The 72,089-nt window shown below is 45.3% G+C and overlaps 1 long non-coding RNA gene across 1 annotated transcript; it reads left to right on the top strand.

The window, feature by feature from the left end:
- The first annotated feature begins 47,540 nt into the window (after window positions 1–47,540).
- Window positions 47,541–66,111, top strand: LOC121005424. The gene is made up of 3 exons (XR_005779938.1): window positions 47,541–47,553; window positions 61,145–61,150; window positions 65,991–66,111. It is a non-coding gene; the product is annotated as an uncharacterized LOC121005424 (long non-coding RNA).
- The last annotated feature ends 5,978 nt before the right edge of the window (window positions 66,112–72,089 follow it).

The raw sequence follows: 72,089 nt of genomic DNA, 5'->3' as shown, positions 1-72,089 counted from the left end.
TCTACATGTCTTTGATAAAAAAAAAATAATTGGGTGAAAAAAATATGGTTTGGGTAAAAGCTATAGCGTTTACAAACTATGGTACAAAAATGTGAATTTCCGCTTTTTGAAGCACCTCTGACTTTCTGAGCACCTGTCATGTTTCCTGAGGTTCTACAATGCCCAGACAGTAGAAAACCCCCACAAATGACCCCATTTCGGAAAGTAGACACTCTAAGGTATTCGCTGATGGGCATAGTGAGTTTATAGAACTTTTTATTTTTTGTCACAAGAAAGCGGAAAATGATTATTATTTTTTTTTTTTCTTACAAAGTCTCATATTCCACTAACTTGTGACAAAAAATATAAACTTCCATGAACTCACTATGCCCATCACGAAATACCTGGGAGTGTCTTCTTTCCAAAATGGGGTCACTTGTGGGGTAGTTATACTGCCCTGGCATTTTAGGGGCCCGAATGCATGAGAAGTAGTTTGAAATCAAAATCTGTAAAAAATGGCCGGTGAAATCCGAAAGGTGCTCTTTGGAATGTGGGCCCCTTTGCCCACCTAGGCTGCAAAAAAGTGTCACACATGTGGTATTGCCGTACTCAGGAGAAGTTGGGCAATTTGTTTTGGGGTGTCATTTTACATATACCCATACTGGGTGAGATAAATATCTCGGCAAAAGACAACTTTTCCCATTTTTTTATACAAAGTTGGCATTTGACCGAGATATTTCTCTCACCCAGCATGGGTATATGTAAAATGACACCCCAAAACACATTCCCCAACTTCTCCTGAGTACAGCGATACCAGATGTGTGACACTTTTTTGCAGCCTAGATGTGCAAAGGGGCCCACATTCCTTTTAGGAGGGCATTTTTAGACATTTGGATCCCAGACTTCTCACGCTTTAGGGCCCCTAAAATGCCAGGGCAGTATAAATACCCCACATGTGACCCCATTTTGGAAAGAAGACACCCTAAGGTATTCAATGAGGGGCATGGCGAGTTCATAGAAAGTTAGTGGAATAGGAGACTTTGTAAGAAAAAAATTAATAAAAAATTTCCGCTAACTTGGGCCAAAAAAATGTCTGAATGGAGCCTTACAGGGGGGTGATCAATGACAGGGGGGTGATCAGGGAGTCTTCATGGGGTGATCACCCCCCTGTCATTGATCACCCCCCTGTAAGGCTCCATTCAGACGTCCGTATGTTTTTTACGGATCCACGGATACATGGATCGGATCCGCAAAACACATACGGACATCTGAATGGAGCCTTACAGGGGGGTGATCAATGACAGGGGGGTGATCAATGACAGGGGGGTGATCAATGACAGGGGGGTGATCAGGGTGTCTATATGGGGTGATCACCCCCCTGTCATTGATCACCCCTTCTGTAAGGCTCCATTCAGATGTCCGTATGTTTTTTACGGATCCACGGATACATGGATCGGATCCGCAAAACACATACGGACATCTGAATGGAGCCTTACAGGGGGGTGATCAATGACAGGGGGGGTGATCAATGACAGGGGGTGATCAGGGAGTCTATATGGGGTTATCACCCCCCTGTCATTGATCACCCCCCTGTAAGGCTCCATTCAGATGTCCGTATGTGTTTTGCGGATCCGATCTATTTATCAGTGGATCCGTAAAAATCATACGGACGTCTGAATGGAGCCTTACAGGGGGGTGATCAATGACAGGGGGGTGATCAGGGAGTCTATATGGGGTGATCACCCCTGTCATTGATCACCCCCCTGTAAGGCTCTATTCAGACGTCCATATGTGTTTTGCGGATCCGATCCATGTATCAGTGGATCCGTAAAAATCATACGGACGTCTGAATGAAGCCTTACAAGGGGGTGATCAATGACAGGGGGTGATCAGGGAGTCTATATGGGGTGATCAGGGGTGAATAAGGGGTTAATAAGTGACAGGAAAGGGTGTAGTGTAGTGTGGTGCTTAGTGCTACATATTACTGAGCTACCTGTGTCCTCTGGTGGTCGATCCAAACAAAAGGGACCACCAGAGGACCAGGTAGCAGGTATATTAGACGCTGTTATCAAAACAGCGTCTAATATACCTGTTAGGGGTTAAAAAAATCGCATCTCCAGCCTGCCAGCGAACGATCACCGCTGGCAGGCTGAAGATCCACTCGCTTACCTTCCGATCCTGTGAACGCGCGCGCCTGTGTGCGCGCGTTCACAGGAAATCTCGGCTCACGCGTTAGTGTAGCCTGGGAGCGCCGCAGCAATGACGCCTTTCGGCGTTACGTGTGCGGCAAGAGGTTAAATAGATGTGTTTTGTATTTCACTTGAATGTAACCAGTGCTGTACATGGGGTGGAGGTATTTATAACCCCCTCTACATCACAGGAGGCTTGACAAAGCGCAACACAGCGCAAAACAGCTGTAGCCGATCCATGCACCTGTGTTCCGTCCGCGTCCACTGATACTATGTAACTGAGGAATAAACTGCAACAGCAATTTTGTGACCAGTGGTGAGTGCCGCGGTGCTTTTTTCTCATGCAATTCATATTACAATTACGACTGTATCACCGAGAGAGCACCACCGTGAAGGTTCTGGATACCAGTGTTAAAAGCTTCTCAGTGATCTTATAGACACATGCGGCAGTGCCGGCTGCGGTTTATCTCGCTCCCTGCAACATATCAGTACCTTGTTTCCGGGCAGCCAGATCACGCCACACAGTATGAGTGTCGAGATCACGAGGGAAATAAATGTAGCATCACTGGATTCATGCGATGCAGCGATCAATGAAGGAAGAGTGGAAGCCATACACCTCGAATACTCCTTTAACTTAATACGACTGGTGTTGTCTCGTAATGAGAAGGAATATGACACAGTGGTCATGGAGTTGAATAAAGTTAAAAACAACTTGAAAATGAGACGCACAGAGAACCAATACAAAGTATTCATGAAGAAGTTGGAAAAACATCTAATACCGATACAAGCAGTCATAAAAGAGTGCAAGAAAGACAAATTCTTGCGAGACAAAAATGATTTTGACAGCAACCACATCTTTGATTGCAAACCTACCAGACAACGATACAATGATAGAGGCCGGCGCAGGAGTAATAAGCGATCACGTGATTATTGGACCTCTGAATCTGATTCGAAGACTTCTGAGGAATATAACAGCGCCAGAGCGAATATGCACGAAGAACAAGCAGCACGTCAGGACGCAGCAACACAGCAATCCCCTTTAGGAGAGGCACTCGAAGGGGGAGGACAAGACGCAAGACCGCACAAGGGCGGATACAAGAGGAAGCAAGTGGCATGGAGACGGTACTAGATGTGGGTGAGATAAATCATCTCCCATTGGGACATAATGTGGTAAATTTAACAGACATTGTTCTGGATGGGGACTGTCTCTCATTATTATCCAAAGGTCTTAATTATGGACTGGTATCAGAATTTAATGTGGGGAATTTTGAAGCGGATATGTTTAGAGCTATAAGGAAACTGAATTTGCATAAACATTTCCAGACATACAAATACAATAAAATAAAACATGCTCAAACAACACAATCCATATCCATAGGCCCTTTGGGTTTTCATTTGGGACATGAGGTGGAGGAGCAGGATAGACAGGTAGTTCTCACGCTGCTAGATCTACAAAATAATGGGGATTCAGAGGAACAGGAATGCGCACAGGAATTAAAACCCTTTACACAAGGGATAAAATCCACGTTCACTCCCCCCTTGTCGGCAGGAGGTAGTTTGGATCTATTTCATAAACAGGTCTTGAAAGAAACCAAGGCTTTGATATACCCTCAGATTAAATCCAACCTTAGTGCAGGTGAGCACAAGGCATTGGATTGGCTTGGAAATTGTAAGGAGACCATTATCAAACCAGCCGACAAGGGGGGCAATGTAGTAGTGATGTATAAGACATGTTATATGCAAGAGGCAAATAGACAACTCAGGGACATTAACACCTATGTTCCCCTTACCTCAGGCCCCACCATGAAGTATCAGCAACAATTCAGAACATTACTGTGGAAGTATGTAGACAGAGGCTTTTTGACCAAGCGCATGGCCGAGAAACTCTATCCCCAGTTCCCCAAACCAGTGTGGTATATAGTACCCAAGATCCACAAGTCGTTGGTAGACCCACCTGGACGCCCCACAGTGTCGGGGAACGGTTCGTTGACCGAACCCTTGTCCCACTATTTGGATTGGATGTTGCGTCCAGTGTTGAAAGGGGTCCCTTCATATTTGGAAGATACCACCGACTTTTTGGAGGCCTTGGGAGATATACAATGGCAAGACGGCTTTTACTTAGCCGCGGTAGATGTGGAGAGCCTATACATTAGGATTCCACAGGAACTGGGGATAGAGACGATCCGGGATATCTTGCGTAAGATAGACAAAAGCGATTTGTATATTGATTTTGTCACGGAGTCTCTGTCATTCATACTGACACATAATGCTATCAGTTGTAACCAAGAATGGTTCAAACAATTGTCAGGTACAGCAATCGGGACACCGGTCTCATGCACCTTCGCCAATTTATTTTTGGCTATTTTCGAAGAGAGGTACATATACACTGTCCAGAATCCATTAATACGATATATCAAGGTTTTCCTAAGATATATCGATGATATATTCATTGTCTGGACCGGTGAAGAACACATGTTTAGTGCATTTGTGGACTATTTGAATGATGTAAATAATATGAACATGCGGTGGATTTCCTTGATGTCAAAATAAGGGTTAAAGATGGCCAGTTGAATCCTACCATCTATAGAAAAACAACATCCACAAATGCACTACTGCATTATACAAGTTACCATCCGCCACACATTAAAACCGCAATCCCATACGGTCAATTTATGCGCCTCGCCAGAATTGTAAAAGATGATGTTGAATTTGGAGAACAGTGCATAGACATGAAGAGACTATTTCTACAAAGGGGTTACCCAGAGAAGATAGTGGATAGTGTGTATCTGAAGAGTATACATAGAAGACAGGTTTTGGGTAAAAACATTAACACGAAAAAGAAAAAGAGGAGACAATATGACAAAGATGATGGAGATAGAGCAGTGTTCACATTCGATTATTCCCCAATGGCTTCTACCATCAAAAAAGTGATTTTAAATAACTGGCAAATGCTGCAGAGGGATGGTTCTCTGGCAGCCAAAGTAGACAATTATCGTATTGTCAGCTTTCGCAGAAGCAAAACTATAGGGGATGCCATTGTCAGGAGCAACCTTCCCCATCCAGTTGATAACTGGCTGGGTAGGAACACTCCTAAATGAAACTTCGCATGCGGACATTGCTCAATGTGTGCACATGTATATAAACAGAAATACCTGCAGTTGGGCAACATAGGACATGTAGTGAAGCAATTTATACACTGCAAGACCCAATATGTAGTATATGCGATTTTTTTCCCATGCGGGAGGTTTTACATTGGTAAGACACACAGGTGTTTGTATATGCGCTTCAGAAAGCATAAAAGATCAATCACAACCAGAAGTGGAGCAACCAGGTTAATTGAACATATATATGATGAGCATGCAGGGAGAAGTGAAATTTTAAAATGTGCGGGTATTGAAGTAGTCCAAACCCCTACAAGAGGGGGAGACAGAAAACGCATCCTCCTGTAGCGAGAAGCAGCATGGATAATCAGAACGCAAGCCATGGGACCTTTGGGGTTAAATGACAAGAATGAATTAGCTGTTTTCCTTTAAATTGGTTTTAACTCCTTAAGAACTCAGCCCTATTTCACCTTAAGGACTTGGCCATTTTTTGCAAATCTGAACAGTGTCACTTTAAGTGCTGATAACTTTAAAAACACTTTTACTTACCCAGGCCATTCTGAGATTCTTTTTTCGTCACATATTGTACTTCATGACACTGCTAAAACTGGGTCAAAAAAGAATTTTTTTTGTCATTAAAAAAATACCAAATTTACCAAAAATTTGAAAAAAAATTGCAAATTTCCAAGTTTCAATTTCTCTACTTCTATAATACATAGTAATACCTCCAAAAATAGTTATTAATTTACATTCCCCATATGTCTACTTCATGTTTGGATCATTTTGGGAATGATATTTTATTTTTTGGGGGTGTTACATGGCTTAGAAGTTTAGAACCAAATCTTGAAATATTTCAGAAATTTAAAAAAAAACCAATTTTTAGGGACCAGTTCAGGTCTGAAGTCACTTTGCCAGGCTTACATAATAGAAACCACCCAAAAAGTAAACTACACCCCTCAAGGTATTCAAAACTGATTTTACAAACTTTGTTAACCCTTTAGGTGTTCCACAAGAATTAATGGAAAATAGAGATACAATTTTCAAAATTTAACTTTTTTGGCAGATTTTCCATTTTAATAATTTTTTACAGTTACAAAGCAAGGGTTAACAGCCAAACCAAACTCACTATTTATGGCCCTGATTCTGTAGTTTACAGAAACACCCCATATGTGGTTGTAAACTATTGTACGGGCACACGGCAGGGCGCAGAAGGAAAGGAATGCCATACGGTTTTTGGAAGGCAGATTTTGCTGAACTGTTTTTTTTTGACACCATGTCCCATTTGAAGCCCCCCTGATGAACCCCTAGAGTAGATACTCAGCTCCTTCTTGACATTTACTGGTGTATATCACTGAATAATTTTCCCACTAAAACTTAACTTTTAGTTATGAACATTTAAAATAGGTCCCACAAAGTATATAGATAACTGCATATAAACGATACAATGGACTTATGCAGAGTAGGGCTCAGGGTATATAAACAAACAATAGAGAGCACAGTTTTGGACTAAATAGTCCCCACTCACGGTTTGATGATTTTTCTGTTATGGAGATAACCCGTACCACAGCAGGATGTAGATATTTGTGGTGGGGAGGTCCGCAGGAACAAAATAGATGGGTGTTCACTGCAAATATCATATAAAAGATGATGTCATCACCGGCTCTTCTTGTATAGGACAAATATGAGATTGGGAAAGTAATATCCCTAGCCGACTAGTGAGGCCCTGCCTAAAAGCGGAGAGGTCTCCCGCCTATGTGCGGGAGAATCACCCCCAGGAGAGCGACCCCACTTATCGACGGCTATCCCTATTATCCTGTCCCTGAAAGTGATTTTTCCCAATGTCAATGCAGCCAAAGAGAATAATAAAGTAATCCCAACGTGTTTCCTCCGATGAAGATATATGTATCACCGGATTCATCAGGGGATGTCAGAATGAAGGTATACGGATGGATCAATGGCACGATAGCCGTCAGCCCAATAGCTCTCTGTAGATAATCTCCAACTGAATAATGCAGTCCAGAGTAATATCTGCAACTGCCCCCCTATATATACCAATGCCAATTATCATAATAGATAAGAAACAAATACCTCATGGTTTGTAGTCAGTGGCGTGCGTTCCACCATCGCCAGTGCCGAAACCGGAAGTGCGTCATTGGTATAGGCGCCGACCGCTATCATTGGCTGTTGGTGGAACGCAAACCACAGATGGAACGCATGAATGACCGGAAGTAGGCAAAATAAGCCGGAAGTGACAAAAAAGAACGCTGGAACGCAGATTAAATGCGTTCCAAAGCGATCCGGTCATAAATATGCGCCAAACATTGTAAAGATTATAAATATAAGGCACATAATACTGCTATTACATACTAGAACATTGCTCAAGATAGTTAATCAGCATAGTATGAAGTTATGGCTCACAGAGGTAAAGAATTAATTAATCCATCTATCATAGTGGCATATATATAGAGGATTGATAAGTTGGAGTGATAATATGGGACGACAAATGGAGGCAAGCGGAGGACATTCTATTGTTTCTACTAAACTAATGATTTCATCCTACCACCTGATACTTGTACCATTTGAATATAGATAATAAAATAAAGACCTATTCCGGTCTGATATTATCATTTGTTAGGTCCGATTTTGATACTTATTAATTAATCAATATAAAAAAGATCTCCTTGAGTTTAAAGAAAAAAGAGCGTATATAAACCTAAGGGAAAAAACCAAATTACCAACTAAAGAGGCTTCCTCTTCAGAGGTAGAAACATCAGACACCGATAGATCTGTAGATTATAGCTCTCGAGGGAGACCAAGATATAGAGGACCAAAAGGACAGAGAGGCCCTAGGGGTAAAAACCAAAAATGGGGAAACAATACCAGAAACGAATCACAAACCACATATTCAGAGGGACCATCTTCATCTGGATCTTGTTTACCACCCAATTTTTTAGGGTCAGGGGGGATCCCATACCACCTCAGGGAACGACCTCGACAGGAAAAATAGACGTACACCAGAAAGGACAAATTATTAATCTTACGGACCAAACATTTTCAGATACTGAACTGAATATACTTGCTAAAGGCACCTCCTTTGTGCCGACCACCAAGTACAGCTCCTTTTCCTGGGTGAAGGATGTCCATCTGTTTTGTCGTAAACTTAAATGGCAAAAATATTTTAGACATAGTGACCTAGAGGAAAGTATTAAATTAGGGATTCCCCTGAATGAACTTCCTCTGGTTAAAACTATGGCCGACCTTCTTTCAGAAGGGGAAAGAAAAATAGGTGAGGGCCCTTTTACTAACCTCAAACCTAAAAGCACAAAACCTCCTCCGCCTATGGAAAGCAGTTCTATAGATTTATTCCTGACCATAGTCAGTAAAGAACTAGAAAAACTAGATTATAAACAGCCCAAAAATAGCTCGAATTTGGATAAGAAAGAAATAGAGGCTATGATTAAAATCCAATCCAATCATGACATCATTTTAAAACCATCTGATAAAGGTGGAAATTTAGTTGTCATGAACCATCAAGAATATAGACAAATGTGTACCACCATTTTAAATGATAAAAACTGTTATCAGATTCTTGGGGCTGATCCTACAGATAATTTCGCTAGGGACTTGGAAACCATCCTTATAGAAGCTCTACAGAATAAGATAATATCTAATGATGAGGTTAAATTTATGCTTATGCCACACCCTCAAACTGCTACATTTTATACCATCCCAAAGATCCATAAAGGATTAACCCCATTGAAAGGACGCCCAATTGTTGCAGGTATTAATTCCCTCACTCAAAATGCCGGTATTTATGTTGATAAGGTCCTTAGAAATTATGTTACAGCACTTCCTTCTTACATCAGGGATACCTCGGATTTATTGAGTAAGATAGATGGTATACAACTTGACGATGATGTCCTTATAGCCTCTATAGACGTAGAGGCTCTGTATAGTAACATCCCACACGACAAGGGACTATTCGCCATTAATCACTTTCTCAAAACCCGCGGTACACAATATAGTGCACATAGTAACTTTGTTCTTCAACTTATGGACTTTATCTTGAGACATAACTTTTTTCTATTTGATTCCAGGTTCTTCCACCAGCTCAGGGGTACAGCAATGGGGAGCTCTTGTGCCCCCACCTATGCTAATCTGTTCCTGGGCTGGTGGGAGGACACGCTGGTATTTACAGATGAGAGTCCGTGGACGTCGAGGATAGTCTTCTGGGGCCGCTATATCGATGATATTCTGATATTTTGGAGCGGCCCCAGACGACTATTCTCTGACTTTCTGGCCGACCTGAATAATAATCAAATAGGTATGCACTTCACATCAGAAGTGTATAATCAAGGTCTTGCCTTCTTAGATTTATACATCACCCTAAGGAATGGCGCAATTACTACAAACACTTATAGAAAACCAACAGCAACAAATAATCTGCTTAGGTGGGAAAGTCATCACCCAGAAAACCTCAAATGCGGCATCCCAAAGGGACAGTATCTGCGTGTCCGCAGAAACTGCACCATGCAAAAAGATTTCTTTAGTCAGGCAAAAGACCTTAAAACTAGGTTCAACCAAAGAGGGTATCCTGATTATCCACTTCAAAGGGCTTTCAGGTCGGCTTTGAGTAAAAATAGAACGGATCTTTTATCACCCAAACCAAGTAATACAGACACGGACTCCATCTTTCGTATAATTGGCACATATGACACCTGCAATAGAGAAGTTAGATATATCTTCCAAAAATATTGGGATATGCTTCTATTGGACCCAGACATACGTGACATTCTTCCACCTAAACCTGCCATAACATACAGAAGAGGTAGATCGCTAGGTGACAGGTTTGTCCATAGTCATTATACAGCACTCCAAAAACCCGGCACCTGGTTAGATAGAAAACCTTTGGGTACTTTTAAATGCGGTTCTTGCATAGCTTGTCCATACATACATCAAACGAAAAACTTTACCAGTAATACCACTAACAAAACATATACTATTCGAGATTTCGCTAATTGCAAGACTTCTGGGGTGGTATATCTTTGTACATGTTTATGTCAACTTCAGTACGTTGGGAAGACCAAGCGAGAATTTAGAAGAAGAATTGGAGACCATCTAGGAGACATTAAACATAAGAAAGATACCACTCTCTCTAGACATATCCATGACCATCACGATGGAAATCCCAAATGCTTAAAATTCTGTGTTGTTGAGGTGATTCGCCCATCCCCTAGAGGAGGCGACCTCGACAGGAGAATTTTACAAAAAGAGTCCGAATGGACCTACCGATTAAAAACGGTGAGCCCACATGGGCTTAACGAAATCCTGTCCTTTGGTTGCTTCATCTAAATTTGTTTCACTACATGGTGGCTCTCTTTTTTCTGCGTTTCCTAGTTATCTAATAATAATGACCTATTTCCCAAATGGGTTTAACCATTCCCCTACCCTCCCCCTTGTAAGACTATTATTATTATTTTTGTTATTTATATTGTACCTTATTTGGACACATATATTTATCTTCTGAAAATCTGTTGTATCTAATTCAAATGATCATGATTAATAAGTATCAAAATCGGACCTAACAAATGATAATATCAGACCGGAATAGGTCTTTATTTTATTATCTATATTCAAATGGTACAAGTATCAGGTGGTAGGATGAAATCATTAGTTTAGTAGAAACAATAGAATGTCCTCCGCTTGCCTCCATTTGTCGTCCCATATTATCACTCCAACTTATCAATCCTCTATATATATGCCACTATAATAGATGGATTAATTAATTCTTTACCTCTGTGAGCCATAACTTCAAACTATGCTGATTAACTATCTTGAGCAATGTTCTAGTATGTAATAGCAGTATTATGTGCCTTATATTTATAATCTTTACAATGTTTGGCGCATATTTATGACCGGATCGCTTTGGAACGCATTTAATCTGCGTTCCAGCGTTCTTTTTTGTCACTTCCGGCTTATTTTGCCTACTTCCGGTCATTCATGCGTTCCATCTGTGGTTTGCGTTCCACCAACAGCCAATGATAGCGGTCGGCGCCTATACCAATGACGCACTTCCGGTTTCGGCACTGGCGATGGTGGAACGCACGCCACTGACTACAAACCATGAGGTATTTGTTTCTTATCTATTATGATAATTGGCATTGGTATATATAGGGGGGCAGTTGCAGATATTACTCTGGACTGCATTATTCAGTTGGAGATTATCTACAGAGAGCTATTGGGCTGACGGCTATCGTGCCATTGATCCATCCGTATACCTTCATTCTGACATCCCCTGATGAATCCGGTGATACATATATCTTCATCGGAGGAAACGCGTTGGGATTACTTTATTATTCTCTTTGGCTGCATTGACATTGGGAAAAATCACTTTCAGGGACAGGATAATAGGGATAGCCGTCGATAAGTGGGGTCGCTCTCCTGGGGGTGATTCTCCCGCACATAGGCGGGAGACCTCTCCGCTTTTAGGCAGGGCCTCACTAGTCGGCTAGGGATATTACTTTCCCAATCTCATATTTGTCCTATACAAGAAGAGCCGGTGATGACATCATCTTTTATATGATATTTGCAGTGAACACCCATCTATTTTGTTCCTGCGGACCTCCCCACCACAAATATCTACATCCTGCTGTGGTACGGGTTATCTCCATAACAGAAAAATCATCAAACCGTGAGTGGGGACTATTTAGTCCAAAACTGTGCTCTCTATTGTTTGTTTATATACCCTGAGCCCTACTCTGCATAAGTCCATTGTATCGTTTATATGCAGTTATCTATATACTTTGTGGGACCTATTTTAAATGTTCATAACTAAAAGTTAAGTTTTAGTGGGAAAATTATTCAGTGATATACAGTTCGTATTCCCACACTATATATATTTTTTCATACTGTGAATTACATTTACTGGTGTGTTTACAAACATGGTGAAGTCAAGAGAATGGTCCAGGAAGACAAGAGAAGAGGTGATTTCTCTTCACAGGAAGGGCAATGGCTATAAGAAGATTGCAAAGATGTTAAACATACCAAGAGACACCATAGGAAGCATCATTCGCAAAATCAAGGCAAAGGGCATTGTTGAAACACTACCTGGTTGTGGTAGAAAGAAGATGCTGACTTCGACTGCTGTGCGCTACCTGAAGCGCAAAGTGGAGAAAAGTCCCCGTGTGACTGCTGAGGAACTGAAAAAAGATTTGTCAGATGTGGGTACTGAAGTTTCAGCTCAGACAATAAGGCGCACACTGCGTAATGAAGGCCTCCATGCCAGAACTCCCAGGTGCACCACCTTGCTGTCTCCAAAGAATAAGAAGAGTCGACTGCAGTATGCCAAAAGTCATGTGGACAAACCACAAAAGTTTTGGGATAGTGTTCTGTTGACTGATGAAACAAAATTAGAACTGTTTGGGCCCATGGATCAACGCTATGTTTGGAGGAGGAAGAACCAGGCCTATGAAGAAAAGAACACCTTGCTTACTGTGAAGCATGGCGGGGGGTCAATCATGCTTTGGGGCTGTTTTGCTTCTACAGGTACAGGGAAGCTTCAGCGTGTGCAAGGTACCATGAATTCTCTTCAGTACCAGGAGATATTGGATGAAAATGTGATGCAGTCCGTCACAAACCTGAGGCTTGGGAGACGTTGGACCTTTCAACAGGACAATGATCTCAAGCATACCTCCAAGTCCACTAGAGCATGGTTGCAGATTAAAGGCGGGAACATTTTGAAGTGGCCATTGCAGTCACCAGACTTAAATCCGATTGAGAACCTCTGGTGGGACCTAAAGAAAGCAGTTGCAGCGCGCAAGCCTAAGAATGTGACTGAACTGGAGGCTTTTGAAGATACCCGTAGATCGCTGCAAGACACTTGTGTCAAGCTATGCTTCACGTTTAAAAGCTGTTATAACTGGAAAAGGATGTTGTACTAAGTACTAAGATTGAATGTCACTTGGGGGTTGAATAAAACTGATAATGATGTGAGCACAGAAAAGACATTTGTGGTTATTTCATTATAAATGTTATGTTATATTTGTCTGACTTACAAGTGCCTCTTTGATTTAATTGTAAACAAGATGACTGAAATGATCAAAATCAATGTCAAACTGGCCAAAACACTCAATTTCAGTGGGGGTTGAATAATTTTTAACACAACTGTAGTTTAGGGTACATATGATTTTTGGTTGCTCTATATTACACTTTTTGTGAGGCAAGATAACAAGAAATAGCTGTTTTGGCACCATTTTTATTTTTTGTTATTTACAACATTCATCTGACAGGTTAGATCATGTGATATTTTTATAGACTAGGTTGTCACGGATGTGGCGATATGTATACTTTTTTTTTAATGTAAGTTTTACACAATGATTTCTTTTTTGAAGCAAAAAAAATCATGTTTTAGTGTTTCCATATTCTGAGAGCCATAGTTTTTTCAGTTTTTGGGCGATTACCTTGGGTAGGGTATGATTTTTGCAGGATGAGATGACTGTTTTATTGGCACTATTTTTGGGTGCGTGTGACTTTTTGATCGCTTGCTATTACACTTTTTGTGATGTAAGGTGACAAAAAATGGTTTATTTAACAGTTTTTATTTTACATTTTTTACGGTGTTCATCTGAGGGGTTAGGTCATGTGATATTTTTATACAGGGAGTGCAGAATTATTAGGCAAGTTGTATTTGTGAGGATTAATTTTATTATTGAACAACAACCATGTTCTCAATGAACCCAAAAAACTCATTAATATCAAAGCTGAATATTTTTGGAAGTAGTTTTTAGCTTGTTTTTAGTTTTAGCTATTTTAGGGGGATATCTGTGTGTGCAGGTGACTATTACTGTGCATAATTATTAGGCAACTTAACAAAAAACAAATATATACCCATTTAAATTATTTATTTTTACCAGTGAAACCAATATAACATCTCAACATTCACAAATATACATTTCTGACATTCAAAAACAAAACAAAAACAAATCAGTGACCAATATAGCCACCTTTCTTTGCAAGGACACTCAAAAGCCTGCCATCCATGGATTCTGTCAGTGTTTTGATCTGTTCAGCATCAACATTGCGTGCAGCAGCAACCACAGCCTCCCAGACACTGTTCAGAGAGGTGTACTGTTTCCCTCCTTGTAAATCTCACATTTGATGATGGACCACAGGTTCTCAATGGGGTTCAGATCAGGTGAACAAGGAGGCCATGTCATTAGATTTTCTTCTTTTATACCCTTTCTTGCCAGCCACGCTGTGGAGTACTTGGACGCGTGTGATGGAGCATTGTCCTGCATGAAAATCATGTTTTTCTTGAAGGATGCAGACTTCTTCCTGTACCACTGCTTGAAGAAGGTGTCTTCCAGAAACTGGCAGTAGGACTGGGAGTTGAGCTTGACTCCATCCTCAACCCAAAAAGGCCCCACAAGCTCATCTTTGATGATACCAGCCCAAACCAGTACTCCACCTCCACCTTGCTGGCGTCTGAGTCGGACTGGAGCTCTCTGCCCTTTACCAATCCAGCCACGGGCCCATCCATCTGGCCCATCAAGACTCACTCTCATTTCATCAGTCCATAAAACCTTAGAAAAATCAGTCTTGAGATATTTCTTGGCCCAGTCTTGACGTTTCAGCTTGTGTGTCTTGTTCAGTGGTGGTCGTCTTTCAGCCTTTCTTACCTTGGCCATGTCTCTGAGTATTGCACACCTTGTGCTTTTGGGCACTCCAGTGATGTTGCAGCTCTGAAATATGGCCAAACTGGTGGCAAGTGGCATCTTGGGAGCTGCACGCTTGACTTTTCTCAGTTCATGGGCAGTTATTTTGCGCCTTGGTTTTTCCACACGCTTCTTGCGACCCTGTTGACTATTTTGAATGAAATGCTTGATTGTTCGATGATCACGCTTCAGAAGCTTTGCAATTTTAAGAGTGCTGCATCCCTCTGCAAGATATCTCACTATTTTTGACTTTTCTGAGCCTGTCGAGTCCTTCTTTTGACCCATTTTGCCAAAGGAAAGGAAGTTGCCTGATAATTATGCACACCTAATATAGGGTGTTGATGTCATTAGACCACACCCCTTCTCATTACAGAGATGCACATCACCTAATATGCTTAATTGGTAGTAGGGTTTCGAGCCTATACAGCTTGGAGTAAGACAACATGCATAAAGAGGATGATGTGGTCAAAATACTCATTTGCCTAATAATTCTGCACTCCCTGTAGAGCCGGTCGATATGGACGCGGCGATACCTACAGTAATATGTATACTTTTTTTTATTTATGTAAGTTGTACACAATAACAGCTTTTTTAAAACAAAAAAAATGATGTTTTAGTGTCTCCATATTCTGAGCCAAAGTTTTTTTAATTTTTTGGGTGATTGTCTCAGGTAGGGACTCATTTTTTGTTGGATGAGGTGACGGTTAGATTGGTACTATTTTGGTGGGCAAATGCCTTTTTGATCGCTTGCTGTTGTACTTTTTGTGATGTAAGGTGACAAAAAATGGTTTATTTAGCACAGTTTTTATTTTTTTACGGTGTTTATCTGAGGGGTTAGGTCATGTGATATGTTTATAGAGCCAGTCGATACGGACACGGCGATATCTAATATGTATACATTTTTTTCCCCCCTATTTTTTACAATTTTTTGTTAACTTTATTTGGGGAAAATTACGTTTTTGTTTATTTTTACTTGAAACGAATTTTTTTTTGTGGAAAACTTTATTTTTTTAACTTTTTTTTTCACTTTATTTTTTGTCCCACTTTGGGACTTGACCTTTTGGGGGTCTAATCCTTTACAATGCATTCCAATACTTCTGTATTGGAATGCATTGGCTGTATGAGTAATACTGTGTGTATTACTCATACAGCTTCCGGCCTGTGAGATCCAGGGGGCTGGATCTCTCAGGCTCTTCACCGGAAGGCAGCGTGATGCCTTCCTTAGGCATCGTGCTGCCTTCCATGCCATCGGGTCTCCCCCACAGCCCCATGGGGACCCGATGGCACCGCCGACTACCGCCGCCCGTACAATAAAAAGCCGCAAACCGCAGGTCTGAATTAACCGGATTAATTAATCGGAACAACACATGACGTACGTCATGGGTCCTAAAGGACTCGGGAAACATGCCATACCGGTACGTCATGCGTCCCTAAGGGGTTAAATACATGTGTTTTGTATTTCACTTGAATGTAACCAGTGACGTACATGGGGTGGAGGTATTTATAACCCCCTCTACATCACAGGAGGCTTGACAAAGCGCAACACAGCGCGAAACAGCTGTAGCCGATCATGCACCTGTGTTCCGTCCGCGTCCACTGATACTATGTAACTGAGGAATCAACTGCAACAGCAATTTTGTGACCAGTGGTGAGTGCCGCGGTGCTTTTTTCTCATGCAATTCATATAAACACAGAACAGGTGCAGATCTTTTCCTTATACCTTATGTCTTTGGAGGCTCCACACCTGGTTTTGGCTCACAATCACTGATGGAAATCACTGACCAAAACACTGATGTGTGAATGAGGCATAAAGGAACACCTTTTAGCAAATGAAGCAGGGTCATTGAAAAGGGTTTAGGCAGAAACCCTTAAAGGGAATCTGTCACTAGCAATTTACCAAGTTTTTTTTTTCATGAATCCATGTTTAACAGAGTACCTTTTTTCCATCTGTCTGATTCTTTTGATTGTCAGTCTTGTCATTTCTTCAAAAACTTGATTCTTATGATATGTAAATGACGCTGTAAGGAGCCCAGAGGGGCGTTCTTTTTTCTCCACGGTGCCCAGGAACGCCCCTCTGAAGTGCCGTGCCCGGCAAAATTTGAAAACTAATAACGCCTCCAAGTTCATCTAAATCCCCTCCCAGAGGCGCGGCTAAGTTCTCAACACCCCCCCTCCTCAGCGCCGCGCTCTGCGGCAAACACCCCGATCCTCCTCTCGCCGGCATCCCAAATCCCGCGCAGGCGCAGTGCCGTCACTCATCTCATCATAGAGCCTGCGTGGGATTTGGGATGCCGGCGAGAGGAGGATCGGGGTGTTTGCCGCAGAGCGCGGCGCTGAGGAGGGGGGGGTGTTGAGAACTTAGCCGCGCCTCTGGGAGGGGATTTAGATTAACTTGGAGGCGTTATTAGTTTTCAAATTTTGCCGGGCACGGCACTTCAGAGGGGCGTTCCTGGGCACCGTGGAGAAAGAAGAACGCCCCTCTGGGCTCCTTACAGCGTCATTTACATATCATAAGAATCGAGTTTTTGAAGAAATGACAAGACTGACAATCAAAAGAATCAGACAGATGGAAAAAAGGTACTCTGTTAAACATGGATCATGAAAAAAAAAAAGGTAAATTGCTAGCGACAGATTCCCTTTAAGTCCTGTGTGTGGGGCCTGGTTTGATCCTTGCTATGGGGCCCTTACTGCTCTATGTACGCCACTGTCTAGCAACTACCTAGACAGGGGCTGACTAATTAACTCCTTACTCACCAAAACTTCCCTATACATACCGTATCCTTTGGAATACACAGTGCAAAATACAGTGACAGTACATTAACTATTCCAGGGGAACACTGGAGGTGTAACACAGTGTAGACAACATACCTGAATAGTACAACCAGTGGAGAGTGAACAGATGTTTCACAGTAAACAGTAGACATACAAATTTGCATTTGCAATCCTAAGTGTAAAGTGTCAGTGCACCAACAGCAGCTTCAGAGCGGGTGAGACTGGCTGTTACACCTATTGTGTAATGGCATTTTACAATACTGAATGTAAAGGATGTTTGCATTAGCAACAGCTTTGGCAGGGAAGGGAGAGATACTGTAGGTGGGACAGACTAGTTTGTTTGCTGTCTCCATTTTTTAACAACTCTAGGTGGGTGCATATGTGTATGTGTATGTGTATGTGTGTGTATGTGTGTGTTTGGGGGTGGGGGGTTGATTGATGCTACAGCTCTAGGGAAAGCCCCTATAATGACCATCCTAATGCCCAGGCCCCTCAAATAGGTTATACTTACCCTACTCCCCGGCACCTGTGTCGTTCTTGATGCATCTGCATCCGCTGTCATGAGGATCAAAACAAGCGGTGATGGGTAGATGCAGCAGATGGGGTTGGATAACTCCTTTTAGGATGTATTACATACAGAAATACAGCAGGCGATTGTCTGGACGGAAGCATTCCTTCTCGGCAATCGCCTGCTTGTTAGTGGAGGAGATCGCTGATCTTACATGGAGAAATCTCCTCCACAGTATGGGGAGGAGTGATTGATAATGCCATCGCTCGTCCCCATACTGACTAGTTGTTTGCAGCAGATTGTGATTAGACAGCACAATCTGCCGTTGGCAAATGATTTTTAAGCCAGTTTAAATATCCAGATTGCCTGATAAATGAGCTTGATAATCTTGCTAGTTCTTTTATGTAGATAGCTAGCATAAACAGTGTACAGATTTGGTAGCTTACTTCCTACAATTCTCTGCATAGTCTTAACTATCCAGGCTAGGTCTCTTCGGGTTTTCAACATTGCAGCTGGTGTCCCATGCTGTGATGCAGTAACAGAGAATGTTCTCTATTTTGCTCCTGTAAATATTCTCTAAGACCTGAAAGATGAGTTTAGACTTTTTTTTTAGCTTCCTCAAGAAAAAAAGTTTCTACTGAGCTTTCTTCACCAGAAAGAAAGTGTTATGTATTATGTCAGATCCTTTGGGATGTGAAGCCCCAAAAATCTGATGTCATTGACCTTCTCTACCTTCTTACTATTTATGTGAAGGGGTAGGTGACGTTCCTTTATTTCTACTAAAGTCTCTGATGATCTCCATAGTTTTAGTGGTGTGCAGAACCTGGTTACTGTCTGAACACAACCCAACCTGATGGTGACTCTCCTCTCTATAGTGTCTCTTGTCATTTCCTGATCTCAGTTCTACCATAGCGGTGTCATCTGGGAACTTCACTGTAGTGAGGGAGGAGTGGATGGATTGTGGATTTCCTGTGTTTACTGTGACAATGGGCAACGTGCAGTTGCCCACTCTAATATTCTGTGGTCATTTAGTGAGGAAGATCCATGACCAAAGCATAGTGGTTAATCAAAGATTTCTGAGCTTGTCTGTAAGTTTATTGGGGCTATAGTAAATCAATGAGTACCATCCTGACATATGTGTTGGCCTGCTCCAGATGTTGTGTGAAGTGCAATCAAGAATGTATCCTCCGTCGATCTGTTTTCCCGGTAGGCAAACTGATGGCTATCCAGAGAAGTGGGGATTTTGGCCTTGATGTGAGATAGGGCAAGTTTATCATAGCTCTTCATAATAATTGGTGTCAGGACAACTTTACTACTTGTTTTTTGTAAACAATGGTCGTGGATTTGAGGCATGGGGGAAGTAGACTATGAAGGCATCAAAACTATGAATTAACACATGTGGAATTATATACATAACAAACAAGTGTGAAACAACTGAAAATATGTCATATTCTAGGTTCTTCAAAGTAGCCACCTTTTGCTTTGATTACTGCTTTGCACACTCTTGGCATTCTCTTGATGAGCTTCAAGAGGTAGTCCCCTGAAATGGTCTTCCAACAGTCTTGAAGGAGTTCCCAGAGATGCTTAGCACTTGTTGGCCCTTTTGCCTTCACTCTGCGGTCCAGCTCACCCCAAACCATCTCGATTGGGTTCAGGTCCGGTGACTGTGGAGGCCAGGTCATCTGGCGCAGCACCCCATCACTCTCCTTCATGGTCAAATAGCCCTTACTTTCAAAGTTTTCCCAATTTTTCGGCTGACTGACTGACCTTCATTTCTTAAAGTAATGATGTCCACTCGTTTTTCTTTACTTAGCTGCTTTTTTCTTGCCATAATACAAATTCTAACAGTCTATTCAGTAGGACTATCAGCTGTGTATCCACCTGACTTCTCCTCAACGCCACTGATGGTCCCAACCCCATTTATAAGGCAAGAAATCCCACTTATTAAACCTGACAGGGCACACCTGTGAAGTGAAAACCATTTCAGGGGACTACCTCTTGAAGCTCATCAAGAGAATGCCAAGAGTGTGCAAAGTAGTAATCAAAGCAAAAGATGGCTACTTGGAAGAACCTAGAATATGACATATTTTCAGTTGTTTCACACTTGTTTGTTATGTATATAATTCCACATGTGTTAATTCATAGTTTTGATGCCTTCAGTGTGAATCTACAATTTTCATAGTCATGAAAATAAAGAAAACTCTTTGAATGAGAAGGTGTGTCCAAACTTTTGGTCTGTACTGTATATATATATATATATATATATTGCAGTAACCTGCCCATGTGTGAGAGGCTGCAGGCTCACAGACTGTACTGTGTGCACACCATTCATACAGGGTGTCACAATACCTTGCAGATAAAAAAAAGTCAATTAATTTTTTCTCTGTGATATAATCGCAGTTGCAAGCCAGTGAGTGTCTGGCCCACAGACTGTACTGTGGCCACTGGCCAGGCCACCACTCATACCGTTACAGGGTGTCAAAATACCTTGCAGATAAAAAAAAGCCAATTTATTTTTTCTCTGTGATATAATCGCAGTTGCCAGACAGTGAGAGGCTGCAGGCTCACAGACTGTACTGTGTCCACTGGCCAGGCCACCACTCATACCGTTACAGGGTGTCACAATACCTTGCAGATAAAAAAAAGCCAATTTATTTTTTCTCTGTGATATAATCGCAGTTGCCAGACAGTGAGAGGCTGCAGGATCACAGACTGTACTGTGTCCACTGGCCAGGCCACCACTCATACCGTTACAGGGTGTCACAATACCTTGCAGATAGAAAAAATCCAATTTATTTTTTCTCTGTGATACAATCGCAGTTGCAAGCCAGTGAGTGTCTGGCCCACAGACTGTACTGTAGCCACTGGCCAGGCCACCACTCATACCGTTACAGGGTGTCACAATACCTTGCAGATAAAAAAAAGCCAATTTATTTTTTCTATGTGATATTATCGCAGTTGCCAGACAGTGAGAGGCTGCAGGCTCACAGACTGTACTGTGTCCACTGGCCAGGCCACCACTCATACCGTTACAGGGTGTCACAATACCTTGCAGATAAAAAAAAAACCAATTTATTTTTTCTCTGTGATATAATCGCAGTTGCCAGACAGTGAGAGGCTGCAGGCTCACAGACTGTACTGTGTCCACTGGCCAGGCCACCACTCATACCGTTACAGGGTGTCACAATACCTTGCAGATAAAAAAAAAACCAATTTATTTTTTCTCTGTGATATAATCGCAGTTGCCAGACAGTGAGAGGCTGCAGGCTCACAGACTGTACTGTGTCCACTGGCCAGGCCACCACTCATACTGTTACAGGGTGTCACAATACCTGCAAGCCACACAGACTGTACTGTGCCCACTGCCCACCACTTATATAGGTTGGCACAGTACCTTGCACGCATAGTACCACTTATCTAAAAAAAAAATGACAGGCAGAGGCAGGCCACCCCGCAGGGGCCGTCATGGTCGTGGTGCTGTGATTTCCACTGGCCCTGGAATAATGTCCAGTGTTCAAAGGCCACGTACCCTGAACCCGAAAAAAAATAGTTGACTGGCTTACACAGGACACCCAATCTTCAACAGCTTCCGCTAAGAACCTTGACGCACCATCCTCCTCCAGCTCAGTTTCGGTCACCTGCTCTTAAGTTACCACTCTCCTGCCCCCGCCACCACCACCACCTCTACCACCACAGCCACTTCACTTGATCCATCAGAGGAGTTATTTACACATCAGTTGGATGAAATTAGTGATGCGCAACCATTATTGCCAGAGGATGTAGATAACAGGGATATGTCTCAGTCAGGCAGGATTACACACATGGACGTACAGTGTGATGATGATGATGATGATGATGTTGTACCCTCTGCTGCTTCCTTTGCTGAGGTGTCAGATACAAGTGAAGTGGTTGATGATGACGATGTGTCCGTGGATGCCACGTGGGTGCCTGCTCGAAGAGAAGAAGAAGAGGGGGAAAGTTCAGAAGGGGAGAGAGAGAGAAGGAGGAGACAAGTTGGAAGCAGGGGGAGGTCGTCGCAAGGAGCTAGTGGCACAGTCAGACAGCATGTATCGGCACCTGGGGTCAGTCAGACAGCACGCCAATCAACGCATGCTGTTGCCACCACCAGAATGCCATCATTGCAAAGCTCAGCAGTGTGGCATTTTTTTTTGTGTGTCTGCCTCTGATAACAGCAATGCCATTTGCAACCTGTGCCAAAAGAAACTGAGTCGTAGGAAGTCCAACACCCACCTCGGTACAACTGCTTTGCGAAGGCACATGATCTCACATCACAAACGCCAATGGGATCAACACATGAGTACAAGCAGCACACAAACTCAAAGCCACCATCCTCCTCCTGGTCCAGCATCTTCAGCCACGTCAACCACTGCTGTCCTCCTTGCCCCCTCTCAACCACCCGCCACTCTGCCTCTCACCTTCAGCAGTTCCATCTCATCTGCCCACAGTCAAGTCAAGGAAATGTCTGTCAAGGAAATGTTTGAGCGTAAGAAGCCAATGTCACAGAGTCACCCCCTTGCCCGGCGTCTGACAGCTGGCTTGTCGGAACTCTTAGCCCGCCAGCTTTTACCATACCAGCTGATGGAGTCTGAGGCCTTCAAAAAACTTGTCGCTATTGGGACACCACAGTGGAAGGTACCCGGACAAATTTTTTTTTCAAAAAAGGCAATCCCAAACCTCTACTCAGTTATTGAAAAGGAAGTCATGGCATCTCTGGCATACAGTGTTGGGGCAAGGGTCCATTTGACCACTGATACCTGGTCTGCAAAGCACGGTCAGGGCAGGTATATCACCTACACTGCGTATTGGGTCAACCTGCTGACGGCTGACAAGCATGGAATGCGTGGCTCTGCAGCAGAGTTGGTGACACCGCCACGACTTGCAGGAAGGCCTACTGCCACCTACTCTACTCCTCCTACTCCATCCTCTTCGATAACCTCCTCGGCTGAGTCCTCTTCTGCTGCGGCGTCTGGCTGCACATCAACTGAATCCCCCCAGCGGCTATTCCACATCCCGGATACGACAGTGTCACGCTGTCTTGGGGTTGACTTGCCTGAAAGCAGAGAGTCACACCGGACCAGCACTCCTGTCCGCCCTGAACGCACAGGTGGATCAGTGGCTGACCCCGCACCAACTGGAGATCGGCAAAGTGGTGTGTGACAATGGAAGCAATTTGTTGGCGGCATTGAATTTGGGCAAGTTGTCACATGTGCCGTGCATGGCACATGTGTTGAATCTCATCGTACAACGCTTTGTGTCCAAGTACCCAGGCTTACAGGACGTCCTCAAGCAGGCCAGGAAGGTGTGTGGCCATTTAAGGGGGTTCCTACACGGCCATGGCGCACTTTTCCGATATTCAGCGGCGAAACAACATGCCAGTGAGGCGCTTGATTTGCGACAGCCCCACACGTTGGAATTTAACACTCCTAATGTTCGACCGCCTGCCCAAACAAGAAAAAGCCGTCAATGAGTATTTGTATGACCGGGGTGTTAGGACAGCCTCTGCGGAGCTGGGAATTTTTTTGCCACGTTACTGGATGCTCATGCGCAATGCCTGTAGGCTCATGCGTCCTTTTGAGGAGGTGACAAACCTAGTCAGTCGCACCGAAGGCACCATTAGCGACCTCATTCCATTTGTTTTCTTCCTGGAGCGTGCCCTGCGAAGAGTGCTGGATCAGGCTGTAGATGATCGTGAAGAGGAAGAGTTGTGGTCACCATCACCACCAGAAACAGCCTTTTCATCATCGCTTGCCGGACCTGCGGCAACGCTGCAAGAGGAGTCTGAGGAAGAGGAGTCAGAGGAGGAATGTGGCTTTGAGGAGGAGGAAGATCAACCACAGCAGGCATCCCAGGGTGCTCGTTGTTGTCACCTATCTAGGACCCGTGGTGTTGTACGTGGCTGGGTGGAAGAACGGACCGTCAATGACATCAGTGAGGACGAGGAACGGGAAATGAGTAGCTCGGCATCCAACCTTGTGCAAATGGGGTCTTTCATGCTGTCATGTCTGTTGAGGGACCCTCGTATAAAAAGGATGAAGGAGAACGATCTGTACTGGGTGGCCACGCTACTAGACCCCCAGTATAAGCAGAAAGTGGCGGAAATGTTACCAAATTATCGAAAGTCAAAGGATGCAGCAGTTCAAAACCAAACAAAAAAATATGCTTTACACAGCTTATAAGGGGGATGTCACAGCACAACGGGAATCTAACTGGGGAAGAGGTGAAAGCAGGGCTTTTTTTCTGGCGGAACGCACCGGAACAGCGTTCCGCCACCTTTTGACATCGCAGCCTGCCATGCTCCAGCATCGCAGGCTGCGATGTATCAGCGGGGAGGGACTGGGAGGAGGAGCTGGGGGCCGGTGCGTTCACTGTGCTCCGGCCCCCAGCTCCAGTACAGTTATAGAATGTGTAAAATTAATAATGATTCTATTCATGAGGCCCCCTCTGTAGTAGAACATTCAATATATCCATCCTACTCACAGGGCTGTTATCGTAATCCAGGCCGGCCGGGCAGACGAGCGGCAGCGTCACTGAGTGAGTAGGATGGATATATTGAATGTTCTACTACAGAGGGGGCCTCATGAATAGAATCATTATTAATTTTACACATTCTATAACTGTACTGGAGCGGCAATGGAGGGGTGTCTGTGGATGGCAGTGTTATGGGGGGGGGTCTGTGGATGGCACTGTTATGGGGTGGGGGGGCTGTGGATGGCACTGTTATGGGGTGGGGGGGTGTCTGTGGATGGCACTGTTATGGGGTGGGGGGGATCTGTGGATGGCACTGTTATGGGGTGGGGGGGTCTGTGGATGGCACTGTTATGGGGTGGGGGGGGTCTGTGGATGGCACTGTTAAGGGGTCTGAGGAAGGCACTGTCATGGGGTGGGGGGGGGGTCTGTGGATCGCACTGTTATGGGGGGGGGGTCTGTGGATGGCACTGTTAAGGGGGGGGTCTGTGGATGGCACTGTTAAGGGGGGGGGTCTGTGGATGGCACTGTTATGGGGTAGGAGGGTGTCTGTGGATGGCACTGTTATGGGGTGGGGGGGTCTGTGGATGGCACTGTTATGGGGTGGGGGGGTCTGTGGATGGCAGTGTTAAGGGGGGTCTGTTTATGGCACTGTTCTGGGGTGGGTGGGTCTGTGGATGGCACTGTTATGGGGTGGGGGGGTCTGTGGATGGCACTGTTATGTGGTGGGGGGGTCTGTGGATGGCACTGTTAAGGGGGGTCTATGGATGGTACTGTTATGGGGTGGGTGGGTGTCTGTGGATGGCACTGTTATGGGGTGGGGGGGGGTCTGTGGATGGCACTGTTATGGGGTGGGGGGGTCTGTGGATAGCACTGTTAAGGGGGGGGTCTGTGGATGGCACTGTTAAGGGGTAGTTTTAGGGGGCGGTCCTAGGGGTGGGTAGGGGCGTGGCCAGGGGAGGGGGGCTGAGTTCCACCACCTTTTCTCTGAGAAAAAAAGCCCTGGGTGAAAGTAATCCTCCTCCTACCACGACGGTGGCAAGGACAGGACGCTTTACAGATGTGTTGTTGATGGAGGACATGCGGAGCTTTTTCAGTCCTACACATCGCCACAGCTCTTCGGGATCCAGCCTTAGAGAACGACTCGACCGACAGATAGCAGACTACCTCGCCTTAACTGCAGATATCGACACTCTGAGGAGCGATGAACCCCTTGACTACTGGGTGTGCAGGCTTGACCTGTGGCCTGAGCTATCCCAGTTTGCGATAGAACTTCTGGCCTGCCCCGCTTCAAGCGTCCTGTCAGAAAGGACCTTCAGTGCAGCAGGAGGCATTGTCACTGACAAAAGAAGTCGCCTCGGTCAAAAAAGTGTTGATTACCTCACCTTCATTAAGATGAATGAGGCATGGATCCCGAAGGGACTGACAGTGGGGGATACGTTTGACTAACAAAAGGCCTGATGACATGCCTTGGCCTCAAAATGGTCCCCACGCTGATGTATTTAATGTCTGCATACCGGATGACTTTCGTGAATTCTCCGCCACCAACTAGGGTTCAAGCCGCAATGTTTTAGTCACCTTTCTGCCTGGAAAACATAGATTTTTCCGGCTGCTGCTACAACAGCGGCTGCAACAATACCATTATGTTTCAGGCATGTGTACATGCCTAATTTTTCTGGCCTCTGGTGCTGCACTGTGGCTGCAAAAACAAAACAAAAAAGGCACATACAAGTGTCAATTCCCCTTTGTGATCGTTACCTTGTTGTGGTGAAGGGGCTTGCGTATCACAATGAAGCGATCATCACCTCTATAAGTGTGTTGGCAATGTTGCCACACCCCAGATAAGGCCGTTGCTTCAATATGATCAGACTAAAAGCGATCGGCTGGATAATTTTTCATAGAAAAAACATTAATTTTCTTTTTTTTTTTTAAGTTGTATGGGTTTTTAATACATAAAATAAAAAAATCATAATAAAGTCTCTTAATAGTTTATTAGAAATAATGCAGACAATTTAAAAAATCCCCATCAATTCCAATACAAAGCAAGTACAGAGCTCAGAACTAAATTATTTCAGGATGTCATAATGGTTCGTTAATTCCACAATGGTTAATCAATTCGACACACGTCCCCGGATAGGGGACGTAACAGGGATTAAACTGATAGGAATAGTACTAGTTAAGACACCACTCATATAGGGTGTCACAGCACATTGCTCTGTGCACGCGCAGTGCCCCAACTTGGGAGTAAGAGGACCGACCAAGCTGCTTTTTCCATCTCCCGGTTCCTAAAATCAATTCAGTTTGGTGTATCAGAGTTTGGTCTGTCACTGTGAAGGCAGTCGAAGGTACGCGGCCTAAATTTTTTTTCACAAAAGGCAATCCCTGATATGGGACGTAACAGGGATTAAACTGATGAGAATAGTACTACAGAAAATACCACTCATATCGGGTGTGACAGTAAATTGCACGGCGCAGACGCAGTGACCGTGGATTAAAACAAAGGGGAGGGAGCCAGCGTTTTTTTAACCATCTCCCCGTTCGAAAAATCTATTCAATAAATGGACCCCAGATTGGGGACGTAACAGGGATTAAACTGATGAGAATAGTACTACAGAAAATACCACTCATATCGGGTGTGACAGTAAATTGCACGGTGCAGACGCAGTGATTGTGGATTAAAACAAAGGGGAGGGAGCCAGCGTTTTTTTTTTAACCATCTCCCTGTTCGAAAAATCAATTCAATAAATAAACCCCAGATTAGGGACGTAACAGGGATTAAATTGATGAGAATAGTACTACAGAAAATACCACTCATATCGGGTGTGACAGTAAATTGCACGGCGGAAGACACAGTGACCGTGGATTAAAACAAAGGGGAGGGAGCCAGCGTTTTTTTAACCATCTCCCCGTTCGAAAAATCAATTCAATAAATGGACCCCAGATTGGGGACGTAACAGGGATTAAACTGATGAGAAGAGAACTACAGAAAATAACACTCATATCGGGTGTGAGAGTAAATTGCACGGCGCAGACGCAGTGACCGTAGATTAAAACAAAGGGGAGGGAGCCAGCGTTTTTTTAACCATCTCTTCGTTCGAAAAATCAATTCAATTCACCTTTCAGGGACCCTTGGTGTTGAACGTGACTGGGTGGAGGAAGAAACCTTCAATGACATCAACGGGACATGGCTAGCTTGGTATCCAACCTTGTGCAAATGGGGAGTTTGCGGTTGGGCAAATGGACTGTTTGCGGTTGTTTGCGGTGCATTAAAAGGGGAGTTTGGTCTGTCAATGTCTGTGAAGTGGGCGTAACCCTTACACTACCTGATCGATACAACATCATACCTGATCGTATACACACACTGGATGTTTTAAACCATGTTGTTCAAAAAAAAATTGGATTGTTAGGTGATTTATGCCCTTTATGGATTAAAACCCAACTCTGCGTCAACTATGTAATTTTCCATGGGAGTTTTGCCATGGATCCCCCTCCGGCATGCCACAGTCCAGGTGTTAGACCCCTTGAAACAACTTTTCCATCACTACTGTGGCTAGAAAGAGTCCCTGTGGGTTTTAAAATTCGCCTGCCTATTGAAGTCAATGGCGGTTCGCCCGGCTCGTCCCCGTTCGCGAACATTTGCAAAAATTCGCGTTCGCAAACGGAAAATTTTATGTTCGCGACATCTCTAGGGGGAAGTACAGCCTGCATTAACAGGTTGAAAATCCTCTGCTAGTTGGTCACCTCATGATTTCAATGTACAGCTGTGCACCCTGCCTGGTTCTGCTGCTTTAGTGATGCCAATCTTCCTCAGAGTGGATCTCACCTGATGGCACGTATATCCCTCCGCCATGTCAAGTGCCAGTGCGGAAGACAACGCACCAGTCAAGATGGGCGCTGACGTCGTACCTGCTCCCGCGTAGGACGCCGCTGACGTACATGAGCCTGCACCACAGACAGCACCTGAAGTCCGTGATGACAACCAGGAGGCACCGGAACCGGCCGCCCGGCCGCAACCACAGGTAGGAGCTGCCGTGCACCCTGAGGCGCCGGCCCGGTCCGCATCTGCCCCTGCACCACGTCCCCCAACCCCAGCACCCGCCACCAGGCCTCGGCCTGCTCCGCTGCAGTCACCTACTGGTGCGGCGGAGGCGGCTGGCATTTCCACTCCGCCGCCCAGGTCTACTCCCAACAAGCCAGGGAGCCTGAACCCCGAGGTGCCGCATGAGATCACCGCTTTTGCCTAGACGGCCTGGGAGTACAAGTCGGCCATCGAGGAATAGGTAAAGCAGGTGGTGAATGACCCCCAGCCAGGGGACCCCAAGTTAATCAGGCGAACCGGAACCGTCCTGTGGTTCTCGGTAGAACGGGGAGTTGGTTTCCTCCAGGACAATTACTCCGGATCGGAGGTGTTCATGGGCCGTCGCTCGGTGAAGCGACACTACCTGCCCCAGGCCCGTCATAATCTATATGGGGGGATCAAGTGGAATACACCCCCATGCGTTCCATGCAGGGGCCTTTTGCTGCTGGTGTCACTTTACTAGACAAGCCGCTCACCCCTGCCGTTATCCCAGAGACCTGGCAGCAAGAACCAGGCTCTGCGGGAAAGGTGAAATGCCTCCAAGAGACTCCGGATGGCCGTATGCGGTTCAGAGAGCAGCCCCAGCCAGAGCCTGCACCCCTCCTCCCTGATTTGGCCGCACCACCAACCCTGAGGGTAGGACGCATTAACAATTCAGACCTAACATTCAACCCCAAGGTACAGCCATACATCCTGCCGTGGAAGCAGCCTCAAGCTTCTGCTCCATTCCTTCCTGAGCCCCTTCAGCCAGAGGTTCTGAACCCCTCCGTGCCGGCTGGAGATTCCGGGCTACAGCGTGTCACTGCAGCATTTTCCAGGCTGTCTGCACAACCAACCCCAGCAGCAACCACTAGAGGGCAGTGGCGCACCACAACCGCCGCTACCATGAGCTACCACCAGAGGCAGGAGCGTCCCCTTATGCGCTTCAGCAGCTCGAGTAGTGAGGAGGACATGGATGCCTTCCTCTAAAGTGTGTCCTTTCAAAACAAAAATGACATTTGGGAGCCACTTCGTGGACTGATTCCTGATGGGTGAGGACCTGTTGGCCTTGTGTGTTCTAATGTTTTTATGTTTCAGGTTGCCTGGTTAGTCCTCACCCTGATGGTCATGCTCCGTAAGGACTCCCCCCATCAGTACTTAACCCCTCATGTCCAAGTTCATCGTTTTATCCCCTTTCTCAGGTTACTTGATAGCCTGGTGCTCTTAAACATTTTAACTCTTTGGATTACAATTAACTTTTATCCCTGTGGATTACAAATGACTTTTATTAGTTTCCAGAGGATTCTACAACTTTAAGCACTTCCAGGAAAAAGGACTCAAGTTATTGTTGAGCCTATCCTTGCACTAATAAATTGCACTATTTTATAAAAATGTTTTATTGCAACATAAAAGCTTGCACCCAAAGAAAAGACTCAAACGTGATACCTGAGCTCTTTGTGATGTCCTATTTAATATTATTGCACTAGTACCAGTTTACATGTTATGTAACATTTAAGATAACCTGCCCATTGTGTGTATTATCCTTCTAGGTGCCACAATGTGAATTTATGCACTGTTTATGATGATTGCACTTAACCATTGCACTTAACAAAAAATGTAGCAACTTACTTAAGTATGCCGTATTTAACAGCTCTTCTTCTCTTTCCCCTTTATACGGACTGTCTTCATACGGACGCTGAATACTAATGGCCTACACCCGGTGATATATACCCATAGGTACCCAGGGTAGGACCAAGTGGTAAGTCCAGGCAGATCCAATAGTTACACAGGAACCCCTGCTGCTTCGGGAATCGTTAGAAGCCCCAGGCTGCTCCTTCCCGCTTGTTAAATGTTCAGGATTGTTCCCATCCTGAGGTGTCTCATTTCCAGGAGATCCATTGGACCGTACTGCCCTCCTCCTGTGACTTGCCAGAAGTATACGGAGATGATAAATACCTCCCCTTCTGAGCCTTTTTGCCTAAGGTAAGGCGCCTCAAACCTTAGAGCCACATATTCTAGCTACCCCACAGTCATTATAGTGATCGTGCTACAAGCCAAATTTCTTCAGGCTATGGTGCAGGAAAGGGAATACAAGATAAAGCCACCCTTTCATTTGCGGGCATTCCATTACATAATGGTGGGATTACGGAGTAAAGACACCCCCATGCTTTCTTTGGTATTGTTGGACGATATACAAAGTCAGTCAGTAAAGGTTTTGCTTTGTGCAGTATTTAGGTTACCTGGTTATACCAAAAGAAGGAAACTGTGTGTTGGACACCTTACACTAGCGGGCAGGAACCTGGGGAAAGCCGTTCTATGTTTTGTCTATGTATGTCTTTATATGTAAATTAACGCAGCACTTTGTAATTTATTGGGTACCCCAGAGCTGGTTTCTCACCCTCCTAAGCATAAGCCGAGGACGGCTTACCTTAAAGTAAAGGGGAATGTAACATCCCAGAGTATGTCACTAAACTCTTTCTCCCCGCTACAACATGTTAGGTGTATGTGTATTGTCATCTGGTGTAATCTAACATTGCATTCTTAATTATATGTATTTTCCAGGCCTGTTTTATATATTATGCTGTAATTTCCATGTACACCAGCAGGTGGCAGCAGTATGTAGCAGGACCTTAGACAGTTTAGTATATCTGGACTGGAATAGTACATTCCAGTCTAGCTCCCCCTCTTTGAGCAGAAGTGGGCTGGCCCATGTCCTGTCTCATGGGGAGGAAGGAAAGTTCTAGTTAGTGTACCAGCCACCCCGGCTAGGGGAAGGCTGTGTTAGTAGGAGCTCCCAGTTACAGGGATCCTAACCCTGGAGCCAGCCCTCGGCTGAGGCCAAAGATCTCCATTCCCAGACTGAGCCATCAGCGCTGGTAGAAAGCAAGCAGCACCTCCAGTCCTCCAGGAAGAGCATTCCCTGTGAGCATAGCTGTGAGTACAGATCCAAAGACCAGGAGAAGCCAAATTCCTCCTCAGCTAGTCGGTCCAATATCAAGCAGAAGACAGACAGAGCAGAAGGTAGATACCTGCCAGATTCTCCAGGCATATGATAAGAAGCAGAAGAGATATTGATTCTTGCCACATATTGCCAATACCTGCTGGGACCTAAGGCTAATGCTGTACCTTGTATGGATTAAAGCTGCAATTAAGTAAAGACAAGTTGGATTATATTACCAGTCTGGATCTCATTTACTGCTACCAAAGTTCCTCAATTACTCCTACTAACCGCACTCATTTTATTGCAAGTGAGCCAGGATCCAGGAGTCCAGCCGTACCAAGGTCAACAACAGGTAGGTATTGTTAACACAATACTTTTTATTTTCAGTCAACGCGTTTCAGGGGCGGAGAGCCCCCTTCATCAGGACAATATACAGCATACAGCGTGCTGTATATTGTCCTGATGAAGGGGGCTCTCCGCCCCTGAAACGCGTTGACTGAAAATAAAAAGTATTGTGTTAACAATACCAACCTGTTGTTGACTCCTGCTGACAGCGCCATCAAAAAGGTTCATTCTATTTCTTCTTCTGCAAACGATACCTCTCCCCGACGATTGCTTCCAAGGCACGGGGCTGGAACCTAGGCAGCAGCGCAGGCACCCCGCATGCTGATCGGGCAAATCAGCACAAGCCACGCATAGGTGTTGTGACTCATCACAACATCATCCGGTAAGAGTTTTCACTTACCCTTTTTTAATCATCTTACTACACCACACATGAGGCGCTGCCTCCTATCTCTCTTTTATCTTCAGCCGTACCAAGGTAGGAGACACCGTTGACATTACACAGAGACATTATCCCCACTCTGGCATTCCTCACCTGGTACGTGAGTTATAACATCTTAAAGGGCCCTGCAACAGTACCCTGCGCAAGCTGCAATTGGCGTCACGAACAAACCATAGACTTTTATACACTTATCCTGACCCACTGCATACTTGGCCACCGTACCACGGTCCTGCTCATTGCACATATATTTAAGTCTGAATCCTGCGGAATGGATGCAGACCTATTAATTTCATCAAGTGCTGTCTGCATCCGTACATGCCTTCCGCGACCCTGCAAAAAATAGAACATGTCCTATTCTTGTCTACAATTGTGGGCAAGAATAGGCATTTCTATCATAGGGCTTACTGTTCCGTTCGACAAAATGCAGACTGCACAAGACCGGTATCCGTGTTTTGCAGATCCGCAATTTACAGACCACAAAAACGGATACATTCATATTCAGGATCACATTCCCTGACAAGTAGGAAAGGAGGCTGAGGCAGAACTTTAGCTCAGTTTTGTGAAGTAACTTGTCTTGCTATGTGATTAGGACAACTAATATGACAGCGGCATTTTATTTCTCTTTATAATTGTTCCCTAGACAAAACAAGCCATTTTAACTAATGAAAGGTATTTGGGATTATATTTATAATAAAGTAACATTTAGGTGTTTTCATTTTCTTAATTCATAGTGAACTCCTTTAAGAATGGCATATAAAATGCTGGTTTTATAGGGGTTTTCCAGGCTCCTTAAAGTGGTTTTCCAGGTTTAGAGCTGACCCTGGACATATTCCCATTTTTACCCAGGCAGCCCCCCTGACTTGAGCATTGGAGCAGTTCATGCTCCGATGCTCTCCTTTGCCCTGCACTAAATAGCGCAGGGCAAAGGCATTTTCTGGAGTTCCCGTGATGAACGCCCAGCAGTGAGCCTGGTGGGCGGGCTTTAGCGCTGCCATAGCATAACAGCTAGGGCGGTGCTAAAGCCCGCCCAATAGAGCCGGTGATGCCACGGAACGCACTGCTGGGCGGATACTGCCTGGGTGATATTATGGGTATGTTCAGGTTCAGCTCTGAACCCGGACAACCCCTTTAAAATCCGATGAGGGTTAGATAACCCCCAACCCTAATAATCAGCTGCTCACGACAGACACCTGCACTGGAACTAGAACTGTGAATGGAACAGGAAGCACAACTCCATTCAAAGTGTAGGGCCTGTGATGAGTTAACTGCATCTTAGCTACTAATGAAGTGAATGGGAGCTGAGCTTATGTAACCTAGGACAGCCACTACACGATGAACAGAGCTGTGCTTCCTGTTCCATTCAAAGTGCTAGTTCCAGCACCAGAGGCTACATGGAACAGCAGATCAAGGAGGTGTGGGGTGTTGGACCCTCACTAAATGGATATTAATGACCTATCATCAATATAAGGAGTCTGGAAAACCCCTCCCCCTTTTTATTTGCCTTGCATTTTCAGAGAAAAAAATTATTTTGGAAGGCTACACAGTTTCCACATATAATACAATGTAACTCCCTTTCCTTTAATGCTATTCTACCCCCATTTTTGCTCTTAATCAGTTTCTATGTTAGCTTTTCAATGCTTTCTTAACTGTGTTATTCTTAGATGATTTTGTGGCTAATGGTTCTAATCAATTTTCTCCCTGCAGTTTTAAAGATCCCATATTTCTCCTTTTATTACTTTTGAAGCAGACTTCACTACAAATCTCTCTAAATAGATGATGTTATGATCACTGGACCCTGATGCATGCACAACTCCCTTCTTGTTCATTATCAGAACTTGCTTATTCTCAGTGAGCTAGTATAAGTGTTCTGTGTTTTATAAACCTCATTGTTGCTGAGAAATAAAACATTGTTCAGTGTTAACTATGTAACATTTTTGTTTTCTTATTATATTGTTACAAGCATTTTGCAGTTCCATCAATCGACAAGATTGATGTATAGAATGCATCACTCTTTCTTGTAATATATTTTGTACCTTTCAAGGCTGCAGACTTTGAATTTAGAAACAAAATTGCTCTTAAAGAGCGACATCTATCAAAGGGTTTATGCCACTATTGTGTTGTACAAAAGTTCAAAATTTTGGCGCACACCACAAATAATTTGCAACTTTTTGAGCTACTTGCCACTTTTCTAAAGTGGTGAGAAAAGGGGCTTATCAGGAGAGGTAGAGCCTATTGAGGGATGCCACATTAACTATAACTTACGCCAGAAACTGGCATCAGTTATAGCTTGATTCTATGCCACCCCCTGGCAAGTGCCAGAGATGTGGTTTATTTATTAAGAGGCATTTGTGTCTCAATACATTAATTGCATTTTACTTCAGCATAGAGGATCAGGACTGGCAAATTGTTTTAGCATAGTATAGAAATTTGTAGCCAGACTATTTTGTGGTGACAATTAAGGATTAGATTTGGTTCTGATTCACCAAATTTTTTAAAAAGTTCGGTTTGGACCCGAATCCATTTGGCCTGAACCAAAGTGCAAATAAATAATGTCGGCTAGCTATCTTCCAGTGAGGCTAACAGCACACCATCAGTGCTCTAAAGGCAGCAGACTCTGCTAAATAGTACTGCAGTGACTGCACCGCCAGCAACGTGGCCAGTTGGGAATTAAGCTTGCGCACCAGTGGATTGCTGACTGTGTAAAGTTGTTTCCTGGCCATGCTTTCTGTTATCAATAGTTGACAATGAAACAGAATAGGAAGAGTTTTAAGTGGGCAGACAGTGATGATGATGATGTGAAAAACACTTTAGTGCCTGTGAATGCGGCCTGGCAGCCACAATAGAGAGCGGGAGAATAAGGCAAATCTTCTTGCGGTAGCTAGCGGACTTCTCTGTTTGCCCACAAGAGGTGATGCTGCTTCATGTGGTTCATTAGAGCAGTGGTGGCTATTTTTGTGTTGACTGCCCATGGCTTATTTTGCTCTTACAGAGCTTGCACACTGCAGTGCTTCTGTCTTCTGGTAATGTGGAGAAAAACTGCCAGATGGGAGATACTCACACAAAACTAGGGGCAGCAAAGCTTGATTTAGCTCAGGCACATTTTGATCCTAATGCACCCACACTGTTAGTATCACCAGTACCCAAAGAAGGTATGGCCCTGGCAGTTCTTTGGGAGGTTCTGGCCGTATATTGCCTCTGCCCTTTATTGCTGCCGCTGCCATAACTCTCCTTCTTTGATGTTACCTCCTCCTCCTTAGTGCTTGATCTGGCTCTCAGATCCTGTCCAACACACAGCCATCATCGGAGTCCTCACCGTCCCTGCCACTTTTATTAAACTGTGATATATCATGGTGGGCTCCTCGGTTCCCCTCCTAATTCCCTGCTCTGTATTTGTCCCAAGTGCCACAATCACTACCCCCACCGAGTGGCTATGGGTACCACTATTACCACCACCAACACAGATATGTTTGTGTTCCCCCACCTCCTCCTGAACCTCCTCCTCCGGCAGTCCAAACGGTCATGAACTGCCCGGAGATGCCCTGTCACGGATTTTGTACCACTATTTATGGTGTTTTTACTGACAGTTAAAACGCTACTCTCTGGATTGTAAAATATGTGTTGAACTGTCTGAAGAAGCCCTGCCACAGATTTTGGACTACTTTTTTTACACAGAGATTTAAAGCCCTACCCTCTGTACTATAAAAGATGTGTTGCACAAAAAAAAATACTGGAACTGTGTCGAGATAGCCTATCTCAGATTTCGGACTACTATTTACGGTGTTTTCACACAATCCTACCCTCTGTATTGAATAACAGATACACTTGTGTCACTATTTTCACAAAACAAAAAAACACTTGAAGTGTCTGATGCCCGGTCTCAAATTTTGAACTATTTTTTGCGTAGCTTTCGCTCAGAGATTTAAAATGCTACCCTCTGGTTTGTAAAGCACGCATTGCACATGTATATTGCTATTTTTGCTAATAAAAAGAAAACACTTGGACTGTATGGAGGTGCCCTGTAAAATAGTTCAGCCTACTATTTACAGTGTTTTCACTCAGAGATAAATTTTTATTACTATTCTTTTGTAATTAATCTGTGAGATACCAAAGTTTTGTTGTATAACTGCAATGGCAATAAAGTCTTATCCTTTCCTATGGCTAGTCATGACTAGTATTGGCATGGCTCTGATTTGCCGGCACACCATGTGACCCTGCATACATAAATGCTGGATAACATGGTGCGCCGTCATTCTGCTGTAACTAGTGTAGGGACAGTGTTAGGCTTTTATTTATTTTTTAATAACTCTATTGGTGACCTGTAGGCATTAGCGTGGGTGCAATAAAGCACCTTTGCACCAGTGACACAGAAATACAATACTTAATCGTGCTTTTCAGCCTGTGGGTGACCTGTAGTCATTTTTGGTCAGTGCAATACTACTTCTTTGCACCAGTGACACGGAAATACAATAGTTAATCTCTCTGTTAATTGTGTCTGTGACACATAGCTATTTTTTTAGTTGCAAAACCCTTAAATTGCCCCTGTCACACAGAAATACAATAGTTAATCTGTCTGTTTATTGTGTCAGTGAAACAGCCATTTTTTGTGGTTCCAAAGTCCACTGTTGCAGCCGTCTTACTGTAACAGTAGAGGAAACCAATCTGTTAATTGTGTCAGTAGCACACAGCCATTTTTTTTTAAATAACACCACATTTTTATCCGTCTTACTGTAATAGGAGAGTTAATCAGTCAGTTAACTTTGTCGGTGACAAAAAGCCATTTTTGGGGTTTTAAAGTCCATCTTACTGTAATAGCATAGTAAATCAGTTTATTAATTGTGTTGGTGACACAAAGCCAATTTTTTTTAGGTTTATCACACTGCATTCTCATCCGTCTTACTGTAATTGCAGAGTAAATCAGTCTGTTAATTGTGTCGGTGACACAAAGCAAATTTTTTGAGGATCCTCATCACATTGCATTCTCATCAGTCTTACTGTAATAGCAGAGTAAATCATTCTGTTAATTGTATTGGTGACACAAAGCCATTTTTTTTTAAATAACACCGTATTTTCATCAGTCTTACTGTAATAGGTGAGTTAATCAGTCTGTTAAATGTGTTGGTGACCTATAGCCATTTTTTGGAGTTCAAAGCACTTAATTTGCATCATGTGACACAGAAATATAATTGTTTGTCCACCAATTTGGTGAGTGACCATAAAAAAATGAGAGGAGCATCAACTAGAGGACATGGCTGTGGTCATGGTGCTGCTGGTGTTGGTGGTGGTGGAGCTCCTGCTGTAAGGAGAGGATGTTGTCGATCTGTTCCATACAGATCTCCTCTAGATCTGTCAGGTTTCGGGGCTGTCGCTGAGCAACACAGAGTTTCAGTTCCCTCCAAAGATGTACTATTGTACTTAGGTCTGGAGACTGGCTAGGCCACTCCAGAACCTTGATCTGCTTCTTATGGAGCCACTCCTTGGCAATCCTGGCTGTGTGCTTTGGGTCGTTGTCCAGTTGGAAGACCCAGCCATGACCCATCTTCAATGCTCTGACTGAGGGAAGGAGGTTGTTGCTCAAAATCTCACAATAAATGGCCCCATTCATCCTCTCCTTAATACAGGGCAGACCCCTTTGCAGAAAAGCACCCCCAAAGCATGATGTTACCACCCCCAGGCGTCACAGTAGGGATGGTGTTCTTGGGATGCAACTCATCCTTCTTTTTCCTCCAAACACGACGAGTGAAGTTTAGACCAAAAAGTTCTACTTTGGTCTAATCTGACCACATGACTTTCTCCCATTCCTCCTCTGGATCATCCAGATGGTCATTGGCAAACTTCAGACGGGCCTGAACATGTGATGACTTGAGCAGGGGAACGTTCTGTGCAATGCATGATTTCAAACCATGACGGTGTAGTGTTCTACCGACAGTGACCTTTAAAACTGTGGTCCCAGCTCTCTTCATGTCATTGACTAGCTCCTCCCTTGTAGTTCTGGGCTGATTCCTCACCTTTCTTATCATCAGTGATACTCCACGAAGTGAGATCTTGCATGGAGCCCCAGTCCGAGGGAGACTGACAGTCGTCTTTAGCCTCTTCCATTTTCTAACAATTGCTCCAACAGTTGATCTACTTTGACCAAGATGCTTTACAATTGCCCCGAAGCCCTTTCCAGCCTTGTGGAGGTCCACAATTTTGTCTCTGGTGTCTTTTGACAGCTCTTTGGTCTTGCTACAAAGTTAGATTAATGAGTGAAGTAGAGGTGGACTTTTTAAAAGGCAAAGTAACAGGTCTTTGAGAGCCAGAATTCTTGCTGTTTCTCAGGTGTTCAAATACTTATGTTCAGCAGTGCAAGACAAATAAATTCTTTAAAAATCATACAATGTGATTTCCTGAATTTATTTTTAAAATTCTGTCTCTCAGAGTGGGAATGCACCTACAATGTGAATTTCAGACCCCTCCATGATTTCTAAGTAGGAGAACTTGCAAAAGTGCAGGATGTTCAAATACTTCTGTTCCTCATTGTATTTATACATACTGTAGTTATTAGATCTCCCCTCAGTCATCTTTTTTCTAATCTGAATAACTCTATTTTTTTTAAACCTTTCTGGGTACTGAAGTCCACTTAGTTATTACTTTAGTTGCCCTCCTCTCAACTCTCTCTCTCTGCTATGTCTGTCTTTTTCACAGGAGCCCAGAACTGTACACAGTACTCTATGTGTGGTCTGACTAGTGAGTTGTAAAGTGGTAGGACTATGTTCTCATTACTTGTATCTATGGCCCTTTTGATGCAACTCATTATCTTATTTGCCTTGGCAGCAGCTGCCTGACACTGATTTTTACAGTTTAGTTTGCTGTTCAGTAAAATTCCTAAGTCCTTTTCCATGTCAGTGTTACCCAGTGTTTTACCATTTGGTATGTAATGGTGACATGTATTTTTCCTTCCCATGTGCATAACCTTACTTTTGTCAGTACTAAACCTCATCTGCTACTTCTCTGCCCAAGCCTCCAATATATCCAGATCCATCTGTAGAAATATACTGTCCTTTTCCGTGTTAATTACTTTACACAGTTTAGTGCCATCTGCAAAAATTGATATTTTATGGTGCTGCTCTTCTACAAGATCATTAATAAGTATTGTGGGGATTCGCTCTGGTTAGTGGATGCAGTACAGAGGCAACCACAAAGTCTTTAACCACCTCCGGACCGCCTAACGCAGGATCGCGTTCCGGAGGTGGCAGCGCTGCGCACAGTCACGCATATATGCGTCATCTCGCGAGACGCGAGACTTCCTGTGAACGCGCGCACACAGGCGCGCGCGCTCACAGGAACGGAAGGTAAGAGAGTTGATCTCCAGCCTGCCAGCGGCGATCGTTCGCTGGCAGGCTGGAGATGTGTTTTTTTTAACCCCTAACAGGTATATTAGACGCTGTTTTGATAACAGCGTCTAATATACCTGCTACCTGGTCCTCTGGTGGTCCCCTTTGTTTGGATCGACCACCAGAGGACACAGGTAGCTCAGTAAAGTACCACCAAGCACCACTACACTACACTACACCCCCCCCACGTCACTTATTAACCCCTTATTAGCCCCTGATCACCCCTGATCACCCCATATAGACTCCCTGATCACCCCCTGTCATTGATTACCCCCTGTCATTGATCAACCCCCTGTAAAGCTCCATTCAGACTTCCGCATGATTTTTACGGATCCACTGATAGATGGATCGGATCCGCAAAACGCATCCGGACGTCTGAATGAAGCCTTACAGGGGCGTGATCAATGACTGTGGTGATCACCCCATATAGACTCCCTGATCACCCCCCTGTCATTGATTACCCCCCTGTCATTGATTACCCCCCTGTAAAGCTCCATTCAGACGTCCGCATGATTTTTACGGATCCACTGATAGATGGATCGGATCCGCAAAACGCATCCGGACGTCTGAATGAAGCCTTACAGGGGCATGATCAATGACTGTGGTGATCACCCCATATAGACTCCCTGATCACCCCCCTGTAAAGCTCCATTCAGATGTCCGCATGATTTTTACGGATGCACTGATAGATGGATCGGATCCGCAAAACGCATCCGGATGTCTGAATGAAGCCTTACAGGGGCATGATCAATGACTGTGGTGATCACCCCATATAGACTCCCTGATCACCCCCCTGTCATTGATTACCCCCCTGTCATTGATCACCCCCCTGTAAAGCTCCATTCAGATGTCCGCATGATTTTTACGGATGCACTGATAGATGGATCGGATCCGCAAAACGCATCCAGACGTCTGAATGAAGCCTTACAGGGGCGTGATCAATGACTGTGGTGATCACCCCATATAGACTCCCTGATCACCCCCCTGTCATTGATTACCCCCCTGTCATTGATTACCCCCCTGTAAAGCTCCATTCAGACGTCCGCATGATTTTTACGGATCCACTGATAGATGGATCGGATCCGCAAAACGCATCCGGACGTCTGAATGAAGCCTTACAGGGGCGTGATCAATGACTGTGGTGATCACCCCATATAGACTCCCTGATCACCCCCCTGTCATTGATTACCCCCCTGTAAAGCTCCATTCAGACGCCCGCATGATTTTTACGGATCCACTGATAGATGGATCGGATCCGCAAAACGCATCCGGACGTCTGAATGAAGCCTTACAGGGGCGTGATCAATGACTGTGGTGATCACCCCATATAGACTCCCTGATCACCCCCCTGTCATTTAATACCCCCCGGTAAAGCTCCATTCAGATGTCCACATGATTTTTACGGATGCACTGATAGATGGATCGGATCCGCAAAACGCATCCGGACGTCTGAATGAAGCCTTACAGGGGCATGATCAATGACTGTGGTGATCACCCCATATAGACTCCCTGATCACCCCCCTGTCATTGATTACCCCCCTGTCATTGATTACCCCCCTGTAAAGCTCCATTCAGATGTCCGCATGATTTTTACAGATGCACTGATAGATGGATCGGATCCGCAAAACGCATCCGGACGTCTGAATGAAGCCTTACAGGGGCATGATCAATGACTGTGGTTATGACCCCATATAGACTCCCTGATCACCCCCCTGTCATTGATTACCCCCCTGTAAAGCTCCATTCAGATGTTCGCATGATTTTTACGGATGCACTGATAGATGGATCGGATCCGCAAAACGCATACGGACGTCTGAATGAACCCTTACACGGGCGTGATCAATGACTGTGGTTATCACCCCATATAGACTCCCTGATCACCCCCCTGTCATTGATCACCCCCCTGTCATTGATCACCCCCCCTGTCATTGATCACCCTCTGTAAGGCTCCATTCAGACATTTTTTTGGCCCAAGTTAGCGGAATTATTTTTTTTTTTCTTACAAAAAGTAAGTGAGTAAAATAAAATCTCACATGAACTCACCATACCCCTCACGGAATCCAAATGCGTAAAATTTTTTAGACATTTATATTCCAGACTTCTTCTCACGCTTTAGGGCCCCTAGAATGCCAGGGCAGTATAAATACCCCACATGTGACCCCATTTCGGAAAGAAGACACCCCCAGGTATTCCGTGAGGGGCATATTGAGTCCATGAAAGATTGAAATTTTTGTCCCAAGTTAGCGGAAAGGGAGACTTTGTGAGAAAAAAAATAAAAATATCAATTTCCGCTAACTTGTGCCAAAAAAAAAAATTTCTATGAACTCGCCATGCCCCTCATTGAATACCTTGGGGTGTCTTCTTTCCAAAATGGGGTCACATGTGGGGTATTTATACTGCCCTGGCATTCTAGGGGCCCCAAAGCGTGAGAAGAAGTCTGGTATCCAAATGTCTAAAAATGCCCTCCTAAAAGGAATTTGGGCACCTTTGCGCATCTAGGCTGCAAAAAAGTGTCGCACATCTGGTATCGCCGTACTCATTTTTTTATACAAAGTTGGCATTTGACCAAGATATTTATCTCACCCAGCATGGGTATATGTAAAAAGACACCCCAAAACACATTCCTCAACTTCTCCTGAATACAGAGATACCAGATGTGTGACACTTTTTTGCAGCCTAGGTGGGCAAAGGGGCCCATATTCCAAAGAGCACCTTTCGGATTTCACTCGTCATTTTTTACAGAATTTAATTTCAAACTCCTTACCACACATTTGGGCCCCTAGAATGCCAGGGCAGTATAACTACCCCACAAGTGACCCCATTTTGGAAAGAAGAGACCCCAAGGTATTCGCTGATGGGCATAGTGAGTTCATGGAAGTTTTTATTTTTTGTCACAAGTTAGTGGAATATGAGACTTTGTATGGAAAAAAATAAAAAATCATCATTTTCCACTAACTTGTGACAAAAAATAAAAAATTCTAGGAACTTGCCATGCCCCTCACGGAATACCTTGGGGTGTCTTCTTTCCAAAATGGGGTCATTTGTGGGGTGTTTGTACTGTCTGGCCATTGTAGAACCTCAGGAAACATGACAGGTGCTCAGAAAGTCAGAGCTGCTTCAAAAAGCGGAAATTCACATTTTTGTACCATAGTTTGTAAACGCTATAACTTTTACCCAAACCATTTTTTTTTTACCCAAACATTTTCTTTTTATCAAAGACATGTAGAACAATAAATTTAGAGCAAAATTTCTATATGGATCTCGTTTTTTTTTGCAAAATTTTACAACTGAAAGTGAAAAATGTCATTTTTTTGCAAAAAAATTGTTAAATTTCGATTAATAACAAAAAAAGTAAAAATGTCAGCAGCAATGAAATACCACCAAATGAAAGCTCTATTAGTGAGAAGAAAAGGAGGTAAAATTCATTTGGGTGGTAAGTTGCATGACCGAGCAATAAACGGTGAAAGTAGTGTAGGTCAGAAGTGTAAAAAGTGGCCTGGTCTTTCAGGGTGTTTAAGCACTGGGGGCTGAGGTGGTTAACTTAAACAGTTCAGTGTTTTATTCACACATAGGGAAAAACAAAAAGTAACGGTTTGCAGTCTTGGTGATTGTTCACACCATAAAAAGTCCACAGAACAAAAACCTTCACCTGGTCAGCAGTTTTTCCACAGCAGGCTTTAGGGCCTATTTCCCAGCAGGCGTCTCTCAGCCCTTTAGCACGGCACAAGTTCTCAGTTCCAAAAACACACAGAGACTAACAGCGCTCCACTGTCAGATGGAGGATAATCCACACCCAGCTAAGACTGCTGGCTGGGTTTTATATAGGCCAATAAAGATCCGGCGTGAAATGTGTGAAGAAGCCAACCACCCAGCACTTTGGCAACTCCCAGTAAGAGCTGGCCCAGATCGGCATTACAGCCACACTAACAACAAACAGTGTCAACCAGCACCAGCTGCCGCTGACACTTAAAAGTACCGGCTCTTACCTCACGAGGCCAGGAATCTCGGTGACATATACCTTCCATCAATGACGGCCCCTTGCGCCTTCCTCCAGTATACTGAAGAGAATAGTGCCCAATACTGGCCCCTCTGGTACCCCACTAGTGATGGTGACTAGTGTTGATGGAGCACCAAAGTGCTCGGGTGCTTGAGTTGAACACTTTGGGATGCTCGGGTGCTCTACAGAGCACCCAAGCACAATGGAAGTCAATGGGAGAACCCGAGCATTAAACCAGGCACCCCCTGCTCTGAAGAGGGGAGGATGTCTGGTTGATAGGAAAAGGTCAGAAATTGATGGAAACACCACTGAAATGGTTTGGGAACAGCATGGGGAGGATGTCTGGTGCATCCAGGACTCCCAGGTCGCTGCTTGGAACGATGTTGTCCGAGTAGTACACCACTTTTACAGACTGACAATAATACACACCAAACCGAAGATAAAATCGATTTTAGAGGAAAAATTGTTAAGAAACATTCTTCCCTGTATATTTACTTGTATATAAAGTGCAAGTGCTGCCAAAAATTGCAAGGAAGAGGCACTCTGATACAACCTATATACATTATCACATAAAGGAGGGCCTCATTCACATTGTGGTACAATTGTTCAGATAGGGGGACTCCTACACTCATAAAACCTATGCACTAAGTGAAAGGGCTGCCAAAAATTACAAGGAACCGGTACTCGGATACACCCTTTATTACACATAAAGGAGGGCATCATACACACCCTTGAAAAATTATGGTTGCTGGCCTGCTGGTGACCCTCAAAAACATTAGGGGCGAGGGCTTTCTGCTAATCTGACCATCTAAAAAAATAGGGGTGAGGGTCTGCTGCTGAGCTGACCCTCTAAAACATTAGGGGTGAGGGTCTGCTGCTGAGATGACCCTCTAAAACATTAGGGGCGAGGGCCTGCTGCTAATCTGACCATCTAAACAATTAGGGCTGAGGGTCTGCTGCTGAGCTGACCATCTAAAAAATGAGGGTTGAGGGTCTGCTGCTGATTAGGAGCGAGGGCACCGTATGCATTTTGCTGGGGATTGCCATTAGCAACGGGCCACAAGTGCAGGATTTGCTCCCCTATATATATGCACAACTGCATGTGGGTTTGAGCACCTCCTGCTAATACCAACCTGTCTTCTTAGTTTGTATATATAGGAGCGAGGGCAGCCTAATAAGCATGTTGATATGATGGAGGAGGAGGATGAGAAAAGAAAGATTATACCATATACCCTTTTTTGTGGTGGAAGGGATGCATGAGAATACAGTGTATTCAATACACCATAAAAGCCATATTTTAAGTGCCTTTATGTTCAGCCGCTTTCCTCTGGTGGAGTAGAGAAGTCAGGGGCAATCCAGGCCTTGTCCATTTTGATGAGAGTCAACCTGTCAGCATTTACAGTTGACAGGTGGATGCGCTTATTAGTTATTATGCCCCCAGCAGCACTAAATACTCGCTCTGACAAAACGCTGGCAGCAGGGCACGCCAGCACCTCCAAGGCGTAGAGCGCCAGTTCGTACCACGTGTTCAGCTTGGACAGCCAATAGTTGTAAGGCACAGAGGGATCACTGAGGATGCTTACACGGTCTGCTACGTACTCCTTCACCATCTTCCAAAATGTTTCCCTCCTTGTGACACTAGGCCGCGCATCAGGGTGAGGGTGCTGGCAGGGTGTCATGAAACTATCCCAGGCCTTGAAGAGTGTTGTCCTGCCTCTAATGACACTGCTGTGTGCTCCCCTTGTATCCCCTCCTCGGTTGCCCAAGGAACTACATACTCTGCTGCCAGCGTTGGAAAGCTGGAAATTTTTGGAGCAATTTTTCCACTAGGACCTTCTGGTATTGCACCATTTTGCTCATCCTCTGCACCACAGGAATGAGAGATGAGAAGTTCTCTTTGTAGCGGAGGTTGCGAAGGGCGAACAACCAGTAATTGGTGTTGGCCAAAATGCTTATAATGCGAGGGTCATGGGAAAGGCAGCATAACATAAAGTCAGCCATGAGTGCCAGAGTCCCAAAAGACAAGACTTCGATGTCCTCGTCAGGAGGATGACTCTCAATCTCCTCATCCTCTTCCTCCTCTTCGGCCCATCCACGTGCAATGTGCCGGTCCGCAGGGGAGAACACGTGAGGTTCATGGTGGGCCGACAGGTGCAACAGTTCATGGGGTACTCATGGTTAGCAGATGCCTCCCTGGGCCAGCAGTGCAGTGAAGGCGAGAACAGCACTAGATTCTCCGGGGCACACTCTATTACAGGGGACACCGGCCAGGTGGTGATCGAGGTGCCCTTGATGGTGATTGGGTTTCTGAGTGCTTGTGCGGCTGGGCCCCTGACTTAGGTAATGTCATGACACCAGCACCTTGATGGTGCAAAATATGAGAGTGGTTGTAGTATGGAGATAGAATAATGAGGCAGGGTTTGGATCCAACTCAGAACTTTACTGTAACAGGATCTTGATAACAGTTTACATCGTTATAAAACAGTCTCTTATAAACATGCAGGTTGGATGTGGTAGATTCCAGTAACAGGCTGTACATGTAGTTATGTCTCAGTCTATCGTAGGTAGTTGTGTACTCACTGATATTCAGCTCTTTGCCTTGCTTCAGTCTCAGTAGAGGTAGTTCAAGTCTTTATCTTCCACACACAAGTGATGCAACCGATATCTTATCTGTCCTTAAAATAACGGTGAGGCTGCCGGAAGCTAATAAATCCTTCACCTTGATACAAAGGCACCTAGAGCCTAGAATAATGACTATTGTCCTTCCTTTGTCTTTCCACAATAAACTTAGCAAAATCCACTTGACACTCCGGAAGAGTAGACGGTAGAATACAGACTTCACCTCTGCCTATTTTCCTGGCTTGACACTGAGATGTAAATTGGCTCCTCTGGGCTGTGGAGCCCAAGAGAGAGCTGATAGGAGAGGGGCCCTTTCCTTCCCCCTTGCTCCTCAATGCATCTCCTTCTTCCTCCAAAACCTAACTCCAACTCCCCTGACTAGGCCTGAACTGTGGTATATATACTATGGTGCTATCCCCATCTAGTGGTGGAATGTGTGTAATGCACCTGACAGCCTGGTAACAGGGATTTCTTATAAGAATTAAATATACAGCATGATACAGCATATGACATAACAAGCTTTTGCAGTGCCCCTCTACACTAGTGGGACGCTGCACACGCTAAACAGATGGAATAAATCTGCTATGGATACTACCCTCTGTAGCGGAGGCAACCATCTCCAGCTCCTCCTCCTCATCATCATCATCATCATCCAATTTGCGCTGAGAAGACGAACTGAGGGTGGTCTGGCTATCACCCTGTGTACTGTCTTCCCCCATTTCCACTTTTTCCACATGTAAAGCGTCAGCCTTCATTGTGAGCAGAGAGCATTTCAGTAGATACAGAAGTGGGATGGTTACGCTGATAATACCAGCATTACCGCTCACCATCTGTATTGATTCCTCAAAGTTGCGTAAAACCTCACAGAGGCCAGACATCCATTCCCGCTCGTCGCTTGAGAAGAGTGGAAACTGACTAGAAAGGCAACGACCATGTTGCAGCTGGTATTCCACTACTGCCCTCTGCTGTTCACAAAGCCTGACCAACATGTGGAACGTGGAGTTCCAGCACATTCTCACGTCACACAACAGTCGGTGAGCTGGCAATTGCAAGCGTTGCCAGACCGGCGGCAGCTGTAGATGACTTTCCAAAATGGGCACACACACGGCGCACATTCACCAGTAGCTCAGGCAAATTGGGGCAGGTTTTGAGAAACCGCTGAACCACTAAGTTGAACACGTGGGCTAGGAATGGTATATGTGTGAGCTTGCCGAGCTCCAAAGCCACCACCAAGTTACAGCCATTATCAGACACAACCATGCCTGGTTGTAGGTTGAGTGATGAGAGCCACAGCTCAGTCTTGTCCCTTATACCCTGCCACAGCTCTGTGGCTGTGTGCTGTTTATCAGCTAAGCAAATTAGTTTTAGCACGGCCTGTTGCCGCTTCCCCACTGCAAGGCTACACTGCTTCCAGCTACTGACTGATGGCTGACTGGTGCTGCAAGATGAGAATTCAGAGGTGGAAGAGGAGAAGGAGGTGGAGGAGGAGAAGGGGGGGGGGGGGGTGCAGCCACTAATGTAGGTGGTGGCGGAAATCCTGATGGAAGTAGGGCCCGCAATCCTTGGCGTCGGTAGCACCTGTGCTATCCCAGGGTACAACTCGCTCCCGGCCTCCACAGCGTTCACCCAGTGTGCCATCAGGAAAATGTAGCGTCCCTGGCCAAAAGCACTTGTCCATGTGTCAGTTGTAAAGTGGACCTTCCCAATAATTCTATTGATCAGGGCACGGGTGATATTACGGGACACATGCTGGTGTAAGGCGGGGATGGCACACCGGGGAAAATAGTGGCGGCTGGGGACTGAGTAACAAGGGACTTCTGCCATCAGGCTGCGGAAAGCCTCTGTGTCCACAAGCCTAAATGGCAACATTTCCAGGTCCAGTAATTTGGAAAGGTGCCCTTTTTAGTGGTATGGCCTGTGGCTAGGTGGCTGGGTATTTGCGTTTCGTTCAAAGGCTTGGGGTATGGACATCTGTACGCTGCGCTAGGACATAGAAGTGGATGTGCTAGCTGATGATGCTTGCAAAGGTCCAGGTGCAGGGCGGGAGGTATCTGGGCCTACGTCTTGGACAGGGAATTGGCCAGCACGTAACACAGGGGAAGAGGAGGCAGTGGTGTGACCAGCAGACACAGATTGTGGACCCAGGTGTTAGGGTGCTTTAACGCCATGTGGCGAATCATGCTGGTGGTGGTGAGGTTGCTAGTGTTCACTCCCCTGCTCATTTTGGTAGGGCACAGGTTGCAAATGACAATTCTTTTATCGTCCGCACTTTCCTCAAAAAAGAGCCAGATTGCGGAACACCTACCCCAAGGGAGATTGCCACAATGGGGTGCCCCGGGGAACAGTTGCGGGCCTGTTTGGTGTGGCCCGCCTTCTCCCTTTTGCCAACCCACTGCCTCTTACAGACTGTTGCGGTGCTGTGGATCCCTCCCCCTCTGTACTGCTGTCCTCGCTCGGCTTTCGACCTTCCCAGGTTGGGTCAGTTATTTCATTGTCCACAATTTCCTCTTCCACTTCCTCATTGTGGTCATCCTCCTGACTTGTTGACCTAACAAGAACCTCACTTATTGACAACTGTCTCTCATCTTCATCATCAACCTCTTGAGACACTAATTGCGGTTGACTTATTGGCAACTGGGTCTCATCATAATCATCCACCTTGTGAAACACTAATTGCCATTCCCCACCGTCATCTTTTTCTGACTGTGGATGCTCAAGAGTTTGGGAATCAGTCCACAAGATCTCCTCATGTCATGTTCCTTTTCAAGCGGGCTTGGCGAGAGGCCCAAATCAAGGAATGGCGATGAAAAGAGCTCCTCGGAACATACGAGTGTGGGATAACTTGTTTGCCATGACTCTCCATGGTGGGAGGAAGGAGTATCTTGGCTATTGAGACTGGACTTTGTGGAAGACAGGGTGGTGCTTAACCGACTGGACGCATTATCTGCTACAATCCAACCGACCACCTGGTCGCACTAGTGTGACTTTGAGAGTGGTGTCCTGCGCCGCCCTGCAAACTGGGACATGAAGCTAGGTATCGTAGATGAGTGTGTTTCTTGTGCCCTGGGCCATGGCCTCTGCGTGCACCATCAGCAGCACAGCCACTTCCCCATCCCTTACTGCTCGCCTTGAGCGTATTAAATGGTATATATGCTTGCAAGTATGTCACACGTACAGTAGCGCAGGTTTTGTAAGTGTATGCGCAAATGAAATTAAACTGAATGTCACAGATATTTATGATGCGCAAACGTTATACAGGAGATGTAGCGCAGGTAATGTCGCTGTCAACAGCGGCAACATTTTTTAACTGAATGTCACTGATATTTAGGATGCGCAAACGTTATACAGGAGATGTAGCGCAAGTAATGTCGCTGTCACCAGCGGTAATAAAATTAAACTGAATGTCACTGATGATATTTAGGATGTTGTAGGAAGGCACAGGGGTCCGTCATTGACGCAAGGTACATTTCACCAAGGTTCCTGGCCTCGGTGAGATAGAAACCGGTAATTTAGTGTGTCAGCAGCAGCTAGGCTGGCTGACACAGTGTTTTTACTTAGTGTGGCTGTAAAGCCGATCCGGGCCGGTTCTTATTGGGAGCAGCCAAAGAGCAGGGTGGGTGGCTGTTCCCCACGTCCCAGGCCAGGTTTTGGGCTGGGAATAAAAAAACAGCCAGCAGTCACAGCTGGGTGTGGATTACCCTGCATTTTCATAGTGGAGCTGCGAAGCACTGTGGTCTTTGGATTCCAACCAGTTGGTAGCGTGCTGGAGAGCCGCATGCTGAAAATCAGATGTATGAGAAAGTGTTCCAATAGCCTACTGACTATAATTCCCGTTTCTGGTCCTATTATTAAAAAATAACTTTTATTTGCCTTTTAATAAACTATATTCCAACACAGAAAAAAAACAAAAAAAAACCACACTTTTAAAAGATATATGGAGGACCTGGACCTGTGGGCTCCGTATCTATATCCTCTAGGAGGATTATTATATTATTCAGGAGGACTTGCTCTTTCCCACATATATATCGCACATAGGCTGCTAGTGTTTAGCCCGTGTAATTGCGCTTGGGTATCTATAGGTGTCGCCTATTGCCAGGTCATTGATCCGTCATGCCGCAATTGCTGATTGTTATGTTTTAGGCTCAACCTATATGATATGTCCTACACTGCCTATTTCCAGGCTACTTGTCATAATTGCACTCTGGCCCTCAGGGGGATGCGGCGTCTGCAGATCGCCTTTCCCTATCCATTCTCAGCCCTACCATTAATTAAAATTGCTAAAGACACAGCTCCCCCAACATGTTTCACCGCATCAGCGGCGTCTTCAGGGGAATGGAGCTACTATTTTTTTTGATAGTAGCTCCATTCCCCTGAAGACGCCGCTGATGCGGTGAAACATGTTGGGGGAGCTGTGTCTTTAACTAACTGACCCTAACTTTCAAGCGAGTGCGCACCCCCCTTATCCCAGTGGTCCAAGTGGACCGCTTACAGTTTGTGGAAGTGCACGGTGGGGTCCGATGTCGTCCTTTTCCTTTAACCAGCGCAGAATCCGCAACAAAGAAGTCCTCCTTAGCAGGCCGGAAAACCAGTTGAATATAATCCAGGGTTATTACAGTTACTGTCCGGTACCTCGACAGCACTGTGAGTCTCTTTACTGTTTGGGGCAATCCACACAGCCCAATGTCTGCTCCACAGGTTAGTTGCTGCACACAGTCCCTTTTAACTTGGCTTCACTAAATGTACGATCTCTTTGCACTCCATCCGTCTCTAGACCTAAGTTCACACAGCTTGGCTGTACAGGAATGTCCTTTAGTATCTCCACACACGTCTTACACAACACAGAACTTGTTTTCCATCTTGCCAATATGGCAGCTGCAGTTCAAGTCCTCTCTTCCTCCTTCTTTCTGCTCACACTGAGGCAGGGTGACATCATAAGGGGCGTGTCATTTAGCTGCTGCCTTAAAGAACCAGCGTCAGTAATACACTTTCTCTATGGTACACTCCAATAGAAATTGGTCCTATGCTGCCATCTACTGACCAAACAAATACTGCAGGCATTTTACATTAAATCTTAACACAGTTTAGCAGGATAACTAAACTTAGAGACATTACATGACTGTTTCTTACATTGGAATGCATTGTAAAAGGGATTAGACCCCCAAAAGTTGAAGTCCCAATGTGGGACAAAAAATGAAGTAAAAAAAAAGTTGAAAAAATAAAGTTTCCCCCCCAAAAAATTTAAAGTTTCAAGTAAAAATAAACAAAAACGTTATTTTCCCCAAATAAAGTTAAAGGGCTTCTGTCACCCCACTAAACTAATTTATTTATTTTTTTGTGTACTTATAATCCCTATCCTGCGATATCTATACATTATGTTATTAATCATTTTATAATATGCTAATTACCTGTCTACCAGCAAGTAGGGCCTCTACTTGCTGGTAGCAGCCGCAAAAAACCGCCCCCTCCTCCTGTTGATTGACAGGGCCAGCCGCGATCTCCTCCTCCGACTGGCCCTGTCAGCATTTCAAAAATCGCGCGCCTGTGTTGATTCGGCGCAGGCGCTCTGAGATAAGGAGGCTCACCTCATCAGCACTCCCTCAGTGCGCCTGCGCCGATGACTTCTTCTCTTTCGGTGATGTCATTGGCGCAGGCGCACTGAGGGAGTACTGGAGGAGGGGGCAGTTTTTTGCGGCTGCTACCAGCAAGTAGACGCAAGTAGACGCCCTACTTGCTGGTAGACAGGTAATTAGCATATTATAAAAGTACATTTTTTTACATATCTACTGAACGAAAATAATTAATAACATAATGTATAGATATATCGCAGGGTAGGGATTATAAGTAAACAAAAAAAAAAAGAGTTTAGTGGGGTGATAGAAGCCCTTTAAAATAAATTGGTAAAAAATAGGGGGGAAAAAAAGTATACATATTAGGTATCGCCGCGTCTGTATCGACCGGCTCTATAAACATATCACATGACTGAACACCGTAAAAAATAAAAAATAAAAACTGTGCTAAATAAACAATTTTTTTGTCACCTTACATCACAAAAAGTACAACAGCAAGCGATCAAAAAGGCGTTTGACGACCAAAATAGTACCAATCTAACCGTCACCTCATCCCACAAAAAATGAGCCCCTACCTGAGACAATCGCCCAAAAAATAAAAAAACTATGGCTCAGAATATGGAGACACTAAAACATCATTTTTTTTGTTTCAAAAATGATATTATTGTGTAAAACTTACATAAATAAAAAAGAAGTATACAAATTAGGTATCGCCGCGTCCGTATCGACCGGCTCTATAAAAATATCACATAACCTAACCCCTCAGATAAACACCGTAAAAAATAAAAAATTCAAACTGTGCTAAATAAACCATTTTTTGTCACCTTGCATCACAAAAAGTGTAATAGCAAGCGATCAAAAAGTCATAGTTACCCCAAAATAGTGCCAATCAAACAGTCATCTCATCCCACAAAAAATGAGACCCTACGTAAGATAATCGCCCAAAAACTTATAAAACTATGGCTCTCAGAATATGGAGACACTAAAACATGATTTTTTTTGCTTAAAAAATGATATTATTGTGTAAAATAAAAAAAAGTATACATATTAGGTATCGCAGCATCCGTAATAACTTGCTCTATAAAAATATCACATGACCTAACCCTTCAGGTGAATACCGTAAAAAAATAAAAATAAAAACGGTGTAAAAAAAGCAAAAGTGTAATAGCAAGCGATCAAAAAGTCACACGCACCCCAAAATAGTGCCAATAAAACTGTCATCTCATCCCGCAAAAATCATACCCTACCCAAAGTAATCGCCCAAAAACTGAAAAAATGGCTCTCAGACTATGGAAACACTAAAAAAAAAATTGTTAAAAAAAAAAAAATCATTGTGTAAAACTTACATAAATAAAAAAAAATTATACATATTAGGTATCGCCGCATCCGAGACAAACCTATTCTATAAAAATATCACATGATCTAACCTGTCAGATGAATGTTGTAAATAACAAAAAATAAAAACGGTGCCAAAACAGCTCTTTCTTGTTACCTTGCCTCACAAAAAGTGTAATATAGAGCAACCAAAAATCATATGTACCCTAAACTAGTACCAACAAAACTGCCACCCTATCCCGTAGTTTCTAAAATGGGGTCACTTTTTTGGAGTTTCTACCCTAGGGGTGCATCAGGGGGGCTTCCAATGGGACATGGTGTCAAAAAAAACAGTCCAGCAAAATCTGCCTTCAAAAAACATATGGCATTCCTTTCCTTCTGCACCCTGCCGTGTGCCCGTAAAGCTGTTTACGGCCACATATGGGGTGTTTATGTATACTAAAGAATCAGGGCCATAAATATTGAGTTTTGTTTGGCTGTTAACCCTTGCTTTGTTACTGGGAAAAATGGATTAAAATGGAAAATTTGCCCAAAAATTTAAATTCTGAAATTTCATCTCCATTTGCCAGTAACTCTTGTGGAACACCTAAAGGGTTAACGACGTTTGTAAAATCTGTTTCAAATACCTTGAGGGGTGTAGTTTCTTATATGGGGTCACTTTTATGGAGTTTCTACTCTAGGGGTGCATCAGGGGGGCTTCAAATGGGACATGGTGTAAAAAAAAAAACAGTCCAGCAAAACCTGCCTTCCAAAAACCGTATGGCATTCCTTTCCTTCTGCTCCCTGCCGTGTGCCCGTACTGCCCGTACAGCGGTATACGACCACATATGGGGTGTTTCTGTAAACTACAGAAACGGGGCCATAAATGTTGAGTTTGGTTTGGCTGTTAACCCTTGCTTTGTAACTGGAAAAAAATTATTAAAATGGAAAATCTGCCAAAAAAGTGAAATTTTGAAATTGTATCTCTATTTTCCATTAATTCTTGTGGGACAACTAAAGGGTTAACGACGTTTGTAAAATCAGTTTTGAATACCTTGAGGGGTGTAGTTTCTAGAATGGGGTCATTTTTGGGTGGTTTCTATTATGTAAGCCTCGCAAAGTGACTTCAGACCTCAAGATTTGCTTCTAAACTTCTAAGCCTTGTAACATCCCCAAAAAATAAAATATCATTCCCAAAATGATCCAAACATGAAGTAGACATATGGGGAATGTAAAGTAATAACTATTTTTGGAGGTATTACTATGTATTATAAAAGTAGAGAAATTGAAACTTGGAAATTTTCTATTTTTTACAAATTTGGGGTAAATTTGGTATTTTTTTATAAATAAAAAAGAATTTTTTGGACTTCATTTTAACAGTGTCATGAAGTACAATATGTGACGAAAAAACTATCTCAGAATGGCCTGGATAAGTCAAAGCGTTTTAAAGTTATCAGCACTTAAAGTGACACTGGTCAGATTTTAAAAAAATGGCCAAGTCCTTAAGGTGAAATAAAAGACTACCCTACTGCTATAGTGTCTCTGTCCACGGTTTCTGGCAGGTGGACCCACGAGGTGGCTGTCGCAACCAACCTACACTATGAACTTATAATAAGGAGAGACTTCCCTGGCTTCCCGACACTGTGGCCTGTTTTGAGAGTAACTGATACCGATAAGACAGGTGTAACCCTAGCAGAGTGGCCCGACTCAGGGGAGAGACCAGAACCCTGGGAACCTGAGTCCGAAGGGCCGGCTGTAGGGGTGACCGCCACTTCGGTGGAAGAGGGGCAAACAACCCCACCAAGTGTAATGGTGGGAGACATGGAGGACTTGGCGCCGGGGCCTGAGCTGGCAGGCCTCAATGTCTCAGGGGATAATTTTGGTACTGCACAACACCGGGATCCAACCTTATCCTGAGCCTGGGAAAATGTACTAGTAATAGATGGTGAATCACAACAACCAGGGGCAGAGTCGGTGTTCCCCCATTTTGTGGTTCATCAGGATATGTTGTATCGGGTAAATCAGCTGCGAGGTGAATCCATTGAACAGTTGGTGGTGCCCCAGGCTTATCGCCAACTCATGTTAGAGTTAGCCCACCAGTATGTTCTCGGGGGTCATCTGGGAATGCAGAAAACACAGGACCGGATACTACAACGGTTTTACTGGCCCAGTGTGTTTAAAGAGGTGGACGAGTTCTGTAAGTCTTGCCCGACCTGCCAGACAACTAACCCCCAGCACCTTTTTCCACCATGACAGCCACAATGAGATTGACCCTTGACCTCTGTAGGGGCAGGGACACACAGAGAGAGTTTAAATTCCCCCACCCCTCCACCCCCTTAGTGTTTTTGCCCCTCCGGGGGTTAACATGTGGAGAGAGCCCTCCTTGTGGAGGGAAGAAAGGAAAGAAGATCCCATTCTATTACCGGATCTCCAGCTGTCCTCCCTCGGCAGGAGCTTAGGCTGGGCAGCAGGAGCATCGAGGACCCTCGTTCCGGCTTATGCTGGGACCTGCGGTCCTTCTCATTCAGCAGACCTCCTTCCTCTGGGGGAAGCAGTCAGCTGCGCCGGACTCACCGAGAGGTACGCGCGTGAATGCGGCGTCCTCTTGTTCTAACAGGTGACCGGCAGGGGGAGCAGGTGTGGCGCATGAAGAGCTGAGGTTGGAGGACGGTGCGGCGCATGAACGAGCCGACAGCCCGAGGCGCAGTCTGATGACGTAAGACACCGGAATTTTAAAAAATCGCGGGACTTCACTCAGCACTTGCCTGCAGTTCACCCGCGATGTCTGAGACACCTACTCCCCGTCAGGAGGTCCCGTACCCCTCTGCAAGCGCCAGTACTGTGAGTCCCCTGTGGGGGTTTTGAATGCTAGACTCCACTTTTCTGTAGACAAGCGTTCCAACTCTATTAGCTAGCTGGTTGTATACTTGGTTGTTCCTTTGTTTCCAGGGCACAAAAGACTCTAGATCAAAGTTAAAGATACTAAAATCTAATGCCTGCTCTAAGCTCCCTGAAAATTATAAGAAAAGACTGTGCAAGTCTTGTCTTTCTGAGATATGGAAGTAGGAACAACCAAATATTTTTTCTGAGATGAAATCCTTTATTCAGGATGAAATAAGTCCTCCTTAGCCTCTATATCCGCTCCCAGTGGTCCCCTTTATCCGCCAAAAAAACAAAAGCTTTCTGTCCAGTCCTCCTCTGACGCAGACGAGGCAGAGGAAATTTCGGTCTCTTCTAAACAGGTTATGGAGGAAGATCCTTTATCTGAGGGAGAGATCATAGAGGAGATAAGAAGTATTTTTTTCTCATCTGAACAAACTATTACGATCCGTCAGCTCCACTATGGGAATCGAGGACACACCTAAACCACACACAGTCCAGGACGAAATGTTCGGGGGACTTAGATCAAAAAAATCTATTGTTTTCCCGATAAATGAAAACATAAGAGAGATGATCATGGACGAGTGGCTTGACCCAGAGAGGAGACTGGGTGTCTCTAAGGAATGTAGAAACAGACTTTGTTTTGACCAGTCTGAGTGTAAAATCTTTAATGAGACACCCAAGGTAGATATTCAGGTGGCGAAGGTAGTTAAAAGAACAGCGCTACCATTTGAGGACTCCTCCCAACTAAGTGATCCCATGGACCATAAAGCTGACAGGTTATTAAAAAAGGCCTGGGAATCGTCTATGTTCAGCGTAAAGGCTAACATAACTGCAACATCCGTAGCTAGGGCCATGTACATCTGGTTAGGGGAACTGGATGAACATCTTAAAAACAAAACCCCAAGAGAAGAGATCAGAGATTCTATCCCTCTACTTAGATCCGCTACAGCCTTCTTAGCTGACGCCTCTGCAGAAACGATTCATTTCTCTGCTAAAGAGGGGGCGCTATCAAATGCCGTCCGTAGGGCATTATGAATGAAAGCCTGGTCTGGCGACAAGGCTTCAAAGGCTAAGTTGTGTTCTATCCTCTTCTCAGTCCTTTCGTACCATTATAAATCTAAAACCGCTAAACAGATCCATTCTGTACAGAAGATTCAAGATGGAATCCATCAGATCCACAATCCCGCTCATTCCGAAAGGGGCATTCATGTCCTCAATAGACCTCAAAGATGCCTATTATCACATTCCCATTAGAGTTGAGCGAACACCTGGATGTTCGGGTTCGAGAAGTTCGGCTGAACTTCCCGGAAATGTTCGAGTTCAGGATCCGAACCCGACCCGAACTTCGTCCCGAACCCGAACCCCATTGAAGTGAATGGGGACCCGAACTTTTCGGCACTAAAAAGGCTGTAAAACAGCCCAGGAAAGAGCTAGAGGGCTGCAAAAGGCAGCAACATGTAGGTAAATCCCCTGCAAACAAATGTGGATAGGGAAATGAATTAAAATAAAAAAAAATAAAAAAAAAATAACCAATATCAATTGGACAGAGGTCCCATAGCAGAGAATCTGGCTTCATGTCAGCAGAGAATCAGTCTCTTCATGCCATAGCAGAGAATCTGGCTTCATGTCAGCAGAGAATCAGTCTCTTCATGCCATAGCAGAGAATCTGGCTTCATGTCAGCAGAGAATCAGTCTTCATGTCATAGCAGAGAATCAGGCTTCAAGTCACCCACCACTGGAACAGGCCACTGTCACATATTTAGGCCCAGGCACCCAGGCAGAGGAGAGAGGTCCCATAACAGAGATTCAGGCTTCATGTCAGCAGAAAATCAGTCTTCATGTCGTAGCAGAGAATCAGGCTTCACGTCACCCACCACTGGAACAGGCCACTGTCACATATTTAGGCCCAGGCACCCAGGCAGAGGAGAGAGGTCCCGTAACAGAGATTCAGGCTTCATGTCAGCAGAGAATCAGTCTTCATATCATAGCAGAGAATCAGGCTTCACGTCACCCACCACTGGAACAGGCCACTGTCACATCTTTAGGCCCAGGCACCCAGGCAGAGGAGAGAGGTCCCGTAATAGAGATTCAGGCTTCATGTCAGCAGAGAATCAGTCTTCATGTCATAGCAGAGAATCAGGCTTCACGTCACCCACCACTGGAACAGGCCACTGTCACATATTTAGGCCCCGGCACCCAGACAGAGGAGAGAGGTCCCGTAACAGAGAATCTGGCTTCATGTCAGCACAGAATCAGTCTTCATGTCATAGCAGAGAATCAGGCTTCACGTCACCCACCACTGGAACAGGCCACTGTCACATAATTAGGCCCAGGCACCCAGGCAGAGGAGAGAGGTCCCATAACAGAGATTCAGGCTTCATGTCAGCAGAGAATCAGGCTTCACGTCACCCACCACTGGAACAGGCCACTGTCACATATTTAGGCCCAGGCACCCAGGCAGAGGAGAGAGGTCCCATAACAGAGATTCAGGCTTCATGTCAGCAGAGAATCAGTCTTCATGTCATAGCAGAGAATCAGGCTTCACGTCACCCACCACTGGATCAGGCCACTGTCACATATTTAGGCCCATGTACCCAGGCAGAGGAGAGAGGTCCCATAACAGAGATTCAGGCTTCATGTCAGCAGAGAATCAGTCTTCATGTCATAGCAGAGAATCAGGCTTCACGTCACCCACCACTGGAACAGGCCACTGTCACATATTTAGGCCCAGGCACCCAGGCAGAGGAGAGAGGTTGCGTAACAGAGAATCTGGCTTCATGTCAGCACAGAATCAGTCTTCATGTCATAGCAGAGAATCAGGCTTCACGTCACCCACCACTGGAACAGGCCACTGTCACACATTTAGGCCCTGGCACCCAGACAGAGGAGAGGTTCATTCAACTTTGGGTTGCCCCGCAATATAATGGTAAAATGAAAATAAAAATAGGATTGAATGAGGAAGTGCCCTGGAGTACAATAATATATTGTTAAGGGGAGGTAGTTAATGTCTAATCTGCACAAGGGATGGACAGGTCCTGTGGGATCCATGCCTGGTTCATTTTTATGAACGTCAGCTTGTCCACATTGGCTGTAGACAGGCGGCTGCGTTTGTCTGTAATGACGCCCCCTGCCGTGCTGAATACACGTTCAGACAAAACGCTGGCCGCCGGGCAGGCCAGCACCTCCAAGGCATTATTTGGCTAGCTCTGGCCACGTGGACAATTTGGAGACCCAGAAGTTGAATGGGGCCGAACCATCAGTCAGTACGTGGAGGGGTGTGCACAGGTACTGTTCCACCATGTTAGTGAAATGTTGCCTCCTGCTAACACGTTCCGTATCAGGTGGTGGTGCAGTTAGCTGTGGCAAGGTGACAAAACTTTTCCACATCTCTGCCATGCTAACCCTGCCCTCAGAGGAGCTGGCCGTGACACAGCTGCGTTGGCGACCTCTTGCTCCTCCTCTGCCTTCGCCTTGGGCTTCCACTGGTTCCCCTGTGACATTTGGGAATGCTCTCAGTAGCGCATCTACCAACGTGCGCTTGTACTCGCGCATCTTCCTATCACGCTCCAGTGTAGGAAGTAAGGTGGGCACATTGTCTTTGTACCAGGGATCCAGCAGGGTGGCAACCCAGTAGTCCGCACACGTTAAAATGTGGGCAACTCTGCTGTCGTTGCGCAGGCACTGCAGCATGTAGTCGCTCATGTGTGCCAGGCTGCCCAGAGATAAGGACAAGCTGTCCTCTGTGGGAGGCGTATCGTCATCGTCCTGTGTTTCCCCCCAGCCACGCACAAGTGATGGGCCCGAGCTGCTTTGGGTGCCACCCCGCTGTGAACATGCTTCATCCTCATCCTCCTCCACCTCCTCCTCATCCTCGTCCTCCAGTAGTGGGCCCTGTCTGGCCACATTTGTACCTGGCCTCTGGTGTTGCAAAAAACCTCCCTCTGAGTCACTTCGAAGAGACTGGCCTGAAAGTGCTAAAAATGACCCCTCTTCCTCCTCCTTCTCCTGGGCCACCTCCTCTTCCATCATCGCCCTAAGTGTTTTCTCAAGGAGACATAGAAGTGGTATTGTAACGCTGATAACGGCGTCATCGCCACTGGCCATGTTGGTGGAGTACTCGAAACAGCGCAACAGGGCACACAGGTCTCGCATGGAGGCCCAGTCATTGGTGGTGAAGTGGTGCTGTTCCGCAGTGCGACTGACCCGTGCGTGCTGCAGCTGAAACTCCACTATGGCCTGCTGCTGCTAGCACAGTCTGTCCAGCATGTGCAAGGTGGAGTTCCACATGGTGGGCACGTCGCATATGAGGCGGTGAGCGGGAAGGCTGAAGTTACGCTGTAGCGCAGACAGGCGAGCAGCGGTAGGGTGTGAACGCCGGAAGCGCGAACAGACGGCCTGCACTTTATGCAGCAGCTCTGACATGTCGGGGTAGTTGCGAATGAACTTCTGCACCACCAAATTTAGCACATGCGCCAGGCAAGGGATGTGCGTCAAACCGGCTAGTCCCAGAGCTGCAACGAGATTTCGCCCATTATCGCACACCACCAGGCCGGGCTTGAGGCTCACCGGCAGCAACCACTCGTCGGTCTGTTGTTCTATACCCCGCAACAACTCCTATGCGGTGTGGGGCCTGTCCCCCAAACATATGAGTTTCAGAACGGCCTGCTGACGTTTACCCCGGGCTGTGCTGAAGTTGGTGGTGAAGGTGTGTGGCTGACTGGATGAGCAGGTGGAAGAAGAGGAGGAGGAAGCTGAGTAGGAGACAGGAGGCAAAGAATGTTGCCCTGCGATCCTTGGCGGCGGAAGGACGTGCGCCAAACAGCTCTCCGCCTGGGGCCCAGCCGCCACTACATTTACCCAGTGTGCAGTTAGGGAGATATAGCGTCCCTGGCCGTGCTTACTGGTCCACGTATCTGTGGTTAGGTGGACCTTGCCACAGATGGCATTGCGCAGTGCACACTTGATTTTATCGGACACTTGGTTGTGCAGGGAAGGCACGGCTCTCTTGGAGAAGTAGTGGCGGCTGGGAACAACATACTGTGGGACAGCAAGCGACATGAGCTGTTTAAAGCTGTCTGTGTCCACCAGCCTAAATGACAGCATTTCATAGGCCAGTAGTTTAGAAATGCTGGCATTCAGGGCCAGGGATCGAGGGTGGCTAGGTGGGAATTTACGCTTTCTCTCAAATGTTTGTGAGATGGAGAGCTGAACGCTGCCGTGTGACATGGTTGAGATGCTTGGTGACGCAGGTGGTGGTGTTGGTGGTACATCCCATGTTTGCTGGGAGGCAGGTGCCAACGTTCCTCCAGAGGCGGAGGAAGAGGCCGAGGCGGCGGCAGCAGCAGCAGAAGAGGCCGAGGCGGCAGCAGCAGAAGAGGTAGCAGGGGGAGCCTGAGTGACTTCTTTGTTTTTAAGGTGTTTACTCCACTGCAGTTCATGCTTTGCATGCAGGTGCCTGGTCATGCAGGTTGTGCTAAGGTTCAGAACGTTAATGCCTCGCTTCAGGCTCTGATGGCACAGCGTGCAAACCACTCGGGTCTTGTCGTCAGCACATTGTTTAAAGAAGTGCCATGCCAGGGAACTCCTTGAAGCTGCCTTTGGGGTGCTCGGTCCCAGATGGCGGCGGTCAGTAGCAGGCGGAGTCTCTTGGCGGCGGGTGTTCTGATTTTGCCCACTGCTCCCTCTTTTGCTACGCTGTTGGCTCGGTCTCACCACTGCCTCTTCCTCCGAACTGTGAAAGTCAGTGGCACGACCTTCATTCCGTGTGGGGTCTAGGACCTCATCGTCCCCTGCATCGTCTTCCACCCAGTCTTGATCCCTGACCTCCTGTTCAGTCTGCACACTGCAGAAAGACGCAGCAGTTGGCACCTGTGTTTCGTCATCATCAGAGACGTGCTGAGGTGGTATTCCCATGTCCTCATCATCAGGAAACATAAGTGGTTGTGCGTTAGTGCATTCTATCTCTTCCACCCCTGGGGAAGGGCTAGGTGGATGCCCTTGGGAAACCCTGGCAGCAGAGTCTTCAAACAGCATAAGAGACTGCTGCATAACTTGAGGCTCAGACAGTTTCCCTGATATGCATGGGGGTGATGTGACAGACTGATGGGCTTGGTTTTCATGCGCCATCTGTGCGCTTTCTGCAGAAGACTGGGTGGGAGATAATGTGAACGTGCTGGATGCACTGTTGGCCACCCAATTGACTAATGCCTGTACCTGCTCAGGCCTTACCATCCTTAGAACGGCATTGGGCCCCACCAAGTATCGCTGTAAATTCTGCTGGCTACTGGGACCTGAGGTAGTTGGTTCACTAGGATGTGTGGCTGTGGCAGAACGGCCACGTCCTCTCCCAGCACCAGAGGGTCCACTAACACCACCACGACCATGTCCGCGTCCGCGTCCCTTATTAGATGTTTTCCTCATTGTTCCCGTTCACCACAATTTGGAAAATGGCAAATTTGGGAATAGTTTTTCAACCCAGAACAAAAACTGTGCTTTTACGGTCACTACAAATAATTTGACCAGCTAAAACAGTACAGATTTGGTTGAATAGAAATGTGAGGACTATTTTTTTCGCGCTGTGTGACAGATATACCTTTAATCACAGAAGTAGACTCGTATCTGCACGGTAGCGTGTGTGTTAAGTTTTTCAGAATGACACTATCAGCACCTTGAATCTAAGATATCCTTTTTGGGATAGATTTAAAGTAGGCCTGATATAGCAGAAACTACTTATTTTGAGAATGGCAAATTTGGGAATAGTTTTTTAACCCAGAACAAAAACTGTGCTTTTACGGTCACTACAAATAATTTGACCAGCTAAAACAGTACTGATTTGGAGGAATATAAATGTCAGGTCTATTTTTTAGGCGCTGGGTGACAGGCTCAACTTGCCCCTGATGTAGTATATGGCCAAAAAATAACCACACTATTGATGGTTAAATGCACTTGGGTGACACAGGCTCAGCCTGCACCTGATGTAGTATATGGCCAAAAATTAACCACACTGTTGATGGTTAAATGCACTTCGGTGACACAGGCTCAGCCTGCAGCTGATGTAGGATATAGCAAAAAATAACCACACTATTGATGGTTAAATGCACTTGGTGGTAGCTTGTGCTGGCGCACCACAAGCCACAAAATGGCCGCCGATCACCCCAGAAAAAAGTGATATAAAAACGCTCTGGGCAGCCTAAATTCAATATTAGCACTTCAATGATCCACAGCTGGAGATCGATCACTGAATTAAGTCTTTTGGAGGAGTTAATCTGCCTAATCTCGCCCTAACGTCGCAGCAGCAACCTCTCCCTATGCTTGAATCAGCAGAGTGACGTGCAGCGCTACGTGACCCAAGCTTATATAGAGGCTGGGTCACATGCTGCACTGGCCAATCACAGCCATGCCAATAGTAGGCAAGGCTGTGATGGCCTCTTGGGGCAAGTAGTATGACGCTTGTTGATTGGCTGCTTTGCAGTCTTTCAAAAAGCGCCAAGAAAGTGCCGAACACCGAACCCGAACCCGGACTTTTACGAAAATGTTCGGGTTCGGGTCCGTGTCACGGACACCCCAAAATTCGGTACGAACCCGAACTATACAGTTCGGGTTCTCTCATCCCTAATTCCCATCCATCATCTCTCACGGAAATTTCTATGTTTTACAATAAAAGATCCAAGAGGTACCCTACATCACTTCTAGTACGTTGCACTTCCATTCGGCATCTCTTCCGCTCCCAGAGTATTCACAAAACTAGCGGTAGAAATGGTCGCTTACTTTCGCAAGGAAGGTTTAATCATTATCCCCTACCTTGATGACTTCCTGATTATCGCCCGGTCAAAGGGAGAAAATATTGCAGCAACCCAAAGATTCTTAAACATTCTTTCAGAGTTAGGCTGGATTATAAACATAAAGAAGTCTTCCCTCACTCCATCAAAAAGGGTAAGATTCCTAGGAGTAGAATTAAATTCGGACTCTCAAAAGACTTTCCTACCGCAGGACAAAGCAGAATGTCTTATCCAAAAGATTTCGAGATTTCAAAGAGCTCACAAATGTTCTATACGAGAGGCGATGAGTTTGCTAGGGAATTTAACTGCTTGTTTAATTTCTGTTCCTTGGAGCCAGCCACACTCAAGAATAACTCAGAGTTGGATCCTGAAAGAATGGAACAGAAACCAGACGGATTTGGACAGAAAGATCCGGATACCTCAGCGGGTGAAGTCCGATCTCGGTTGGTGGAAGCTCAGAAGGAGCCTTCATCAGGGAAAGAGCTGGTTAAGCCAGCCGGAGATTCAAATGATAACGGCCGCCAGTGCCCTGGGGCGCAAAAATGGGAGATAATTTTTTTTCAGGGTACTTGGCCAGAAAACATAAAAAAAAGATCTTCCAACTTCAGAGAATTATACGCGGTCCTCATGTCTCTAGGAAAGGGAGAATGGCTTCTAAAAGGTCAGCATCTAAAAGTTCTGTCCGACAACATAACAACAGTAGCATATCTAAAACACCAAGGGGGAACAAGATCCAACCCTCTAGGAGAAGTAGCAAGGAAAATTTTCGCTTGGGCAGAAGAAAATTCTCTATCGTTATCTGCAATCCACTTGAAGGGTTCCAAAAACATAGAGGCAGACTAACTCAGCAGGAGAAGAGTAGAGGCAGTAGGGTGGTCTCTAAACAGGGTCATCTTCCGGAAAATAGTCTCCAGATGGGGTTGCCCAGAGATAGATCTATTTTCTTCAAAAGAAAAAGGCTCAGGTAGATCTCTTTTGTTCCCTAGATCCAAGGGACAAGCCTTGGCAGTAGACGCTTTTTCAATAAGCTGGAATTGGAAGCTGGTATATGCATTCCCTCCAATACCCCTTATACCTCGGGTCATTCAGAAGATCCAAAGAGACTGCTACAATAATACTGGTAACTCCTCTTTGGGCCAAAAGAAGCTGGCTTCCCAGTTTAAAGCAACTAGCCCTGGAGGATCAGTGAGAAATTCCTTTCCAGAGGGATATGCTTGCCCAGGGCCCTCTAATTCATCCAGATCCCAAGATATTCATGTTAGCAGTATGGATCCTGAAAGCAAAACATTGAGAAGAAAGGGCCTTTCTGAAAAAGTGATCCTTACACTCAAGGCTAGTAGGAAGAAGGTTACTTCTTCCATTTACCTCAAGATTTGGAAAAAGTTTTGTTCCTGGCTCGGAGATAACCATCCGGATACATCTTCTCCCCCTATTAGCAAAATTTTTGATTTCTTACAGAATGGTCTAGAGCTAGGGCTAAGACCCAGTACGCTTAAGGTGCAGATATCTGCTCTGAGCACCTTCTTTGATACTAGCCTAGCTAAACATAGGTGGGTAAGAAGATTCATCAAGGCAGCGGTTATATTAAGGCCTACTCTAAGGTCCAGAGTTCCCACGTGGGATCTGAACACAGTACTTGAGGGATTAACAATGCCACCCTTTTTTTACTTTATCATTAAATCATCTATCCCTAAAGACGGCCTTCTTAATAGCTATTACTTCGTCTAGGCGTATTAGGGAGTTAGAGGCCCTCTCTTGCAGAGAGCCATATCTTCAGATTCTGGAGGACCATATTCGTCTCAGATTAGATCCAAGTTTCTTACCAAAGGTGGTCTCTTCCCTCTAACGAGACCAGAATATATTCTTGCCTTCCATTCCCATTCACCAAGATGGGGAGATGGAAGACAAGATGAGTCTCTTAGATGTTAGAGAGACGGTTATTCAGTATCTGGAGGTCAGCAGAGAATTCAGGAAGGACGATAACTTGCTGGTCCAATACTCAGGTAGGAATAATGGGAAGAAACTTACTAAGTCCTCCTTAGCCAGGTGGGTCAGATCCATTATTGAATGCTGTTATTCCATCCAAAATAAGTCCTGTCCAGGGGTAGTTAGAACTCATTCTACTAGAGAAACCGCCTCCTCAGGCAGAAAAAGGAGGAGTTCCCCTAGATCAGATCTGTAGGGACGCAACTTGGTCAAGTGCAAATACCTTCATTAGACACTATCGCCTTAGTCTGCCTGATTCTACGGAAATCCAGTTTGGCCGGAAGGTTCTACAGGCGATATCCCACCCAGGTTAGCTATTTGATAGTTCTCATTGTGGCCGTCATGGTGGATGAGGTGGAAAAACCGTAATTAGTCTTACCGGTAATTCCGTTTCCTTGAATCCACCATGATGGCCCATACTAACCCCCCCAGCCCCCCAAAAAAATAAAAATAATGGAAGAACCCTTTTATTCAGGGGTATGAAGTAATATCCTATTTTTTCTGTTCACCTACCTTGGTAATTTGTTAAACACTGAGGCGGTGGAGGGGTGGGGGAATTTAAACTCTCTGTGTGTTCCTGCCCCTACAAAGGTCAAGGGTCAATCTCATTGTGGCCATCATGGTGGATTCAAGGAAACGGAATTACCGGTAAGACTAATTACGGTTTTTCGAAGTCCCTTGGTACCTCTCCCGATCATCGAGGTACCGTTTGAGCGAATCGCTATGGACCTAGTAGGCCCAGTACCGAAGTCCGCTAGGGGACACCAACACATCTTGGTTGTCCTTGATTACGCCACTCGGTAGCCGGAGGCAGTGTCACTGCGACATACATCGGCAAGACTTATAGCTAAGGAGCTAATGGAGATGTTCTCTTGAATGGGGCTTCCAAAAGAGGTTCTAACTGATCAGGGGACCCCTTTTATGTCCAAGGTCATGAGGGAACTCTGTAAGTTGCTGCATATTAAACAGTTACGGACGTCTGGTGGAAAAGTTTAATAAAATTCTGAAAACCATGTTAAAAAGGGTGGTGTCCAAAGATGGGAAGGATTGGGACCTTCTTCTGTCCTATCTCATGTTCGCAGTGCGAGAGTTGCCCCAGGCCTCTACTGGGTTTTGGAATTGTTGGACGTAGCCAAAAAGGTGTGCGAACAACAACTCACTCCGCATAAAAGCGTCCCTGAATATGTTACCAAGATGCAATAGCGAATAGAGACAGTTTTGCCTCTTGTCCGGGAGCATATGGAGGCCGCTCAGTGAGCCCAGAGTCGGATCTATAATCGGCAGGCTCAGGTCCGGATCTTTAACCCTCGCGATTGGGTTTTGGTTCTGGTGCCGACCGAGGACAGTAAGTTCCTAGCCAGGTGGAAGGGGCCCTACAAGGTACGGGACAAATTTGAAGAGGTAAATTACAAGGTACACCAGCCAGGGAGGCAAAAGCCGGAGCAGGTTTACCATGTTAATTTACTAAAACCCTGGAAAGATAGGGAGACCTGTACGGAAGACAGCTTGCGACCGGGTTTTCTAGGGGAAGAGGTTCCGGCTCCTCTGTCTGATGCAAGGGAAGCGGTTGCCACAATAAAAATTGCTGACAGCCTCTCCTCTAAACAGGCTCAGGAGACCAGGGAGTTCGTTAATCGGAACACGGATGTGTTCTCGGACCTCCCTGGACACACTTCCGCAATCCAACATGACATTGTCACTGAGCCTCAGGCAAAAGTCTGGTTAAAGCCATACCGGGTACCCGAGGCTCGGCGAAAAGCCATCTCAGAGGAAGTGCAGCTCATGCTGCGGCTAGACGTCATTGAGGAATCTAGAAGTGAGTGGGCCAGTCCTATAGTCTTAATTTCTAAGCCAGATGGGACGTTACGATTTTGTAACGATTTTAGGAAGTTGAATGAAATATCTAAATTCGATGCATATCCCATGCCTCGGGTAGATGAACTGATTGAGAAGTTAGGCCAAGCCATATATTTTTCTGTTTTGGACCTCACCAAAGGGTACTGACACGTGCCCTTGACGGAGGCTGCCAAAGAGAAAACTGCCTTCATAACACCAGAGGGGCTGTACCAATATAAGGTGTTACCCTTTGGCCTGAATAGCACCCCCGCCACTTTTCAACGTCTAATGGATATTGTTCTTTGTCCACATCGGCGGTACGCCTCGGCTTACCTGGACGATATTATAATTCACAGTACCGACTGGGAAAGTCACCTGCCGAAAGTACAGGCCGTAGTGGACTCCCTTTAAAAGGCGGGACTAACAGCTAACCCAAAGAAAAGTGCGATAGGGTTAGATGAGACTAAATACCTTGGCTATGTCATTGGGCGCAGAGTCATCAAACCCCAAGTAAAAAAAATAGAGGCGATACAGAATTGGCCCGACCTGCCACCTCTAGACAAGTAAAGTCGTTCCTGGGAATGGTGGGCTATTATATGAGGTTTGTCCCCCATTTTGCCACTTTAGTGGCTCCATTGACAGGGCTCTTAAAGGGACAGAAGTCCATGATAATCCGCTGGAATGACCAGGCAGAAGAGGCTTTCTCCGCTTTAAAGTTGGCCCTGTGTGGGTCCCCGATTTTGGGGACGCCCGACTTCAAGAGGGAATTTGTGGTACAGACCGATGCCTCCAAAGTAGGCCTCGGTGCGGTACTGTCTCAGGAAGTCAACAGGGAGGTACACCCCGTTGTCTTCCTCAGACGTAAGCTCACTCCAGAGGAGACCTGGTATAGTATAGTGGAGAGAGAGTGCCTGGCCATCAAGTGGGCACACGAGTCTCTCCGCTATTATCTGTTGGGGAGAAAGTTCCGTCTGGTGACCGAACACTCCCCTCTCAAGGGGATGAGCCAGGCCAAAGAGAGGAATGCTCGGGTCACCAGGTGGTTCTTGTCTCTACAAAACTTAAGTAGAACACAGGGCAGGCCGGTTACAGGGAAACGCGGATGCTCTGTCCCGAGTAAACTGTCTGGCATGTGTTCACCCCCTCGGGGTTGAACAAAGGAGGGAGGTATGAAGGAAGGCGCAGTGGTCAGTCATTGACGGAAGGTACGTGTCACCGAGGTTCCTGGCCTCGGTCAGATAGGAACCGGTAGTTTAGTGTGTCAGCAGCAGCTAGGCTGGCTGACACTGTGTTTTTACTTAGTGTGGCTGTAAAGCCGATCCGGGCCGGTTCTTATTGGGAGCAGCCAAAGAGCAGGGTGGGTGGCTGTTCCCCACGTTCCAGGGCAGGCTTTGGGCTGGGAATAAAAATCCAGCCAGCAGTCACAGCTGGGTGTGGATTACCCTGCATTTTCATAGTGGAGCTGTGAAGCACTGTGGTTTTTGGGTTCCAACCAGTTGGTAGCGTGCTGGAGAGCCGCACGCTGAAAATCAGGCGCCCTAAAGCCTGCCATGGACGGCTGTGGATTTCCCTGGACAAAACAGTCCGCCAGGTGACACGTTTGTGCTGTGGACTTTATGTGATGTGAATTAACACCGGAACTCTGCACAGTGTTATTTTTGTTTTGTCGCTTTTTGTATAAATATACACTGAACTTTTGCTTTATTACCGTGTTCTTGCCTCTGTACTGCGTCCGCTTACCCTGCCTATCCCTACAATGTGCAAACTTTATACAGGAGATGTAGTGCAGGTAATGTCGCTGTCACCAGCGCGAAAAAATGAAACTAAATGTCACTGATATTTATGATGCACAAACGTTATACAGGAGATGTAGCACAGTTAATGTCGCCATCACCAGCGGCGAAAAAATTCAACTGAATGTCACTGATATTTATGATGTGCAAACGTTATACAGAAGATGTAGCACAGGTAACGTTGCTGCTGTCGCCAGCGGCTAACGTTATACAGGAGATGTAGCGCAGGTAATGTCGCTGCTGTCACCAGCGGCCAAACAATTGCATGCAATTTATTGTATGTTGCGCTATTATATTTCGCAGCCAGATAAAACAATAGTCCTTGAAAGGTCTGTTGGGTCTCTAAGGCCCCTTTCACACGGGCGAGTATTCCGCGCGGATGCGATGCGTGAGTTGAACGCATTGCACCCGCACTGAATACCGACCCATTAATTTCTATGGGGCCGTTCACATGAGCGGTGATTTTCACGCATCACTTGTGCGTGAAAATCGCAGCATGCTCTATATTCTGCGTTTTTCACGCAACGCAGGCCCCATAGAAGTGAATGGGGTTGCGTGAAAATTGCAAGCTTCCGAAGGCAAGTGCGGATGCGGTGCGATTTTCACGCACGGTTGCTAGGAGACGATCGGGATGGAGACCCGATCATTATTATTTCCCCTTATAACATGGTTATAAGGGAAAATAATAGCATTTTGAATACAGAATGCATAGTAAAATAGCGCTGGAGGGGTTAAAAATTATTTACATTTTTTTAAAATCACCTTAGTCCACTTGTTCACGCTGCCTGGCATCTCCTTCTGTCTCCTTTCTTCAGGACCTGGGTAAAGGGCCTGTGGTGACGTCACTCACATGATCTTTTACCATGGTGATGAATCATGTGATGGACCATGTGACGACCGGAGTGACGTCACCACAGGTCCTTTACCCAGGTCCTGAAGAAAGGAGACAGAAGGAGATGCCGGGCTGTGCTATCAAGTGGACTAAGGTGAGTTAAATTATTATTTTATTTTTTTTAACCCCTCCAGCGCTATTTTACTATGCATTCTGTATTTAGAATGCTATTATTTTCCCTTATAACCATGTTATAAGGGAAAATAATACAATCTACACAACCCCGATCCCAAACCCGAACTTCTGTGAAGATTTTTCTCACGCGAGTGCAAAATGCATTACAATGTTTTGTACTCGCGCGGAAAAATCGCAGGTGTTCCCGTAATGCACCCGCACATTTTCCCGCAACGCCCGTCTGAAAGAGGCCTAACACCTTTCAACACTCAAAACTCCCTAAAAAAATCCTCTCCCTACACTATCTGTTCCATCAGCTGAAGCTTACCCTGACTAAGTCTGAGCCGCACCACGTGTCATCGGGTGCTATATAGCACCCGATGACGCGTTCTGGCCAGCCAATCACTGTAATGCCAGTAACCAACACGGTATTACAGTGAGTGGCACTACTTCCCCGCACGTTTATTGGCTGCATAGCAGCCAACAAACATGCGGGGAGGAGACTCGAGCATTGCACCCGAGCACACGCGGTGTTCGGCCGAACACCGCAATGTGCCGAGCATCGCGATGCTCGAGTAAAAAAGGTGTTTGGCCGAGCATGCTTTCCCAATACTAATGGTGACCCAATCTAAGTGTGTACCGTTAATATCCAGTTACTTACCCACATACTCAAATTATCTCCCAGTCCAAGAATTCTCATTTTATATACTAACCTTTTATGTGCAGTCATGAGTAAGGGCTAAATTGTGTTCTGCCCGAAACGTGTAGACCTATGCAACCTGTATCTGGATGTTTTTAGTATACACCATTATTTAATAAAGTGCCTTTTGGATTACCACGAAGCAAGGCTGGACAAACTCCTTTTTGCATCTATTCCTATTGCTCCCAGACCGGGTGAGGGAGCGGTTCTGTGCCTTAGAAGTGGATTCCCAGGCAGGTGAGAGCTGCTAATACCACATTTTCCTTTGAACCTTTTATGTGGCACAGTATCAAATGCTCTGGAGAAGTCAAGATATATGACATCCATTGATTCGCCACGGTCAAGACTAGAACTTTAACTCCTCATAGAAACTGATTAAATTAGTTTTACATAACTGATCCCTCATGAAGCCATGCTAATACAGCGTTAGGCTACTTTTACACTACCGTTCAGAGCGGATCCGTCTGGGGTCTGCCCAGACGGATCCGCTCATATAATGCAGACTTTGGATCCGTTCAGAACGGATCCGTCTGCATTATATTGTAGAAAAAATTCTAAGTCTGAAAGTAGCTTCAGACGGATCCGTCCAGACTTTACATTGAAAGTCAATGGGGGACGGATCCGTTTGAAAATTGAGCCATATAGTGTCAAATTCAAACGGATCCGTCCCCATTGACTTACATTGTAAGTCTGAACGGATCCGTTTG

This window comes from Bufo bufo, chromosome 6, assembly GCF_905171765.1.
Source record: "Bufo bufo chromosome 6, aBufBuf1.1, whole genome shotgun sequence".
Classification (NCBI taxonomy): Eukaryota; Metazoa; Chordata; class Amphibia; order Anura; family Bufonidae; genus Bufo; species Bufo bufo.
The sequence above is the reverse complement of the archived record's forward strand: the minus strand, read 5'-3'. Positions and strand labels throughout refer to the sequence as shown.